The sequence below is a fragment of the Pocillopora damicornis genome, chromosome 5 (assembly GCF_964200805.1).
Source record: "Pocillopora damicornis chromosome 5, jaPocDami1.2, whole genome shotgun sequence".
NCBI lineage: Eukaryota > Metazoa > Cnidaria > Anthozoa > Scleractinia > Pocilloporidae > Pocillopora > Pocillopora damicornis.
The window spans coordinates 20,344,411-20,416,499 of record NC_142674.1 but is presented as its reverse complement, the minus strand read 5'-3'; the positions used below and the strand labels follow the sequence as shown (position 1 = coordinate 20,416,499).

At 38.3% G+C, this 72,089-nt stretch overlaps 2 protein-coding genes and 1 pseudogene across 3 annotated transcripts; 2 read left to right on the top strand and 1 right to left on the bottom strand.

Annotated features, from left to right (window-relative positions):
• Positions 1-18,740: 18,740 nt before the first annotated feature.
• LOC149045870 (uncharacterized) lies at positions 18,741-19,362 on the top strand (annotated as a pseudogene).
• Positions 19,363-34,561: 15,199 nt separating this feature from the next.
• On the bottom strand, positions 34,562-46,033 carry LOC149045868 (uncharacterized). Of its 2 annotated transcripts, XM_089206061.1 has the most exons (5): positions 45,883-46,033; positions 37,307-37,467; positions 36,582-36,762; positions 35,964-36,202; positions 34,562-35,466 (listed from the first exon to the last, which is right to left on the bottom strand). In XM_089206061.1, the coding sequence occupies exons 3-5, from the start codon at positions 36,759-36,761 to the stop codon at positions 35,289-35,291; spliced, it is 597 nt and encodes a 198-aa protein (XP_089062187.1). In that variant the 5' UTR covers position 36,762; positions 37,307-37,467; positions 45,883-46,033; the 3' UTR covers positions 34,562-35,288. The 2 variants fall into 2 exon arrangements, with proteins under 2 accessions (XP_089062187.1, XP_089062188.1); XM_089206062.1 differs by lacking the exon at positions 37,307-37,467 and having other exon boundaries at positions 45,883-45,996.
• On the top strand, positions 38,294-44,965 carry LOC149045869 (uncharacterized). The gene is made up of 5 exons (XM_089205967.1): positions 38,294-38,304; positions 39,334-39,511; positions 40,953-40,997; positions 43,654-43,720; positions 44,196-44,965. The coding sequence occupies exons 1-5, from the start codon at positions 38,294-38,296 to the stop codon at positions 44,465-44,467; spliced, it is 573 nt and encodes a 190-aa protein (XP_089062093.1). The 3' UTR covers positions 44,468-44,965.
• Positions 46,034-72,089: the final 26,056 nt, after the last annotated feature.

The following is a 72,089-nucleotide window of genomic DNA, read 5'->3' as shown; positions in this document are numbered from 1 at the left end:
CACATTTGACAATGAGGTTTTAAGAGAAAAAATGCTACACTGTAAAGTGGAAATATGAACAATTTAGCGAAATAACAATTTTGGTGGCATTTGAGTTTGCTTCTCGGGCTTGGAACTTTAGCAATCAGACCTCAAGGTTGCAAGGAAATTCTGCACAATTATGAAAATGCCTCCACCTCCAACTGAGAAAGCTTTCCTCAGCAACTCGCGCGTAATGGATGGACTGGTTTCCTCTTTATCCTCTTTATTATTTTAACCGCCGTCAATTCCTTTCATCCGGCTCTTAAATATACCTGGGAAATTTCCGACACTTCTTTGGCTTTTCTAGACATCAAAATTTCAATTGAAGGCAACGGCTTATGTACTAGTGTTTACTACAAACCTACAGATTCACATAGTTACTTGTTGTATTCATCCTCACATCCATCACACGTCAAGAACTCCATACCTTTTTCACAGTTTCTCAGACTTCGTCGTTTATGTAGTGACGACTCTGATTTTTCCGAAAAATCAGAGGCAATGTGCCAGTTTTTCGATAAACGCGGCTATCCTGTTTCTGTCGTTCAAGCGGGCTACCACCGTGCCCAACAAATCGATCGACAGGCAGCACTACAAACGGCCGAGAAGGAGAACACTGACCGCATTCCATTTACTCTAACATTTCACCCTCACAACCACGCAGTTAAATCTATCATTCTTAAAAATTTTAAATTACTCCAAAACGATTCAGAGACTGGCACTATCTTTTCGCAACCCCCACTTATTTCATTCAAACGGGACAAAAACATAGGCAACTTTTTAGTCAGGAGTTTATTTCAAACCAGTGACCAATCTGGAACTTTTAAATGCGCTCGCTCACGATGCAAAACTTGTCCTTTCATTCATAACGTAGAGAAAATATCGGGACCCAAAAGATCCATTAAGATCATTGATTACTTTACGTGTACCTCCGCCAATGTTATTTACTGCATAACTTGCACTTATTGCAATAAGTTATACATCGGCGAGACAGGAAGACGACTGGGTGACCGATTCCGAGAACACCTTCGCGATGTGGAAAGAAATGACAAGGATGCATCCAAGCCAGTAGCTAGACACTTTAATCTTCCTCATCATTCTAAACAGCATATGGCAGTTTGCGGCCTTTCCTTACATCTAGGCAGTTCGGAAAGCCGTAAAACACTAGAACAAAAATTTATATTCCAAATCGGCACCCTTAATCCCCACGGAATCAACGAGTGCTTTTCATTCAACTAATTTATTCCTGTTTTCTCGTCACCATATTCCCATCAATGGCGTAGCTCCACTTTCTACATATAAATCCACACACAACCCACAATTCCTCTAATCGCTCTGACGAAGGGCTAACGCTCGAAACGTCAGCTTTTTTACCCTTTACGGTGGCTAATTTACGTTTTCAACCCAGTTGTTAACACTAAATTACCTGATATACTCTCCCACCGACGCAGCACCACAGTTTCTTTAGAAACTTACCCCTTCATTCAGACCTCAAGGTTGTTGTTGAAATTATCTAAAAACGTTCAAATTTAGAAAACCTCTATTAGCGGATTTTATTTCTGAAGATCTTTGTTAAATAAATAAAGATCTTTATTAAAAAGAAACACGTCCAGAAACAAAACGTCTCAGTGGACTTACAATTTCCTACATATATCTATCTATTATGTATATACAAGGCTAAGTAACTACAAAAATTCGAAAAGACATCTATTGAAAAAGCAACGTTTAAAGCGTTCGGTTCTGACTGGAGGCAGGATGTAATAATGTCCTCTTTTTCTGAGGCTCCTAGCTCTCTGAGCTGGTAAAAGTTCATGTAATGGACTTGCGCTGTCAGAGGTTATCTCGTCCCAAAGAAGCCTGTCTTTCATTCTAATTACATCCATTATGGGAGTGTATTTGCTAGTGTAGCCATAACGTAAAGCTTACAAAACTTGTCAATATGAGAGAGATATTTACTGTAGTGGGCAGAAGCCCACACCTCAATTGCCTAAGTGAAAAGTGACATAATTAGACTGTCAAAGAGCAGTGTAAGTTCTTGTAGTGAAAAGCCGTAGTATTTGCAGACTCTGAGGATGTACAGTCTAGAACTTGCTTTGCTAAGCATGTTTTCAAATTGAACGTCCCAGTTACATGGATCTTCGTTTACAGTAACTCCTAGCAGCTTTAGTTCGCTCTTTCTAGTTATTCCGTCCACGGGCTCTGGAAGGGGCATTGTGGTTATACCTTTAACAACCATCTCAAAGGTCTTCTTCATGTTTAGTGTCATCAGGTTTTTATCCGCCCAACGTTTGATATTTTCTACTTCATAATATGATGAATCTGTAAGATTAGAGTCAGTTGTGACAGGCACACTTGCTGTGATATCATCAGCATATTTGATCAGTAGGGTTTGGGGGCTGACCGGTTTAATATCATTCACCATGATAGAGAACAATAAGGGTCCAAGCACAGTTTTCTGGGGAACCCCTCTGTTGACGTTGAGAAAACTGGTAACCACTCCATCAACCACTACTCTCTGTCGGCGATCACACAGGAAGCTTATTATCCAGTTCTTAATGTATGGATTGATGTCATACGACGCCAACTTGCTGAATAGAATGCGATGGGAGACTGAATCAAAAGCCTTACTGAAGTCGAATGAGAAGGCTCTTACAAAAGCCGCATCTCGGTCCAGTCGCTCAAGCCAAAAATGTTGGCACTTAATAAGGGCCATAGTTGTGTTGTGTCCCTTCTTATATGCGAATTGGTCAGGTCCAATCGCTGACTTGAGGATGGGAGATACTTCTTGTTCGCAAACGAGACGCTCAAAATTCTCATTATGATGTTGGTTAATGAGATCGGTCTAAGCTGATTGCATTCAGTCAGAGGAGATTCCTTGGGGATGGGCGAGACGTTTGCTAGTTTCCACAGAGATGGAACGGTTTGATGCCTAAGTGAGCAGTTAAAAATTTTGGTGATCACAGGTGCAAGATGGTGAGAATAATCGCGCCAAAGCCAATAGGGAAACTCATCAGGCCCCGAGGCGGTTCGTTTCTGATGCGACAGTAAGTTTCGTACATCACATTCGTTCACAGTCGGCAGACGGGTTCCTGCTGGTATTTGCAGACGTGTTGGAGCCTCATATTCGTCGTCAGTGTTGATGGTCTGGAAATATGTGTTGATGACGTCAGGTGAAATCACCGAGCTGACAAGGGTGCCTTCTGTTGGCTGTGTCCCACCATCCTTTAGAGCCTCGATTATGTTTTTATCGCTCGTTGTTCAAAGCGTTTACTTGGTTCGTGCGAATGAGTGTGTTGATTTTCTCTTGACGCATAATGTTCTCTGCTTGGTTACCCTGATGCGCTGTTTTGTTTCTGACTTTGCAGAGATGCTTTACCAGGGGGGACATGTAAGGCGGGTCCCTGGACGATACTCTAACCCGGACGAGTGGAAAACTCTCATTGAACATCGACCATAGGCTTGTATTTAGTAATTTCACGCTTTCTTCAGGATTATCTAGGTTGTTGATAGAATTCCAATCGAAAGCACTAAGCTTAGTCTCCATAGCAATTTTGCGGTGGTCTCTAGTATCGCGGAAACTGACATATTTCCGTTGAGGTTAAGCTGGGATAGAGGGTAGTACGGTGACAGCCAAATGATCAGATCTCACCAGACCCTTGTGCACCTTACCGGGTTTCCAAAGCAGTGGACAGTTAGTCAGAAAAACATCAAGTATTTTGTCCCGCCTAGTAGGTACTTTAACCATCTGATGCAGACCATGTTGTTGCATAGGATCTTTTATTTGCAGCTGATTTATGTCACCTGCAATTACGATCTTGGCGTTCGGATCATCGTGCAGAATTCGATCACAGGTTTCAGATAGGAAATTCAGTAGATCAGCTGGTTCGGGGGTCAGGCGGATGGTAAACGCTGGCAGCGAAAAACTCGGAATTTGGAGTTGTTATTTTGCACCAAAGAGTCTCAAACTCAAACTGTCCATTGGCGTTGATTGCTTTTATTTTCCAGTCCTTCCTACAGATGACAGCAACCCCTCCACCGGCACGTATTCCATTCCGGTCTTTTCTAACCATCACATAGCCGTCAGGGCAGATCAAGTGGGACAGGATTTTCTTGTTTAGCCAAGATTCCGAGACAAAACAAAGATCAATATTATTACTGCTCAGTTCAGCATACAAGGCTGGGGCAGCATCAGCTTTCACTAGAGAGCGAGCATTTATAACCATGCATTTCGGAACAACTTTAGGAGTAGTAGGAGTCTTTTCAATTTTCACTGAAATGAGCGATCGGGATCGATTTGTCGATTTGTTTCGCATTGTCGTGTAACGCTTGTTGACGTTGCGTAACGGTTCCAGAAAGCTGTGGAACTGTTGCTTGATTTTGACTGTCGAGGCCCTGACATTGTAAAGTAGCGGTATTGGGGCCAGGATTGATTTCGACATCCATTGCCACGGTTAGATCCACTGCAAAGGGACGAAAAAGGCTGACATATCCGTGCTTAGTCCAAACGCTAACTGGGCGAGATGAGAATCTTGAGTTTCGTAGCTTGTGCGATTGAACATGGCTAACTTTAACCCTACTATGCGCTGAATAGCCTCTTAAATTGTAGAAGAACGGGGTATTTCGAGTTAGTTCGAAAGCCCCAGCGAGAAAAGCAATAAAAAGTGCCGCCTTTCGTAACGTGGCCGCCATATTGGGCGCTAATTACTCAACTCGAAAATTACTCAACTCGATTTAACAAATAGAGAAGCCTTGACTGTGCTCTGTTCTGTTATAAAGCATGCAGGAAGCGGCTAGAGCACGAAAGAAGTGTAGTGAGAAACACGAGACGTAGTCGAGTGTTTCTTCCCACTTCTTGAAATTTCGGAGCAAGCGAACCGGCAGGTAGTAACAGAAGAACCAAAGAAAGGTTTGTTAACATACCAGGAGCCGTTATTTACGTTATCAAAACGTGGGCAGATGCGAAAATCCTCAAAGGAAAAACAAAATAGACATTCCGAGTTTTAAAGATTTTCACGCTCAGTTAGATTGCAAGCTTACGTACGGTAATGAAAATCAAACACAGCCAACACTCGTATAGTATATAAAGTTCAGAGTTCAAAAACAAAACAGAACAAAACAGAAATGATGAAAAATATAACCAAACTGGCATAATTGTTAAAATTCATACTAATCATGACGCTGTCTGAGCAAATATGATCATGCTGAAGTCCATCGCAGCTCACTTATCATACCGATCTCCGATCATCACAGTAAAGCAAGCCTCAGAAACTACATCGGCCACCCTTCGAGTGAAAAAATAAGAGCTCGCTCTGATATCCTTTTCAATGTGTTGAGTGGAAAGTCACTTCAGTCACTGCAGCCGAGTTTTGCGGCGCTGTCATCCCGAGCGACCTTCATGTTTAAACACTCGCCTTGAACAGTTTGTTTTCTACCTTGTCATGTGAAAAAATCCGCGTGCTTTTATGAGCCATAATTCGGCTGAAGTTCACTGAACATTTACCATCAAGATTCTGAATTAAAAACGTCAGGCAAAAGCGTTAAATTCGACCTACCGAATTATTTTAATTTGTAAACTATCGCAAAGTGTGAACTTTGATGGTTTTTGAACTTTGATGGTTTGACACTTTTGACAGCTTTTGTCTTGTACAGCCAATCAGATTATTTGAACCATTCTAACCGGGATTCTGATTGGCTTATTGTAGCGTGCTCTATGAGAGTATAGAGCATGCTGACGACACTGATCTTCGCTTTGGAAATAAAGTTTGTTTTGAAAATTGAAAGTAATACATGGGGAATTTAACAGATTCGTTATTATAAAACAAATAGAGAAGCCTTGACTGTGCTCTGTTCTGTTATAAAGCACTTAGGAAGCGGCTAGAGCACTCAAGAAGTGGGGGAGAAACATTCGGCTACGTCTCGTGTTTCTCCCTACACTTCTTTCGTGCTCTAGCCGCTTCCTGCGTGCTTTACAACAGAACAGAGCACAGGCAAGGCTTCTCTATTTGTTAAATAAGACTTATAATGGATGTAGAAACGAGTTTTGACCTAGAGAGAGACAAATGTTTAAAAATACTTTTAATGTTTTTTTCAGCCTCAAGAGCTAAGGGGAAAAAAAATAAATAAAAGAGTGAGAAATTAAACAGACTACCCGACCTTTACACGTATGAACATGAAAAAAAAAATTAACTCTAGAGAAAATTTCAAAAGCACCAACTCTGGGACCATTCTATTTTAATTTGGTTTCTCCTCAAAAGCTAAGATATTTATCAATTTGCTTCCCAGTTTTTCCTTCTTTACTTATTTGTGTACAAAAATTTTAGAATTCCAGCTATTGTTGAAAATTTTTTTGAGAATTTTCAAGCATCTAGTCCTTGAAGTTAATCTTAGAATCAATTAATTAACAGAAACCGTGTTTTAAACTTCTAGTGAAATCCATCTCAATTGGATAGCCTCACAGAAGATTGTAAATAATCTCTTGATAGGTATCCAAAACATTAACAATTCTAAGAAATCAAACTAGTTTTCTTGTTTGTGATTTTCTTTCGTTTCCGACTGTGGTTAGTTTTAAATTGCACACATCCACTTAATCAAGGTTCGAGCGTTCGATGACGACCAAACTTAAAAGCGCAGTTAACCAATAGGTAAAAAGGTAATAGGTAAGTAACCTGGTAAGAAAGAATCTTGCTTTTCTTCTCTTTCCTTTTCTTTCTTTACTTCCAGATTTTTTCGTGTATGCTTGACGCCCTCAGGGTTCTAAAGGAAAATAAATTGTGGATATGCGCATGCCTATTGTTCGGTGACTACTCTTAATTTGTGAATGCAAATCATTATTATCCTGATCAAAAGCTCAAATATAGTCGGCACATTTTCTATAGACATAAATACAGATACTTCTCAACACTTATTCTTTGTCGGATCTTAGCTCTGCACTGCATGTACCCGTATTTCCTCGAATAACCCCTCTCACTCTGATAAGCACCCTCACCCCCCCCCTCGAATAAGCGCCCTCCTCCTTAGACGGTAGGGATGCAAGGAAAACCTGTTGCTATTGACACTTAATTTGTAACGTTTTAAACTTCAACTACAGCTCAATCAGAACAGGTTGATAGTTTGTTAAGAAGTTATGGGCTCCTGGAGGAACACCCTCGATTAAGCGCTTTCCTTCCGATGATAAAAGCGCCCAGAACGATGAATCGTAGCACGCTTATTGCAATTTTAGATATATATAAAATTGGGGTTTACCGAGCAAATAAAGGCAAAAGTGAGGCCGTAGTGTTACTATGGTAACCATTTATGTCATGAAAATTACCTTAAAATGTTAAGAATAATTTATAATATTTTGACACCATTTTCAAAGGAACGTGATAAAAATGTGTTTATATTAATATATCACAGTTTTTAAAGATTATCAAAACTATATCCTCAGCTACCTTAATACTAAAACACTAAGCATGATGGACTGTGTATATTGTTGAAATAAGTTTTAAAATGAAAATCGGAGCTGAATTAGTAAATTAAGCGATCACTACAACAACAATGAACGAAAAAAATTCTCGCTGCTGCCTCAGGAGTCACTTGGTTCAATAAAAACTGTCATGGCGGTTACGAATAGGAAGGAGTTTTTCTTACAGTATACGCACTGTACTGTCTAATAAGTGCCCCCTTCGACTTGTCACTCTGTAATTGGTAAAATTTCTGCACAGACCCATACTACATTATGCATTTAGTCCTTGGATAGAGAAAACAACGACAAAAACAATACATTGCCATTGAGAAAACAGATTTTTTTTTACAATAGTATGGGGCTGTGTGGAAATTTTAACCTGTAATTTAATGTTCAACGATGACAACAACAAGAACACTGTATTTTAATCCAATATGTATTAATACACAAGTTATTTACCTTGGGAAAAGTCGGGACAGAATGTCATCCATCATTTTACGCCGTCGAAATTTTCAACACTCTTATCTACAGAATTAAAGAAACAGTCTCCGCTCTCGGCGGAACTGACGATATCCAAGTTAATAAGGTCGAAATGACCTCTTTCTTGGCTGCAAACTGGCTGGAAAAGACGCTGAATTTCTTTTTTTAGTTCGTAAGCTCTTTCTACGTGCAAGACTGATAGCTAATTCATGAATTTTAATTTTTTTAAAATGATTTGTAATTCAAATGAGTTTTCCGACTTTGAACTATGGGCTGAATACTAACGTTGAGCTTTTCCATTAGTTTTGTTTGATCGTAAGCAATAATTGGCTATTTTAAAAACTTAGTAGACTCTAATAAAGAGGTAATAATATCTTTGCAGCCGTAGCAATACCACAACTATTGCTTATAGATAACTCTCCAATTATTGAAGTCGTTGTCCAGACTCAAATTAGACTCGGAAACAGCGCACTAACATTAGCCTTGCGAAGAGCCACTGCTAAATTCCAAGTTATCTCATTTATTTCTATTTCATTTCATTAACTATCAGCTCGCTCGATCTTCTTGGAATCGCGATCATTTTTTTTTTCGATTCCCTTGCAATTTCGCGATAGAGGTCTCTCCTTTATTTCAAACTACACTTGTCTCGACGAAGAAAATTACGGTCGAAGGAATGGGTGTATTTTTCCAATTTCCGATAAAGGGTGAAAGGGAAAGAGAAAAGAAAGGGAAAGGAGAAAGGAACGTGCAGTTGAGCATTAACTAACGACCTCGCACTCATCCTCACGAGGGTCATTTCTTTTGGGGTACCAGCGGACGACCTGTACGCATTTCAACTTCTCAAGAGAATATCCACTGTTGACTTACTCTCTTGACCTCTCTAGAACAAAAATTGGCTCCAAGAGACTAATCGCTATTTATCTCCTGTGGGGGAAGGGAGAGGAGGTTGAACGATACAGATGGCTACAATGGTCATAAGAAATGCTGCAATCATGAAGATTGCCGCGCAAAAGGCTGCAAAACCTTCGTTCATAGATCAAGCTTTCAAAGGGATTGTTGAGGGTCAAAAGTCCTCAATGCACGACCTATATTTAGGAACTAACGGATACTATGTCAACCAAAATATTGCGCACAGCCCTCTGCCAACGTTAAGATTCTATAGAACCATATTTTGTATAGTATCGTCAGGTTGAACTACACATGGATCAAGCGATCTGTTACAGAACCGGACACATCAATTGACAAGGAATATAATATGTTTTTACTCTTTTCATTTTATTATGCAAGGCATCAAATTACATCAATACGAAATTCAGGGAATCCAGCTCTTGTTTTCCAGCATTTATCGTTTCAAAGTAATCATGTAATTCATCAACAAGAGCATAATACAGTGGACTGGCGGACTGTTGAAAAAACGCAACAAAATTGAGGAGGAAAATGATATTTTTTACTATTTATCGTTAAAATATACAACGCAAGCTCATAGTTATAAGAACCAGATGTTTCTAAGACTAAAATACAAGCCAACTTAAATGATTAATTTAAGAAAAACATTTTCTTCAGTAAAGTATGACCTTAAAATAATCAACATGTGGTCTTAAATATTGGAGACAAATGTAATATAAACATTACTTCTCTTAAACAGGTGACTTAACTATGAAAAAATTAGCCACCGCTTAAGAACGACAAATGTGTTGGTTTTGGTGCGAAGCTGACGTTGACTGCAGACGAGGAAGATGACAAATCCATTTACAATCATCGTGATGATGCAGAAGAACCAGCCGAGAACCCAAAACACGGTTTCCATTGAATCTCTTTTTAATGGCTGTCCTTAACTACTCTGTTGTTCTTGCGTCGGAACTATTCTGTTGTTAATTAACGACGCCTTTTGAAGAGAAGCTTTTTGCATTCATATTGTATATCTCTTTTGAAGAAAGCATAAGCTATAGGGTTTATTCCAGAGTTAATAACTTCTAGAGGTATTTTGTAATGAAAATCGTTACACTTTTGATTAGTTAACATTAATAAACTACAACGCATCATTATTCCGTAACATGATAGAAACACACACGTTACCGATGCCACCCATTTTACCGCTGACGCCTTGTTTTGAGTTTTAGCTCTAGCGACCGGTTGATTAAACCGCAATTGCTTAGCTAAAGTGCGATCTCTAGAGTATACAGCAAAAAACATGGATGCAAGAAAAAAGATTAGAATTACGCACAAGATTATCTCGAAAAGCAAACACAAGTAGCTGCTCATAGTCCGGGCACGATCGATTCCACTAAGTGTAATCGACACTAAAGTAACAGCAAAAAGAAAAGGAATTCCCCAAGATGTTAGAACCATTTGAATGACTCGGCGATGCTTCATAAAAGTCAAGTATTTCAAAGGTTTCACAACAGCAACATAACGTTCTAGTACTAAACTAACCAAGTTTGTTGCAGAGGTGTAAACAATGAACACCCTTACAAACAGCACAATTAATCCCTCTTTTGAGCGTGGAGTGCATTCGGTTGCAAGGCTGCAGAAAAAAAGTGAAGGAACAACAATCATCCCAACACCGAAATCAGCCACTGCTAAAGACACGACAAATGCGTTGGTTTTGGTGCGAAGCTGACGTTTACCACAGACGAGGAAGATGACAAATCCATTTACAACCATCGTGAGAATGCTGAGGAACCAGCCGAGAACCAAAAACCACGTTTCCATTGAATTTCTTTTAAATGGCTGTCTAGAACTTTTCAATTGCTTTCTTAAATGGTTTTAAGGATGAAAAATTTAATTGTGTTTATATAGAGTTCTTATTCAACCATCTGGCCCTATCCAACCCAGGTACAAGTTAATTAGGGCAATATATATGCTGTTTAATTAAGTCATATTCAGGGCTGCAAACATCCATGACTTAATAACGTTCTTGTCAGACGCTTCGTGCACGAAGTTTTCCGTCTGCTTATTGGTTTTCAAGAAGAATAAACCAATTGCATTCAGAAATTGATAACAAACGCGGAAACTGTTTCAATTAAAAGAAAATTACGGCAGTCCTTTTTTGAGACTATCAGTACAGCATGACAGTGCAAATAAGATGCGAATTAACGAAACTTATCCAACAACAAATATTTCAAATGACAATAATTATCAATCGGTCGGTGTTACACGTAAGTCGCCCCCTTTTATTATCAAGATAAATACGTTTTTAACAAATAAAGAAGCCTCGAAGCACTGTTCTGTTTTAAAGCATTTCTGAAGCGGCGTTGTTTGTATTTTTACTCGCCATACGGGCTCGTCAAAATACGGCACAACTCGCAAAAACGCTCAGCGATACTACACACCAAAAAGTCTAATGAGATGTATTCATTCACCGCTTGTTCTGCGTCCGTTGCAACCAAATAACTCGTTTTCACGCTCGTTTTAAAGGTCATCATGTGCAAGACTTGTTGGTCAAGTGCGTCACTTTTCTTTAAAAATTTTTTGCTAACCCTAAGCAGAAATTAAAAGCATTTCACGAAGACTTATCAAGAAAACGCAACGTTGTAAAATTTTATGAAAGCGTTGGCCTTTGACAATCTCTCTTGACATACGACCGATGGATTACATGACTTGAATATTTGTCAAGTAGATCATTTTTAGTCGAACGAAGGTCTTCCTCAACGAGCATCTCCAAGAAAAGTTTTCATGGAATAAGAAAATGTTGGAATTGTTATATCATTGTGACCTACGCTACCAAATGTGAAAAATTTCCAAATGAAAACGGGGAAATTAAAAGTATATATATCAATGAATCTTATGTCGGCTTTGACTAACAAAGGTGATGATCAATTCCCCGCTAAATTAAACCGTGACAGCTGATGGGGAAGTTGCACATATGCAAATCAACTGTCGTTGACGAAAAGTCAGGCAATTCAGCAGTTGTTTTCCAGCATTTATCGTTTCAAAGTTATCATGTAATTCATCAACAAGAGCTTAATACTCTAAAACATTGAAGAGAACATACAGTAAAAAACACAGCAAAATTGAGGAGGAAAATGATATATTTTTTTTTTATTCTATATCATTAAAATATACAACGCAAGCTCATAGTTATAAGAACCAGATATTTCCAAGACTGATATACATGTCAGCCTTAATGATTAATTTGAGAAAAACATTTTCTCCAGTAAAGTACGGCCTCAAAATAATCAATATGTGGTCTTAAATATTCGAGACATATGTAATATCTACAGTACTTCTCTTAAACAGGTGACTTATCTTTGTTTCATCAGAAGCTTTTTAACTGAACAGCAATAAAGGTAAGAATTAATATGTCACGGATAGATTCTGAACCAGAAGTTCTCGGAACATAGGAGAGTTTTAAGTATATGCATCAGCTAATGTTTTTCTTGCGTTGGAACTACTCTGTTGTTAAATGACAACGCCTTTTGAAGAGGAACCTTTTGCATTATTGTTGTATATCTCTTTTGAAGAAAGCGTAAACTATAGGGTTTATTCCAGAATTAATAACTTCTAGAGGTATTTTGTAACGAAAATCGTTCCACTTTTGATCGGTTAACATTAATAAACTACAATGCATCATTATTCCATAACACGCTAGAAACACACACGTTATCAAAGCCACCCATTTTACTGCTGACGTGTTTTGAGTTTTAGCTCTAGTGACCACATGACTACAACGTAATTGCTTAGCTAAAGTGCGATCTCTAGAGTTCAGATTGTAAACAACAAGAAACATGGATGCAAGAAAAAAGATTAGAATTACGCACAAGATTACCTCAAAAAGCAAATACAAGTAGCCGCCTATAGTCCAGGCAAGATCGATTGCACTAAGTGTAATCGACACTAAAGTAAGAATGAAAAGAAGAGGAATTCCCCAAGATGTTACAACCATTTGAATGACTCGACGGCGCTTCATAAAAGTCAAGTATTTCAAAGGTTTCACAACGGCAACATAACGTTCCAGTACTAATCCAACCAAGTTTGTTCCAGAGGTGGAAACAATGAAAACCCTTACAAATATCACAATTAATTTCTCTTTTGAGCTTAGAGGGCATTCGGTTGCAAGGCTGCAGAAAAAGTGTGAAGGAACAGCAATCATTCCAACACCAAAATCAGCCACTGCTAAAGACACGACAAATGCATTGGTTTTGGTGCGAAGCTGACGTTTACTGCAGACGAGGAAGATGATTAATCCATTTACGACCATCGTGAGAATGCTGAGGAATCAGCCGAGAACCCTAAACCACGTTTCCATCGAATTTCTTCTAAATGGCTGTCTGGGACTTTTCAATTTCTTTCTTCGGTCAAGCCAAGAGAGTTTTTTTAAAGGTTCTAAGAATGAAAAACGTAATTGTGTTTATGTAGAGTTTTTAATCAACCATATGGCCCCGTCGAACCTACGTAAATTAATTTTTAATTAAGTAATCATGTTTAATTAAGTCCTATTCAGCGCTGCAAACATCCAAGACTTAACAATGTTCTTGTCAGACGCTTTGTGTGCGGAGTTTGACGTCTCTTTATTGGTTTCCAAGAAGAATAAACCAATTGCAATCAGAAATTGATAACAAACGCGGAACATTCATTGACTTCATCTTCTAATGTGTTTTAATTCAAAGAAAATTACGGCAGTCCTTTTTTGAGACATGATAGTTTCAATAAGACGCGAATTAACGGGACTTAGCTAACAACAAATATTTCAAATAGCAATTATTTCAAAGTTATCAATCGGTCGGTGTTAAGCGTAAATCGCCCCTTTTATTATCAAGTGAAATACGTTTTAACAAATCAAGAAGCCTCGAAGTTTATGCATAAGCTGATGTTTTTCTTACGTCGATTTCTTACTCGATTTTTAACACCAAATTTCAATCGAAATCATGTCAGAACTAATTTGTTGTGTTACCTACAAGTTGTTCCGTGTCATTTGAGGCTAAGAGCTCGTTTCCATATTCGTTTTAAACGTCATGCAAGAGGTGTGGGTCAAGTACGCCACTTTTCAATAAAAAGTTGTGTGTTAAAAACACGAGCAAAACCTGTCACGAAGACTTTCCACTAAAACTTTATTGTGAACTTTCCTGAAAGCGCTCGCCTTTCTCCGTAAGAGCGGTCCAGCCGATTTCGCTCGAGAAACAGATTTCGTTCATTTCTTGTGTGTTGCAAGACAGCTATGTACTTATATTATTTTCCCCGAATTTTATTGGAAGTCAAAGTTTACTCGAGCGAACGACCGTCAAGACTATTTTTAAGGTCTTAGTTTGACGTAACTTTTAAGGACAAAAAAGAAAAAAAACTAAGCTCAAAAGAGATACCACTTCCGTGTAGATCATGGCTATCTAATCCATCGAGACGACTTTTAGGAACACCTAAATTAAAAAAGGTGGGAAGACTGAAATAAACCCCTATCGGTTCGCTTCGGTGAGTAGAGAGGTTGGGGGGAGGGGGTGAGGCAAAAAACGCGTTAGATGACAAAACGACAAAAATGTCACGTACCCTGGGCCAGGGTGTTGTTGCCATGGGGACGCCAACAGCTGCGTGCGTCATTTGAGTATAAGCGTGCCCAGGTCACTAACGATGGTCATCACAGGCGCTGCATTTCGACTGAGAAGGGAACGGAAAATGGCTTTTCGGAGGTAGTCCGTGTGTTGGTTGTGCAAGTCGTCCAAGTTTCTTACTTGGATAAAGAAAATCAAGAATTGCTGTGAACAGCGGTGAACGTTCTAAACTAAGCAATCTCTATCCTAAAAAAAAAAAAATGAATCGCCGTGAAAAGGCGAACGCTTTACCAATCACAATGCTTAATAATTAAGCTTATTTTGTATAGTGTAATGCAGCTAATTCCTTCCCAAGTCACGTACACTCAAAAGTCCTTCTTGAAACTCTGACTATGTAACGTTTAGAACTTGATATGACAGGTATCCTTCAAGATTATGCACAAAGTGTTGCATTTCGTGCTTGAAAAAAGCAACAACAAAGACGTGATCACAGCATCATAAAAAACTACGAGACACCTCAATCTACCAAATCAGCCGACAACTGGGTACCTAGAACTAACATCATGAAAAAGTCTTACGGCAGGCTGAGAAACGCGCGTCCTGTAACGCTTCCATCCTCTCGCTACGGGAAACGGGGTTCAAGGCCTGGTCGGGCCATTGTGTTGAGTTCTTGAGGAAAACACTTAATTATTACAGGGCGTCCCTTCGCCCAAAAGTATAAATAGATACTGTCCCTCTCCACCTAGGAGTATAAATGGATACTTTCCCTCTCCACCCAAGAGTATGAATGGATACTGTCCCTCTCTTTTCAGGAGTATAAATAGATACTGTCCCTCTCCACCTAGGAATTTAAATAGATACTTTCCCTCCCGATCCAGGAGTATAAATGGATGCTGTCCCTCTCCACCTAAGAACCGGTTGTTCAAAGATTGGATAACGCTATTCACTGGATACAAGAAGACGAGATGACGTAATCAACGATAGACTAATCCGGTCTAAGAGAAACATCAGTACTTCCTGTCGCTTCATGCTCTTAAAACCAAGTTCAGGGTAGGATCGGGAACTTGACTCATGAACAGACCTCACCTTATTACCCTTTCAGTAGATTCATTGACAGTCCTGTTATAGCGTACAAAATGGTCACATTAATTAGGTTCCTGAAAATCAAACTCATGCCTCTTGTCATTCCTTTTACTAAATCTATGGTAACCTTTAAAGCGACAACATACTCTGCTTTTATTCAAAGTTTTGACGGGAATTCCAAATAAGTAATGAACCAAAACATTTTTGCAAGTTTCTTTTCGCATCGAACTAAATAAAAAAAAGTTTATGAGTCCGGGCTCCTGAAAATTCGTGAAAGCTGGTAAATAGATAGAGTCCCTGAAGATGTTTTTTAAAGAAAAAAGCCGTTTTCGTCACAAAATTCATTATTCAAATTATTTGCTAGTAAATAGCTTTGAAAAACTGACCTGACAAAGTAGGCTGATAATTTGCTTCATCTGAGACAATCTGGCAAAAGAATTGAAACCTTTTACACAGTAAGTATGAAATTAATAAAAAAGCATTAAATAGATGTAAAATAAATTTATCTTAGCCTTGGATGAATGTGTTTCCTATGGTCATTACAGTGTGTAATGGGTAAATAATTTATTGATTGGTCTTTGTGATAAGTTTGGTTTCGGTTTTTCGACACCCAATTGAAAGCTGCTCTAACAGGCAATAGTTTTACTTTGCCAACTAGCCTCCAGGCTCCTAACTTCATATCAAAAATATATTCAAGGTTTCTTTTGAATTAAGTAAAATAGGTCTATTTTAGAAAAGTTGTTATCTGAGAAAAAACAAAAGAAACTTGACTCTAGGAAAATATTGGGGAAAGTTCAATTCGTTGGCGCGCGTTGAATTCGGTTGGTGAGAGATACATATATTAAGTGTGAAATAATTTGAGGAATACCAACGTTTGGAGCACACTCCTAGGGTTTGGTTTTAGTCTCAATAGTTTTCTATTGAATTAAAAATATGTAAATGAATTATGGAAAAGAAAAAACTTCTTGAAAATCAATTTTTGAACCAAACTCTTCCAGTTTGGTTGCAGTGCCAAAAGCTGATACATTTGACAATGAGGCTCTGAGAGCAATAAAGCTCTTTTTTTTTTTTTTTTTTTTAAAAACATTATAATAAGATAAAAAGTAAATTAGGAAACCTAAAATATAAATCTGAACAATGTGGCGAAATACCAATTTTGGTGGCATTTTGAGTCTATTCCTCGGGCTTGGAACTTTAGCAATCAGACCTCAAGAGTGCTGTTGAAATTATCCAAAAACTTTCGAATTTAGCAAACGTATATCATCAGAGTATAAGACTAATAATGGATATAGAAATGAGTTTCGAAAAGACCTAGAGAAAGACCAATGTTCGAAAATTTCTTCTTGCCTTTTTAGCCTCAAGAGCTAAGGCAGTTGATAATCAGGCTGCACGGCAAAAAAGTCTTATTTTAACCAGAAAAATTATAAGAGAAAGAAAATAAATACACTACCCGACCTATGCACGTATGTACATTTTTGAAGAAATGACCTCCAAGGAAAACTTGAAAAACATCAAATTGGGACTGGTCTATTTCAATTTGGTTTTCTCCTCAAAAGCAAAGATATTTATCAATTCGGCTCCGAGTTCTTTATTCTTCTCTACCTATTTCTGCTCAAAAATTTTACAATTCAAGCTTTTAATGAAAATTTGCTTTCCATTAAATTTTGGAGGATTTTTCCAGCATCCAGTCCTTGAAGTTAATCTTAGAATCAATTAATTAACAGAAACCGTGTTTAAACTTCCAGTTAAATCCATCTCAGTTAGATAGCCTTTCAGGAGATTGTAATAATAATCTTTTGATAGGTATCCAAAATATTAACAATTCTAGAAATCGAAGTTGTTTTCTTGTTTGTGATTTTCTTTTCTTTGTTTTCGACTGTGGTTAGTTTTGAATTGCACACATTCACTTAATTAAGGTTCAGGCGTTGAATGTAGACCAAACATAAATGCGCGGATAGCTAATTCGTTATCACAAAGGTAATAAGTAACTGACCTGGTGAGAAAGAATCTTGCTTTTCTTCTCTTTCCTTTCATTTCTTTACTTCAATTTTTTTTGTGTGTGCTTGACGCCCTTCTAAAAAAAAATAACCTGTTAATATGCGCATGCCTATTGTTTGATGATTACTCTTTATTTGTGAATGCAAATCATTATTATCCTGATCAAAAGCTCAGACATGGTGAGCAGATTTTCTATTGACGTACAAATATAGATACTTTTAATCACTTATTCTTTTGGTCGAATCTTAACTCCCCACACTTTTCAGTTGTTTCTTGAAAACAGAGCCACCTCAAATCATCTGGAAAATAATATGTCTCTGAACTGCATCTATCGTATTTCCTCGAATAAGAGCCCACATTCTAATAAGCATCCTCCCTCGGATAAGCACCCACTCCCTTGGCCAACATATCAAAAAACCACCCCCCTTCCCACCTCGAATAAGCGCCTTCCTCTTGCCTCACTTCCTTCCTTAGATAATAGGAATAGAAAGAAAACCTGTTGTTACTGACACTTAATTTGTAACTTTATAAACTTCAACTACAGCTAAATCGTAACAGGTTAATAGTTTGTCACTAATCCCCCCTCGATTAAGCCCCTTCCTTCCGATGAAAAAGCGCCCAGAAAGATGAATGGTAGCATGCTTATGCAATTTTATATACATTAGATAGGGGATCACCGAGCAAATAAAGGGAAAAGCGAGGCTGTAGTTTTACTATGGTAACCATCTATGTCATAAAAAATAACCTTTAAATGTTAAAAATAAATCGATAATATTTTGATACCATTTTTAAGGGAACATGATAAAAGTATGTTTCTGTCAATACATTATATAATTGGTTTAAAGTTATCAAAACCATCTTCAGCTACCTTAATACTAAAACTCTGAGCACGATGTACTGTGTATATTATTGAAATACGTTTAGAAATGAAAATAGGAACCGAATAAGTAAATTAAGCGATCAATACAACAACAATGAACGAACAATTTTCTCGCTGCTGCCTCAGGAGTTACTTGGTTCAATGAAAACTTCCATGGCGGTTACGAATGGGAATGAGGTCTTCTTACAGTGTACGTGCTGTACTGTCTAATATATAAGTTCTCCCTTCCACATGTTACTCTGTAATTGAATGTTCAACCACGCTAGGGATTTTTCGGCTCTAATTTGGCCAAATCGACGGGCTCAAGTAATGCGTCAGCGGCTAACTTCAAACAGGCTTTTTTTTCTAACAAAACATGGCGGACGCTAGTGGAGTGTTTTTGAACACTGTTCGTGGTGCACTTGTAGTCGCAGAAGCTGAAATTTCGGGCAAAGATGGTCAAATTAATAATATAAGCGAAGCCCTGGATGATTTAAGAGGGTTGCTGGCACCAGTTTCGGTTCGACACTTCAAAAACCGAACCGGATTTAAACACATCTTGGGAGATTATTTTCCAATGTTTCAAAGACAAGCCATAGATGGCCTAAGACATTTCAGCGACGAATGTCTTCACGATGTTCCGTCAGACACGCCTGGAAGGTGGTCGTGGAGGAAAAGCTGCACAGAGAGCTTTTTTAAATTTCGGAAGCTATTGTTTCGCGGACAAATTTCGGAGTTATAGCTGACCGAACGCGAAAGAACTGTGTGTTTGCTTTCTCCTCTCATGACAGAGTGAGAAAGGTATTTTCTGATTGTACTAATCAAAATCTGAGTAAAAATACCTTTTTGAAAAGAAAAACCAAAGGTAACAAGCGTGTAGAGGCAATCATAAGTTCTGAAAAACAGTTTGGAATAAAATATTCCTACAGAAAGAATTAATCACCATTGATTTTCATTATAGCTTCTGGAATGAGCATGACTGGCCGCGGCATGTGTGAAATGAACAGTAACTACGATCACTCCTTTTAGTCTAATACTTTTAATATAATTTTAATATCAACGATTGTAATGGTAACATTCAAGACAATAATAATTTCTGATGGCAATGCATTCAGCATGCAACGTTTTGTATATTAATGTAAATTGAGATTAGAGCAAATCATTTCTTGTAATCTCTGTATATATCAATAAGATACATATCTATATATTACTGTAAACTCTTCATAATGATATTCAATGCACTGGTGAATATTAATGAAAAAGTGAAATAGTAAATTATCTTTTGTAATCTCTGAATATATCTATAACATATATATATATATATATATATATATATATAAATGTGGGGGTAGAGTCTGCCTTGGCATAAAGTGCTCAATGCTGTGGTAGCAGAGCTGAGTATATATAAGTGAAAGAATCAAAGAGGACGCATCGATTCTCTGTTACTCTGAGTTTCGCACCTAAGCGCTCGTCGGACAGAACTTTTTTCTGTCTGACGAGCGCTTAGGCGCGAAACTCAGAGTAACAGAGAATCGATGCGTCCTCTTTGATTCTTTCACATATATAACATATATATATATAAATATTATGAGGGGAAAAAAGGACGTAACTACGTTTCCCGACAAGCCTGTTTCGTGAATCGCTTCACTCTTCAGGGGTTTAATGAAAGAATATTCATGTGACTATCGTTTATATACTAGGGAAATTTGCATAATACGCGGTAAACTTAAAAACTTTAGAGTTCAGCTGTTGCGTAGCAACGCTTTGTTTCTGTGCCGGCATGAAGATACGAGTTCGTTACGCTTATTTAGTGATGAGAGGTCGGGTCGGTAAATTATAAGGAATTTTTCTTTTAGGCAGAGGTTGCATCTTTTACTGGAGCTGTTGTAGGGAGAGTTAGATGATAAGACGCGCCATGAGATAGAATAGTCAATGTTGTCGTTCTTGAGTGTCCAGATGTGTTTGCTAAGTTCGGCAGAGTTTTTGTGCTTGGCGTGGCGGAATGATGCGGTGTGATTTCTGTGTCTTGTTTTGAAGTTGGTTTCTGTGAGTCCGATGTATGTTTCAGAGGTGTTGTTGTCTTATATATATATATATATATATATATATATATATATATATATATATATATATATATAACTAACTGCAGACAGTACTGTTTCGGCCTTCTGGGCCTCATCAGTGCAGTGCTGATGCTAGGATGGGGGTAAGACCATATAGCCACCCCAAGTGATCTCACATATGTGGGATCATCTAAGCCATGCCAGAGTGCTCAAACTAGAAAAACTAGTGAGCATGCATAATGCTAGCAGCAATGACTCATCCTAGTAGAGTGCTCAATTTGGACATGAAAGCAAAGCTTTGTATGCCAAAGAGCTATATCTAACTGCAGACAGTACTTTTTTTTAATTTTTTATAAAAGCCTGGAGACCAGGCAGTTTTATTTCGTCAATGATATCTATTTACAATTCTAATTGATTAAAGTATTCGAATTCAATTATGAGTTATTTAGGTAATTACAGGTCTCAATTAACTAATGATATTTTCTCTTACAGGCGGCACGAACAGCGCACGGGCTATAACAGCCCGGAGTAAGCGCCCACCTGTAAGAGGTAACAAAGTTCTATTTAAAAGTTTTCTATTTACTATTTACAAAGAGATATTTCAGACCATGTGGGGCGCAAACAGCGCGCGGGCCTGTAGCCCGGAGTAAGCACCCCTCATGGGCGAGATTTAACAAGTTTTATTATATACAAAGGTTCAGGGGGGAGCAAGAGAGGGGAAGAAGGTGGGCTTACCAGCGTCGACCGAACAAAGTACGTTTTTAAAAGACCAAAAATTCCTTAAGGTATCAGTGTCGTTACTAAGAATTCTGAGTTGGACATCTTTCTTAATTAAGTCTATAATCGCGTTGGAGCTCAAAAGAGAACCTTCGAAGGTAGCTTTATTTCTGGCAAGCCAACACCAATATATGATGGTTGCCTTGAGAAAGTTAGATAAGGATATAGCGGTGGTAGATTTGTCTAGGGAAAAAGGGTAGTAGATAGATGTAGGGGAGATAGAGAAGGGGGAGTCGAGTAGAGCACGGAAAAGGGGGGAGAAGTGGTCCCAGACTTTCACAACTCTGGGACATCCCAAGAAGCAGTGTTCAATAGTTTCCGTTTTTCCGCAGATCGCGCATTTGTCATTATTGATGTATCCCCAAGACTTAAGGAGATATCTTACGCGGATCATTCTATGGATCAATAGCCAAATTAGATCGTTCTTCTTGTTTTCAATTAGCTTTAGGCGAGACTTGCGCCACACCCAGGCCCAACGATTGATGGGGCGGTCCATAGCAGACGCCCAAAAACCGGAGCACCGGGGTGCAACGCAGACGGGGTCAAGCAACAAAAGATATAAATTCTTACCGGTGAGTAAATCAGGTAAGGCACCAGTTTTCTGATGCAAGGTACGGAAATTATCTAGACAAAGGCGGTAGTAATTGGAAGGAAGGAAGGAAGAGGGAGCAGAATTGGTGGGAAAAGAAAAACGGGGATCTAGAATAGTTAGCTTATGTCCTAAAAAATATCGAGCTAGGTAATGCCATTTGGATGTGCCAAAGTCATCTCTTAAACTGGAAAAAACAGAAAGGCGCAGGCTAGCGCACTTAGCTTTAAAATTAACGACGTTGAGGCCCCCGGATGATGGGGGCGCACAACAGCGATCGCGACTAACATTTTCCATTTTTCCTCTCCAGATAAAAGGCCAAATGATCGACTTAAAGCTATCGTGCACCCAACGGGGTGGGGGGATGACTTTAGCAACGTGCCATAAACGGCTTGCGCCTAAAGTATTTACAATTAAGGTCCTACCGATAAAAGACAGGTCTCTTTGTTTCCAAAGATTTAGAACCGAACTTAGTTTGTCTAATTTGGCCCGCCAATTGTCGTCGTCAACATTGACGAGGCCGTTTGAGAAGTAAACACCAAGCACTCTCATTTTAGTGACCCATTTGAGGCCATAGGGAGATTCAATTCTAGTTCGCCATTTTCCTAACCACATTGCTTCAGATTTGGACGTGTTCAGTTTAGCGCCAGATCCTTGTTCAAATTTTGATACGACTCGGAGAAGTGAAGAAAGAGATCCTTCGGATTTTAAGATGCAAGTAGCATCGTCAGCGTACTGGGATATTTTATATTGAAGGCCCCCTGCTCCGGGGAGCAGGAAACCTTCAATATCTTTACAATTACGGATTTGCGTTGATAATACTTCTGAAACTAGCACATAAAGGAGAGGAGATAATGGGCATCCTTGTCTCACCCCTCTTCTTAAGTGGACAGGGGGGGACAGGGAGCCATTAACAATGATTCTAGAGAAGGCTTTAGAATAAAATAGTTCGACCCACCTACAAAAGGAGGGGCCGAAACCAAATTTACGCAATACTCTCATCATGAATTCGTGGTCAACTCGGTCAAAAGCTTTTTCTTGATCTAAGGAAATGAGAATACCCGGTTCATTAGTTTTGTCAATCATGTCGAGGGCATCACGAAGTAAGGCCAAATTTGAGAAGATAGTGCGGCCGACCACGCCGCACGTTTGGTCTGAATGCACGATGGAGTTCATGACTTTTTTCAATCGTTCAGTGATGATTTTAGATGCTAACTTGTAGTCAGTGTTTAACAAGGAAATTGGGCGCCAATTTTTTGCGAGGCGTCGATCATCTTTTTTGTGGATGAGTCGTAGGAGGCCCTCGTACTGGCTATCCGCGAGGGAGCCAGCAAGAAAGGCCTCGTTCAAAACAGAAAGGAGAGATTCGCTCAAATCGTTCCAAAAACACGAGTAAAATTCTGTTGGGAGACCATCAGAACCGGGTGACTTGCCGGTCTGAAGGCCTTCCAATGCAGTAAGTAATTCTTTATTAGAAAAAGGGCCTTCACATAGATTGCGCTCATAATCAGTCAGTGAAAATTCGAGGCCGTCAATTATTTCAGTTTGAATTCGCATATCAAGAGGATCTTGGGTGAATAAATTCTTGTAGAAATTGGTTAAAATTCTTTCAAGATCATTTTGAGAATTTCTGAGAACACCGTTCTCGTCAAAAAAAGATTCAAAACTATTCATGTCAGCTCGTTTTTTCTCCAGACGGAAGAAATAGCGTGTTGGTTTCTCACCTTCTTCGAACCATTGTGCTCGGGAGCGGACTTTAGCTCCTTCGGCTTCTTTCGAGATCAGAGAGGACAATTGGCTTTCCAAATCGCTAATTACACCTGGGTTATTTAAGCGATTAGAATGTAAAGCGTTTTTAGCATGGGTTAATTGCTTAGTAATTAGGATTCTTTTGGCATTTGCTGTTCTCTGTTTACGGATACAGTATGAAATACTTGTTTTGCGGATTTCAATTTTTAGAGCATCCCACCATTCGCGAAGGGAGGCGAATTCGGGGATTTTAAGCTTGAAGTTGTTAATCGATTTTGACATAATGTTTTTAAATTCTACATCTGAGAGTAAAGAGCTGTTAAACTTCCAAATTCCAGGACCGTGATTAGAAGGGTTAGTCGTTAGTTCAATTTTTACAAAGTCATGATCGGATAGGTCGTATACGCATGGAAGAATATTACATTTCGTTACTAGGGTTAAGCCTTTAGCGACGAGAAAGCGGTCAATTCTAGATGCCTGGGTATGGTCTTTATTAGACCAGGTGAAAGTTACTTTGCGCGGGTTGTTTTTGCGCCAAATGTCTGTAAGTGAGAAGTCAGCACAAAGGGATCGGAGAAGTTTTTGATCAGACAATAGGATGGCGGAACAATTTAATTTATCTAGGACATTGTCCACACAATTAAAGTCTCCCCCGATCACTAGGTCCCCTTGGGGGAGAAAGTGATTGTGCAGACAAGAGAAAAAACTTTTACGATCCGAAATAGTATTGGGAGAGTAAATGTTTACTAAATTTAGTTTAGAATTATAGTAGTCAATGAGTAAGCTCAATATTCTTCCTTCGGAATCGGTCAAAAAACGGATAATTTTGCCTGGAAAGTTTAGAGAAAAGAGGATGGCAACACCGGCAGACCTGCCAGTCCCGAAGGACCACAGACATTTGCCGCGCCAGAGTATTTCGAATTCCTCCGCTTGTTTTTTGCATGAGACATGTGTTTCTTGTAAAAGGATTATGTCACAGTTTGAATAATTTAATTCTTGAATAATTTTTCGACTTTTACTGGAGGACCCGAGTCCTCGCACATTTAGAGAAATTATTTTAAGCTTACTCATTGAATATAAATAAAAAATTAATATCTGTACCGCCTTCTCCTAGGTTTAGCTTTCTCCCATCCATCATCATCAGTTTCGGAGCCAGAGTGGTCACGGCGGGAAGATCTATCGCGGTCATCGCGGCCGCGTTAATAATCTCGATCGCTTCTATCTCTCTCTCTTCTGTCGTCTCTCCGGTCATCTCTTCGTTCTCGCTCGTCTCTTCGTTCTCTTGGTCGTTCTCTTCTACCTTCGTCGCGTTGTTGTTCTCGTTGTTTCTCTTGATCTTGTTGTTTCTGTTGTTCTTGCTGTTCCTGCTTTTCTAGTAATTTCTGTTGTTCTTCTTGTTGTCGCTGTTGTTCTCTCTGTTGTTGTAGTTTTTTCTGCCTTTCTTCTCTTTCCTTGGCGCGCTGGGCTCGCTCTTGTTTCTTTTCCTTTTCAGTTTTAGGTGGCGTTGGCTCACTATCGACGTTCGCGCTGAAGAGCAGGAAGGGGCATTGAGGCATGGAATGGTTGTCCGCTAAACAAACGGAACATCTTGGCGAGTCTTTACATTCTTGAGCTCGATGCCCAGGGCATTCACAATTAAAACAACGGACTGCGGAGCAGTCTTTGGCCATGTGGTCAGTAGCTCCACAATTCCGGCAAGCTTTTGGCTGATTTGGGTACCATATTTTGATAGGTTCACCAGCTATGTTGATGTTGGCAGGGATAGTTCGATGTAGCGCCATTCGAGCCGTTCTTACTCCATTCTCGATATGTTGTGCAATTTTGTCGCGCCGAAATGAAAGGACACGACCGTAGTGGCTGAGTCGGCCAATCACGGCAGTGTCGGGTAGTTCAGCGGGGGCTTCATGGATCTTGACGAGGACCAAACGATTTTCGCAGTCGCCCAGGAACACTTTGAGACCGGCAATCACGACAAAAGGTGTTTCAAGAGCGGCTTCTTTAGCTGCACGGCTCTTAAAAGTCACGATCCAAGATCTATTGGACGCCTTTCTCTGGATTCCGGTGATAGCGTCAATATCGATTTCTGCCGCGTCAAAAGCTTCGAGAATTATTTGCGATGTGACGGTTGTATCAACGCTAAAATAAATAGAGCGATCCTTCGTGATTCTACTTTGACTAGGAGCATTCAAAAAAGGCACGGCCTGAAATTTCACACCCTTATATTCCAGATTTTTTAGTACCTCAGGGATTTCGATTTCCACGTCTGCGCCCCAGGACTGTGAACCTTCTACCACGCTTGCGTCTACGACGTCTCCTGGATTCGCTGTCGAGTTATCTGTAGTAAACTGGCTGATATTTTCACTTTCCTGGCTGTCCATGTTGACCAATTGCTGCAAAAGCAAGGAAAATAAACTTTTCATAAGCCTTTTAACCTTACCCAAGAGGCCGAGAAGCTTTCAGTACTGTTTCGGCCTTCTGGGCCTCATCAGTGCAGTGCTGATGCTAGGATGGGGGTAAGACCATATAGCCACCCCAAGTGATCTCACATATGTGGGATCATCTTATTATATATTATATATATTATATATATATATAAATATTATGAGAGGAAAAAAGGACGTAACTACATTTCCCGACAAGCCTGTTTCGTGAATCGCTTCACTCTTCAGGGGTTTAATATATATATAGTTCATGTCATTTGGTAGCAGTTCAAATTGAAAGGACGCAAACTTCTTCTTACCATTAGTTTCTACTGAAATCATTTTCCCCTCAATTTCAGTCATTTGCCTTTCAAGCCGAACTACATATCTGCGAACAGGCTCACAGTCTTCAGAGCAACTGGCCCCAATTAAGAGAAAGTTCTCTGCAGAGCTATACACACGCTGGCCACAGTTTAGGAAACTAACTAACCAAGCCAATGCTGGGTCATCCTTTCCAAAGGGTGTACCATCCCCCGCTATGGCAACTTTTAAAGTTCCCTCTTGCGTCCCAAACCAGTTAAGCTTATCCTTCCTGTAATTGTTGGCACTGAGATAAAACTGTGCCATTTCCAACAATAGAGAATATCAACTGTTGACTTACTCTCTTGACTTCTCTGTAACCAAAATTGGCTCCAAGAGACTGGTCGTCATTTATCCCCTGTGGGCGGAGGGAAAGGAGGCTGAACGATACGGGTTTGTTAAGGGTCGAAAGTCCCCGAAGCACGACCTCTATCAAGGAACTGACGAATACTATGCCAACGAAATGTTGTGCACAGCTCTTTGTCAACGTTAAGATTCTAACCATATTTTGTACGGTATCGTCGGATTGAACTACTCGTGGATCAAGCGATCTGTTACAGAACCGAACATATCAATTGACAAGGAATATGATGAATATGATATGTTTTTACTCTTTTTATTTTATTATTCAAGGCAAGCTCATAATTTTAAGAAGCAGATGTTTCTTACATCAAAATATAAGTCAGCTTCTTTCGTTTACTCCAACGTAAAGTTTCTTGCAAATTAAAGTTGAGAATTTCAAAGGTTTCAATGCGTGGAGTGCATTCGGTTGTAAGGTTACAGAAAAAGCGCGGAGGAACAGCGATCATCCCAACACCAAAATCAGCCTTCGGTTAAGAAACGACAAATGTGTTGGTTTTGGTGCGAAGCTGACGTTGACTGCAGACGAGGAAGATGACAAATCAATCTACAACCATAATGAGAATGCTGAGGAACCAGCCGAGGACTCAAAATCACGTTTCTATTGAATTTCATTTTAATGGCTGTCCTCAACTACTCTGTTGTTCTTGCGTCGGGACTACTCTGTTGTTTGTTAACGACGCCTTTCGAAGAGAAGCCTTTTATCGTTTCAAAGTTATCATGCGATTCATCAACAAGAGCTTAATACTCTTAAACATTAAAGAGAACATACAGTAAAAAACACAGCAAAATTGAGGAGGAAAATGATATTTTTTATTCTATATCATTAAATTATGCAACGTAAGCTCATTGTTATAAAAACCAGATGTTTCTAGGACTAAGATACATGCCAGCTTAAATAATTAATTTAAGAAAAACATTTTCTCCGGCAAAGTATGGCCTCAAAATAATCAATATTTGGTCTTAAATATTAGAGACAGATGTAATATCAGCACTACTTTTTTTTTTTGGAAGCTTTTTAACTGAACAGCGATAAAGACAAAAATTAATATGTCACGGATAGATTGTGAACCAGAAGTCTTCGGTATCTAGGAAAGTTTTAAGCATATGCTTCAGCTCAGTAATGTTTTACTTGCGTCGGAACTATTCTGTTGTTTATTAACGACGCCTTTTGAAGAGAAGCCTTTTGCATTCTTGTTGTATATCTCTTTTGAAGAAAGCATAAGCTATAGGGTTTATTCCAGAGTTAATAACTTGTAGAGATATTTTGTAATGATAATCGTTACATGATTGATTATCAGTTAAAAATAAACTACAACGCATCAATATTCCGTAACACCATGGATAGAAACACACACGTTACCAATGCCACCCATTTTACCGCTGACGCCTTGTTTTGAGTTTGAGCTCTAGCGACCGGTTGACTAAGCCGCAATTTCTTAGCTAAAGTGCGATCTCTAGAGTATACAGCAAAAAACATGGATGCAAGAAAAAAGATTAGAATTACGCACAAGATTACCTCGAAAAGCAAATACAAATAGCCGCGGATAGTCCTGGCATGATCGATTCCACTAAGTGTAATCGACACCATAGTAAGAGTGAAAAGAAAAGGAATTCCCCAAGATGTTACAACCATTTGAATGACTCGATGGCGCGTCATAAAAGTCATGTATTTCAAAGGTTTCACAACAGCAATATAACGTTCAAGTACTAAACTAACCAAGTTTGTTCCAGAGGCGTAAAAGGTGAAAATCCTTACAAATGCCACAATTAATCCCTCTTTTGAGCGTGGAGTGCATTCGGTCACAAGGCTGCAGAAAAAAAGTGAAGGAACAGCGATCATCCCAAAACCAAAATCAGCCACTGCTAAAGACACGACAAATGCGTTGGTTTTGGTGCGAAGCTGACGTTTATTGCAGACGAGGAAGATGACAAATCCATTTACAACCATCGTGAGAATGCTGAGGAACCAGCCGAGAACCCAAAACCACGTTTCCATTGAATTTCCTCTAAAAGGCTGTCTAGGACTTTTCAATTGCTTTCTTCGGTCAAGCCAAGAGTGTTTTGAAAGGTTTAAGGATGAAAAATTTGATTGTGTTTATATAGAGTTTTTAATCAACCATCTGGCCCCATCCAACCTACGTACAAGTTAATATGACAATATGTATGCTGTTTAATTACGTCATATTCGAGGCTGCAAACATCGATCACTTAACAACGTTCTTATCAGACGCTACGTGCTCGGAGTTCGACGTCTGTTTATTGGTTTTCAAGAAGAATAAACCAATTGCAATCAGAAATTAAAAACAAACGCGGAACTTCTTTTGACTTCGTCTTCTAATGTGTTTTAATTCAAAGAAAATTACGGCAGTCCTTTTTTAGACTATCAGCACAGCACGATCGTGCAAATGAGATGCGAATTAACGAAACTTAGCCAACAACAAATATTTTGAATAACAATAATTTCAAAATTATTAATCGGTCAGTGTTAAGCGTAAATCGCCCCCTTTTATTATCAAGTTAAAGACGTTTTTAACAAATTGAGAAGCCTTAACTCACCATACGGGCTCGTCAAAATACGGCACAACTCGCAAAAATACTCAGCGATACTACACACCAAAACGTCTAATAAAATATATTTATCCACAGCTTGTTTTGTATCAGTTGAAACCAAATCACTCGTTTTTATGCTCGTTTTAAAGGTCATCATGTGCAAGACTTGTGGGTCAAGTGCGTCACTTGTTCGCTAAACACACAAGCAGAAATTAAAAGCATTTCACAAAGACTTATCAAGAAAACGTAATATTATAAAATTTCCTGAAGGCGTTTGCCTTTGACAATCTCCTCTGACATACGACCGATGGATTACATGACTTGAATACTTGTCAAGTATTTCATTTTTAGTCGAACGAAGATCTTCCTTAACGAGCGTCTCCAAGATAAGTTTTCATGGAATAAAAAAGTGTTGGAAATGTTATACCATTGTTACCTACGCTACCGAATGTGAAAAAATTTCCAATGAAAACGGGGAAATTAAAAGTATTTATATCGATGAATCCTATATCGGTATTGACTATTTAAGGTGATGATCAATTCCCGCTAAATTAAACAAAGCTCATGGGAAAGTTGCGCATATGCAAATCGACCGTCGTTAACGAAAAGTCAGACAATTCAGCACTTTTTTCCAGCATTTATCGTTTTAAAGTGATCATGTAATTCATCAACAAGAGCTTAATATTCTAAAACACTGAAGAGAACATAGAGTAAAAAACACAGCAAAATTAAGAAAAAAAGTGAGTTTTTTTTACTCTATGTCATTAAAATATACAACGCAAGCTCATAATAATAAGAACCAGATGTTTCTAAGACTAAAATACATGCCACCTTAAATGAGTAATTTAAGAAAAAAAATCTTCTCCAGTAAAGTAAGGCCTAAAAATAATCAATATGTGGTCTTAAATAATAGAGACGTATGTACTATCAACACTTCCTCTCTTAAACAGGTGACTTAGCTTTATTTCATCAGAAGCTTTTTAACTGAACAGCAGTTTAGATAAGAATCAATATGTCACGGATAGATTCTGAACCGGAAGTCCTCGGGATCTAGGAAAGTTTTAAGTATATGCATCAGCTAATGTTTTTCTTGCGTCGGAATCACTCTGCTGTTAAATAGCGACGCTTTTTGAAGAGAAGCCTTCCGCATTCTTGCTTTATATCTCTTTTGAAGAAAGCATAAACTTTACGGTTTAGGCCGGAGTTAATAACTTGTTGAGCTATTTTGCAATAAAAATCGTTACTACATTTATGACCAGCTAAAAATAATAAACCACAACGCAAGAATATTCCCGAACTCAACAGAAACACACACGTTACCAAAACCACCCATTTTACAGCTGATTCGTTCTGAGTTTGTACTTTAACAACCCGATGATAAAAATTAAATTGCTTGGCTACAGAGCACTCCCTAGAGTTCAGATTGAACAAGAAATATGGATGTAAGAAAAAAGATTAGCATTAGGCACAAGATCGTTATCTCGAAGAGCAAACACAAATAGCCGACGATGGTAATCGTATGCTCGAATGCACTGAGTCTAATTGACAATAAAGAAAAAGTAAGAGTGAAAAGAAAAGGAATCCCCTAAGATGTAAAAACCATTTGAATGACTGGGCGGCGCTTCATAAAAGTCAAGTATTTCAAAGGTTTCACCATGGCAATGCGTTTATTTACAACTATCGTGAGGATGGAGAGGAACCAGCCGAAGATCCAAAATCACAATTTCATTTAATTTCTTGTTTAAGAAAATTTTAAGCAAACACGTTTTAGGCAAAAAGAATTGTTTATATAAGGGTTTTATAAAACCTTCTCCCTCCCATCAGCTCTTAAAATTTACTTAGGACAATGGATAATGTTTATTTAAGTCGCATTCAAGGCTGCAAACATTTATCATCTTAGAATGTTCTGTCAGACGCCTTCTGCACAGAATTTGACGCCAGTCATTGGTTTCAAAAAAGAATGGACCAATCAGAAATTGAGAACTGAAGCGAAATATTTTTTTACTTCATCATCTGATGTGTTTCATTTCTCAAAACTACAGCAGAGTGTAGACAAGATGCGAAGTAGTGAAAATTAGCCTCTATTTGGCTGAGAACAACAAATATTTCAAATGGCAATAATTTCAAGCGTGAGTCGCCCCCTTTTAACATCAAAGGCGCGGGAAAACGTGAACGGACTGAGCGCAAAAAAAAAAAAAACAACAACAGCAACAACAAAACCAGTTCTTAGCTCCGCAACTGACGATATTCAACAGACCCCTGTTACACCTAACACATTCTCCTGTCCCAAGTGCTGTGAACGAAGAATTCCTTGCGAAAAATGTCATTTCCCGAAACATCTCACCTGTGAAGTGAAAGGTAGAGTTTCTTTGAACACGTTATGAGTATTAGGCATGATGTCATGTGCGAGATGAGTCACGTTCCCTGCACTGGGGTTATGTTGCCATGGGGACGCCGAAAGCTGCGCACGCAGTTTGAGTATAAGCGTGCCAAGGTCTCTTATGATGGTCATTACGGGCGCTGCCTTTCGACTAAGCAGGGAACGGAAAATGGCTTTTCGGAGGTACTCCGTGTGTTGGTTGTGTAACTCGTCCAGGCTTTTTTCCTGGATAAGTAAAATCAAGAATTGCTGTGAACAGCGGTGAACGTTCTAAACTATGCAATCTCCTTCCTAAAAAAAAAAAAAAAAAAAAAAAAAAGAAAAAAGAAAGGCGATCAACCTCTGGATACTTAACACTAAAATGGAGAAGTTATGCGAGCACACTATCATTGTTATCGCTTCAGCGCGGGCTTTTCTTTGTCCGCCGGGAAGTAAAAGGCCTTATGCAACGCGAGCCAGCCAGAGGTCAGGAAGGAGTCTGGCACTGGTAACCTCATTATTAGTACCAGGCCCAAGGCAAACTTCTCCCCAACTCTTCTCAAATCTTACGGCGGCAAGGGGGTTACCGAGCAAATAAAGGCAATATCGGGGCTTTAGGGTTAATACGGTAACCATTTATGTCATGGAGAAAAAATAACCTCATAATGTTAGAAATTATTTGATAATATTTTGACACCATTTTCAAAGCAACACGACAAACGTGTGTTTGTGTCGATACATTATAGAATATTTGTTTAAAGTTATGAAAACCATCTTCAACTACCCTAATTCTAAAACTCTGAGCACGATGGACTGTGTATATTGTTGAAATAAGTTTAAAAATAAAAATAGGATCTGAATTAGTAAATAAGCGATCAAAACAATAATAATGAAAAAACAAATTTCTCGCTGCCGCATCAGGAGTTACTTGGTTACATGAAAACTGTCATGGCGGCTACGAATGGGATGGAGTTTGCCTTACAGTGTACATGCTGTACTGTCTAATTACTGCCCCCTTCGACTTGTCACTCTGTAATTTAATTGTATTTCAATCCAATATGTATTAATACATGAGTTATTTACCTTGGGAAAAGTCGGGACAGAGTGTCGTTCATCAATTGGCCGCAAACTGGCTGAAAAAGACGCTGAATTTCTTTTTTTAGTTCGGAAGCACTTTCTATGTGCAAGACTAATAGCTAATTCATAAATTTTAATTTTTAAATGATTTGTAATTCAAATGAGGTTTCCGACTTTGAACGACGGTCTGAATACCAACGACGAGCTTTTCGATTAGTTTTGTGCAATCGTAAGCAATAATTGGCTATTTTTAAGGCTTAGTAGACTCTAATGAAGAGGTAAAATACCGCTGCAACCGTAGCAATACCACAACTATTACTTGTAGATAACTCTTCAGTTATTAAAATCGTTGTCCAGATTCAAATTAGACTCGGAAACAGCGCACGAACAGTAGCCTTGCGAAGAGCCACTGCTAAATTCCAAATTAGCTCACTTACTTCTGTTTTATTTTATTACCTATCAGCTCGCTCGAACTCCCTGGAATCGCGATGATTTTTTCGATTCCCTTGCAATTTCGCGATAGCAGTTTCTCCTTTATTTCAAACTACACCTGTCCCGACGAAGAAAATTACGGTCGAAGGAATGGGTGTTTTTTTTTTCAATTTTCGATAAAGAATGAAAGGGAAAAAGAGAAGGAAGGGAAATTAAAGGAGAAAGGAACGTGCAGTCGAGTCTAACCTCGCGCTCATCCTCATGAGGGTCATTTCTTTCGGGGGTACCAGCGGACGACCTGTACGTATTTCAACCTCTAAAGAGAATATCAATTGTTGACTTACTCTCTTGACTTCACTATAACAAAACTTGGCTCCATGAGACTGGTCTCATTTATCTGATTTATCCTGTGGGGGGAGGAAGAGGAGGTTGGACGATACAGATGCTACAGTGGTCATAAGCGATGCAACAAACATGAAGATTGCCGCGCGAAAGGATGCCTTGCAAAATCTTCGTTCATAGATCAATAATAAAAACGAGGCAAGAAAATGCTTTAGGTCAAGTTTTCAAAGGGATTGTTGAGGATCGAAAGTATGGCGTAACATACCGTTCAAAATTCAGTCAGGGTATTTTCCCTATCGAAAAATTAATTTTCGTGTCGGAAATCAATTAACAGGGTCCGTTATTGTTGGACACTTTCAGACCTCCTCATTGTCTGCTATTTCCCGTGTCTGATATTATTTCCCGTGTCTGATATTATTTCCCATGTCTGATATTATTTCCCATGTCTGTATTTACTATTAATGCTCGAGTCCTTAAATTATTCGTTACAATCGTCGAGTCCGAAATTTGTCTCATTGCCGGAGCCTGATAATTTTCTCAATCGCCGACTCTGATAACCGCAGAGTACTCTCCTACCCAGACTTCTTACGGTACAAGGTTAGGATAGTTTTAGAAAGGTAATAAAAACTGTATATCAATAAAAAAGACTGCAGTTAGTCTTCTCCTTTAACTTCGTGTATATTGTACAATTAAAAAATGTACCATTAGCATAAGGGTATTGATTAAGACCAAATTAAGGAAGCATTTCTCTACTTCCTCGCAATAAATGAACAAAGCCCTGTTTTGGTATTCATGGCGATTTTGGCAAAATTTTGACACTATCATCACAGTTTGTTAAGTTATCGTACAATATCTGACGGATTCTCCAAATGAAAGTATCTCTGGAAAAGTTATAACAAACTTTTCATGAATGTTTTAACGCTAGAACATACGACAATAATCAGCTCGTGCTTTAATAACATGCTAGTAGAACCGGAAAGCCACCTTATAGAGAAATCAGCAACATTTGAGGGAAAAAGAAAGTTTACAGTGGTAGATATTTTTTCGTAAAGGGAAGTTTAAGAGCAAGGAAACTTGTAAAGTAAGATGAAACCAAACCAAAAGATTCCACAGCCATTCTGCCGCAACAATTTATTATTCACTAAATGTTGTGCACATGACTAATCACATCCGATTAAAAACAAAAAACTTGATCTTCTTGCATTAAATGTATGAGAAAAAGGTAAATAAAAGCTTTTTAAAACGATGCTAATATAAAATCGAAAGGAACTAAATTGAAAAATGCGAACGGATCGGGGAAACGCCCAAAAAAGAATGAAATTATCTGTTACGCCACAGCTATGGTCTTGTCTATCTTATTTATAAGTTTAACACAACGTCAAAAGTCGTCAGCCTATGATTCAAATTTGGCTCAAGCAATTTTAAAAAGGCAATGGAACTCTTTTAGCCTAACGTATAGTTTGACCATCTCAACGAAACTGTCTCTTTATTTATTACAAAAAGAAGAATAACTAAACCATGTTTATGGTTATGATGCAGTGTTTTCACGTGCGCTGTATTTTTTTTCTTTTCTCGCTAACGTCATACTCGCTTAGCTATAGCTACGTGGAAATATTAAACGTTATCTGAGGATTCTTTGTCGGTCACACAAAAAAGGTTATTCCTAGCTAATTTGAAAATTCACAATATACTATTTCGCTGGTTCAGAAATATTCACTCTAACGATGCGGACAGTCATAGAAAAAGCTTTCATTTTGATGTACATCAGTCTGAGAGAACACTGCATCGCAGTCACTCAACTTAAGGTAACAGTGTGTCATATCTTCACTTCACAACTAAACATTTACAAGGAAAAAGAAAACCTTTCAATAAATATTTCCATAAAAAGCCAGCCGGAGTTCTTTTCTGCCTCTCGTTCCAGTTTTGCCAGGGCAACCTCAGTCCCGAAGGTCTCCCCTTCCCGCAGGCGAAGATCTGGCTCCAGCTCAATGACTACTGGGTTTGCCAGCCCGATGACAATTCTAAAACAAATTTTTAAGAGGTTAATTTTTTTTCTTATCTCAACACACGCACAGACAGTGAAAATGAAAGCGAACATCGCAGTAATGAGCACTATTTAGGTCTTTTTTTCACTGCTGCTTGAGAAGTATTTATTACTGCGATGTTCTCTTTCATTTTCATTTCTTTAACCGTAGTTCACATATATGATTTTCATATATTTACAGTCACACACAAACACACACACCCAAAAAAAACATAAAAAAAAACCAAAAACACCAACAACACAACAGAAAAGAGGAAAAACAAAGAGAAAGAAGTTTTAGTTATTTCCCTTTACAGATTCTTAGGTTTTTGGAGCTATCTACTCAGATATGACCGATTAGAGTTACTAAGCATGCGTTATTTTAATTCAGCCGATTCATTTTGTAGAAGGTTGATAGCTTGTACAGGTTAACCTTATAGGTATAGGGTTTAGCAAGAGTAACCAATCCGTAAACAAGGGGGTGATATGATTTACCTGAATGAAGCTCGTACAGGATGAACGGCTCGGTGCAACTGCAAGAATAACTTGCACTTTGTGCGACGTACGTACAGCAGCATCCTCCAACTACACTCTTCAAATTCGTAAACTCCGCTGGCCATCGGTTCTGCAGTGTTTCCGGCTTGTAGCATATCTGCTGCCATTTGTTTGAAGTTAAAGATGGACCAACAGAAACCTCCGAGTGCCATTTTTGTCTTGGTCAAGTCATTCGTGTCCTGTTGTGTTGGAAATCAAATCAGCGTCATAATGAGTAAAGTGCAAGGAAAATTCACTGGGCGATTATTGTAAGCTGAACAGCGTTAAAAAAATGTTCGACCACTCCCCCTCCCCCGCACCTCATCCCCAAATCTGCCTCAAATAGTATATTTTTATATCATCCTTGTGAGATCGTATTCTAAAGGAAACAAGAGGACCATCTACTCAGTCAACTTTTTCAGTCTCGACTGATGATTTTTAAAGCAGAAATCTGTTCAAAGTTTTGTAGAACTGTTAAAAAATCTGTGGACACGCAGCGACGTGCACACTAGCTATTAAGTAACAATTAAAGATCGAAAGGGGAAAACATTAAGGAGCATTGGCCTCGGTCAGCCTTACCTTTTTAAGTAATACGTCTAAGAGCTTTTCACCCATCTCTGTCAGCAGTGACACGTGCTTTTCTGCTTGGTCCTTGTTATGTTGCTCCATCTCCTTAAAATTGCCAGCAAATTGGCATCCATTGACTCTACATTGTCGCTGCCTCTCCTCGCAGACAAGCAGATGGGTTTGCAACTCCATCCTAAGAGTAAACAAAAGGTTAACGCTACATGAATGTATCTACTAACGAGGAAAAGAACTCGCATCTGTTCAGCTCAACTCATATTTTGTATTTGTTTATTTCATTATTTGCTGTTGATTCTTGAAAGTGACAAGGATTATAATAAGACAAGCCAAGTCATGGATATTTTCCCAATAACACTGCGTTTGAGTCGCAAAGTAAACTTTTGGGGCTAATTTTGGATCAATTTTAATCTTGGACGAAGGAGCAAATTGAAGGGAAGCTTTCCAAAGTTCACGAGATTTATATATTTAAAGATGATATTTCTATAAAAATTATATACAGTAAGCTTTGAGTACACTTGGGAAAGATAAAGAAAACCTTGAACTCAGTGACAATTTTCAAAGTCGTACATGCTAGTATGGTCTACATGGGCTTAAAAAATCAAATATAAAAGACCTAATATAAGAAACCGCATACCCACACCAGATGCTTTCTTTTACGCACGTAAAGAGAATTTCATTTTAAGTTTGAAATGATAATGTACAACGCTTTGTGACCACACCTTCTCGGACGCTTCCTGCATTTTAGAGTCCAACTTAGTCCAAAGGCCGGTTAGTCTTTCTGGAGTTGAAGTACTGTCCTCAATGGCAGATCGGGCTGTAAAATAAAGCGCTTGAACGTCCAGCACAAAGTGTTCTATCGCGTCCGGATTGAGACTAACAACTGTAGAAGAAGTATGTCATTAAATAAGACAACATTGACCGAGGGTCTCAATGGGGTAACCGTTAGCCGTAAAACGGCCACAAAATTTTGCCTTTAGGCGTAAAAATTGACGAATTTTAACCGTTAATCGTATAAAAAAAAAAGTTGACCGTGCACAAAAAAAAAATCCTGGGACAGCAATGGAGAGAGATTAACCATTAGCCGTATATGGGAAAAAATTTTAACCGTTAGCCAAAAAATCCAACACCCTTTTGAGATCTTCTTGACCGTTTTGGTAGTCCGGGACCTAGAAGGGGGAACGAGATATATTCTTATTCTAAAACACGAAATTTGCGCAGCAAACGATCATTGACATAGCTGAAAGAGCAGTACTTAATAAGGAACACTGCTTTATCAGTTTAAATCGCATCTACAGTCCAGTGATAGCCTTTTTTGGAAAAACTGACACGTAATTTCATTTTGAAAGGACTTGCGAATAAGAAAGCACTGGCGAATAAGAAAGCACTGATAAATCATCAGCGATAACGAAGAACCTGATTTTCCGGCTTAAGGTTAACACTAGCATCTTCATTCGCCCGAAGCTAACAACTGCGGCTAATTCATAAGCAGCCAACCCGGTTTTAAGCTTGTGCGCATCTGCTCGTCTACGATTAATGAAGATGACCTTGCGCCTCTTTTTCTCCCTTCAAAAAGAAGCTTGGGTTGCATGAAGTTGGCGGGCCGCTCAATACATTTTGTCCTTTGTTTTCTCGATCAAAATAATTTGCGCCCCTGTAGATCGCAGAAGAAGCAGTGGAATACGAATACTTTTCACATAATGACCACAATGGCGTTTGAGTAAGTGTTCTTGGAAAGAAGCCTGATACCTACCTGATGCGGGTTGAAGGATGCAAATTACAAGACACCAGGAAAGAAATCTATACCAGGAAAATGAATAAAGGGGTAAGTTTCTAAAGAAACTGTGGTGCTGCGTCGGTGGGAGAGTAAAGCAGGTAATTTAGTGTTAACAACTGGGTTGAAAACGTAAATTAGCCACCGTAAAGAGTAAAAAAGCTGACGTTTCGAGCGTTAGCCCTTAGCTCTGACGAAGGGCTAACGCTCGAAACGTCAGCTTTTTTACTCTTTACGGTGGCTAATTTACGTTTTCAACCCAGTTTTTAACACTAAATAACCTGCTATACCAGGAAAACTTGTTTACATGCATCGTAGCGTTGAAAGAGAGGTTTTCCTTCCACGAGACTGGCAGTTATAGTTCCCTTGAATTTTTCGACAATTTATCGCCAATTGTACTTCGAGCTTTCTATAATTTTAACAGCAAACAGGAACCTTGTGAAAGATTCATAGCACACGTCCCGCAGTGAAATTAAATTAAAACAAAAGGTCTTTCTCTGTTGTGCCTCACCTCTTTGTTAGAAATTAACCGCGAGTGAAAACGATTTCCTAGAGTTACAAACTCGTAACTCTGACTTGGCGTACGGAAGCAAATTATATTCATAAAATCCATTCATCGAATAGGAAATGACTGACGTGTAATTTTAAAAAATCTCAAGAATGTTAACCAGCTCGTGCAAAGCCTTGGATCCTAAATTTATTTAATTATGAAAAAAGAAAAATTAGAAATGTGACACCTCCAGTAATCATCATTTCGGATATGACGTTGACGTTACATTTGATACCAGCATAGGAGTGTTTCTCTAAGTGGCACTACTTTTCAGATGAACGAGGGAAGTTCTTTCCGCTCCCTACAACAGCTTGTTTCATCTGTACAAACAAATCTTGAAATGTCTGGTGATCACAGCGTAGGAGCCATCGGGCCTATTTTTGACCCCAATGCACAAGTTGGTTCACAGGACTCACAAATTGCAGGCGGGCTACCGGGCGCGAAGCCCTACCGAACATTCGTTTGGGTGGACGACATTGCGCAAGTAACTCAAAACCCAACTCTTGCCCCAGATGGCAAAAAGGTCAAGTTCGACCAGAGGCTTTGCGGAGACGCTATGGTGGCGCACCTAAAACGGGAAATTCCCGAAATCACGGCGACCAGGTGAGTAAGACAGTTTTCCACAAATATGGTCTACATTCTTTCAGCACCGCACCAGCGTGAAAATGGTGACTGAATTCTAGTTTCAGCCACTTTTCTACGCAAAATATTTTTTATTCACTGAATCAGCTGGTTGTTCTGGACTAATGTTCCTGGAGCAGCGCTAATCGCGCGTTTTTATGTTGTGAATTCCACAGGGATTCCACCGCAAATCGATGAGAGGGTTGCGCTAGTAAGATAAAGTCTATTTTAAACTCATTTATTTCATTTGACAAAAGTTAAAACCCTTATTCTACGATAACTTCATTTGACAAGACTTAAAACCCCTATTTTAAGATAACCTGATGGCTAACTTAAAACACTACGAACAAAACAGTCACTAATCAAACACGCCGGCAAAAAATTCAACAATTTCCGGACAATCATCCTAACATAACCACACAAAATTGTAATTCAGTATTATCAACTGAGTTGCATCTCAGTTGATGATACTAAATTACCCTTTTATACTCTCCTAGCGACGCAGCACCAAAATTTCTTTAGAATCCTATCCCTTTTATTCACAACCGCACAAACATTACAGAATCGCGCCCATTGAAAAACGTCGCACGGGAAAATGCAAATAAGCTAGAAAAGAGAAAGAGAGCATGCGTAACTTCACGCAGGCCTGTCAATCCGACTGTCAATCATGTAATCCCCCGTGTACGCAATGTTCGAAAGTATTGTTTCTTGTGCAGACAACCGAAACGTAGCGCTTTTCATCGGAGAAGAATAGACGTAATTAGTGGCGTTATCTTGATTAGGTTATATTGTTTAAAAATCGGTCAGATGTAAAATTAAATTACCTTTCAAATGCCGGGTTTTCAATTTGTGTTAAGACTCAAATGCGGCAGATTTGCGAGGTTCGACCATCAACTTCGCCAAGAAAGCAAAACATTACAGAAATATTCCTTTTAGTAAAATTTCCGTACTGCCCCATACTATCGTAAAACAAATCTGTTTTCCCAATGGTAAAGTATTGTTTTTGTCACTCTATCCAAGAACTGAACGTATAATGTAGTGTGGGGCTGTGCGGAATTTTACCTTCCTTTTTGGCCCGTTATTGCCGTCAGTTTCCGTCGGTAGTCTAATTACTTTTCGAAAAGCTTAAGTATACGTTGTAGATTCCCGCTCCACGTAGGTATTGAATCAATTAACCAATTCAAGTATTGGTGTGTGGTATTTTTAACCCTTGAATTAGGTTCAAACCCCATGTTTCTTTTTTTGCAATCAAAAACTGCAGATTATTTGATAATGCCATTCGGAGAACTTTGTTATCTTGTGAGCAATATTCAGTTTTCATCAATCACTGTATGTTGGGCAACACTCTAAAATGAACTACATGTTTGAAGATTCTTTGCCAGTCAGACTAGAACTGAGTTGAAGTTTTTTTCTTTACTTCCAGTCTGAACAGGAAATGGAAAAACTCATGTCAGAGTCCCCAGAAAAAGTAAGTACACATGTTGTACTTACAAGTTGAGGCTTTTTAACACTCTGTTTCATCTCTCCTGACTTTTCATACTGCTTCATCCACATGGCCACATTTATCATAACATGTACCAGAACACCGCTATATGTGTGTATCATCTGTTGCCTGCAGATTGCAATTCTTTCTGTCTGTGTAATTTTAGCCAGACTTATTCCAGTTCTTTTTTTTTGTCTGGTTAAATGTTGGGATTAGGTGATATAGGAAACCTTAGCTAGGGTTAGATTTGCCAGCAGCTGCTTGGCTACAGATGCTTACACACACAAGCCTGATTAATTTGATGACCATTATCTTGGTTATATTGTTAGTCACTACTTCCATATGTTCTCATCAAGATAATATAATTGAACATCATTATTATAAAATACTATAATAGATTACTTTTACTTTATAAGATCCTTTTAATGCCTATAATGTACATCCCTTGATATTTTGAAAGGTTATAGTGAACATTCATGTTATTAAAGCATCTACAGTTAGTAATGAATTTTCTGAACACCTGTGCTTAAATGATAGAAAACACAAGGGATGTTTTCAGAAAGTGTATAAAAATGTTTAAGTATGAGATTGAACGTAAAGATTTTGCATTTAAGATTAAGTGGATTGGAGAAATTTAGCACGTTTAGTTATTTTAAATGCCCCAGTTTTCTATGTTTTTAACTTTTTTAAGTGCATCTTTTTTTTTCGTCTGGTCATTTTTTCCCCCTTCACACAGTTTTCAAAGTTTACCTGGTTAGTCTTTTCATGCATTTGGTGATTAAAATTTAATTTACTGTTGAGAACATCTACAGTGTTTTCTGTCAATGCCAAATCCAAGAGCAATTTTGCGAGCATTGCTTTAATTATAGGTTCACATGCACACATTTATAGATAACTGAAAAGGAAATAGGGAGGGCATTGACATCTGTCCCTTTACGTACTTTTGCAACTAGAGAAAAACACACCTGAAATTCCTCAACTCAATGTATTTGAGAAAATCTTACAGCTAGATTTAGTGTTGGAAGGTGCTTTTGCACCTGGAACTTGCAACCTGTACTATAGAGGTGGATGGTGTGTTCCTTTGCAAGGTCTCACCTAGAGCTCTATTGCTAGATTTGACAGCGGAAGGTGCTTTTGTACTCTGGAGCTTGCAACTTCTACTATAGAGGCCGAAGGTGTATTTGTCTGTAACGGCACAACTAGGGCAGGGGTTCACCTGGTGTTCTATTACTAGATTTAGCAGTGGAAGGTGCTCAAGTACTCTGGAGCTTGCTATTTCTACTATAGAGGCAGAAAGCGTGTTCCTCTGCGAGGTTTCACCTGGAGTTCTATGACTGGATTTAGCAACGGAAGGTGCTTTTGTACTCTGGAGCTTGCAACTTCTACTATAGAGGCAAAGGTGTGTTCCTCTGCAGCCCTGGGCGAGGACTCACCTGAAGTTCTATAGATAGATTTTGTGGCAGAAGGTGCATAAGTACTCTGGAGCTTGCAACTTCGACTATAGAGACGGAAGGTGTATTCCTCTGTGGTGCTACAACTAGGGCGAGGTTTTACCTAAAGTTGAATAACTAGATTTGGTGGCGAAAGGTGCTTTTGTACTCTGGAGCTTGCAACTTCTACTATAGAGGCAATAGGTGTGTTCCTCTACAAGGTCTCACCTGGAGTTCTATAGCTAGATTTGGCAGCAGAAGGTGCTCAAGTACTCATTAGCTTACAAATTCTACTATAGAAGCGGAAGGTATTTCCTCTGTGGCACCGCAACTAGTGCGAGGTCTCACTTGGAGTTCTATTACTAGATTTGGCGGCAGAAGGTGCTTTTGTACTCTGGAGCTTGCAACTTCTACTATAGAGGCAAAGGGTGTGTTCCTCCGCAGCCCTGGGCGAGGACTCACCTGTAGTTCCATAGGTAGATTTTGTGGCGGAAGGTGCTCAAGTACTCTGGAGCTTGCGACTTCTACTATAGAGACGGAAGGTGTATTCCTCTGTGTCGGTACAAGTAGGGAGAGGTCTCACCTCAAGCTCTATTAGCAGATTTGGCGGTGGAAGGTGCTTAAGTACTCTGGAGCTTGCAACTTCTACTATAGAGGCAAAAGGTGTGTTCCTTTGCAAGGTCTCACCTGGAGTTCTATTGCTAGATTTGGCAGCAGAAGGTGCTTTTGTACTCTGGAACTTGCAACTTCTACTATAGAGGCTGAAGGTGTGTTCCTGTGCGGTAGTGTGACAAGAGCAAGGTCTCACCTGCAGTTCCAAGATTTGCTAGTGAAAGGTGTATTTGTACTCCGGAGCTTGCAACTTCTATTTCAGGGTTGCAAGGTGTTTTCCTTGGTAGGGGCTCTGCCATTGCCACTGTTAGTCCAGATTTACACTTGTTTCATTGAATTAGGAATAAAGAAAGGGGTGTTTTTCTCACTTAAGTATCCTTATCAGTTGTAGTATTGTATCATTTCAAAGATATTTTATTTTAATATTAAAATAGAATTAAGGAACTGAAAGAAATGCTGAGAAGTCTTAACTTCCCATTTGTTAGACAAAACTTGGACGTTAAATTCTCCTAGAGAAAGACAAATGAAGATAATCTATTTCTGTAATCAATGATTCTTTGAGCCAGGGATGCTTCCACTCTTCTCCTATTTCCTTCCAGGTGTCATTCAAAGGAACTGGCCCTTTACAAACTGACAAAGATCTTAATTCCACCATTGAGACCAGAGGTATGTTTTGATTGGTTTTTGTTCTAGCCTTGCAAGTGCTTTTCACCTCGTATCTAGCTTGAATGCTTTAGAGTAATGCAAACAACACTATTACTACTGAAAGTAAAGTAACCAGGAAAGTTTGTATACTAAATTAAATTAATAAAATTGTACACTAAAATGGTGTTAATGACCCATTTTTCATCTTGTTTAAAAAGAGTGAAAAATAGATGTGCTCCACAATTCTAATTGGATAGTTACAAGTAGATGTACACAGAAAATATTAAGATTTTTTCCCAATATTGGAATATTATTTGACTTTGGTATACATTAAAGAATGTCCTCATCATTTGGAAGTTCAGGTCATCAGTTTTTCAAACTTCTATAATCAGGGTGACCACAAGAATAGTGTGGTCAATAGCCAGGACTTGATTGAAGAAATACAAGTAAATAACATTACATATTAGTTTAACAATACTTTAAAAATTCAATTTAGCAGATGATAGTAACAAGAGCATTGGAAAGAAAGTTAAGAAGATGAAGAAGAGAATAAAAGAACTGGACAAAAAGGCAACAAAAGGGGAATCAAAAGACACAGATGACAAAAAGAGGAAAAGAAAGAGAAAACCAGAAGACAACAAAAAGTCAAACTTAAATGCAAAAAAAATGAAAGCCAAAGAAGATGACATTGAAATGAACAAAATAAGTAGACGTCAAATGAGAAGGCTAAGAGCTAAAGAAAAAAAGAAAAGTAAAACTAATAAGTAGGAAAATCTATCTTAGGTTTTATTGCAAGTGACCATCTATATATATGTATTTCCATTAAAACATTTTTTAGCTATTTTTCTCTAAAGTAAACTTGAAAAAAGGAAACTTTTTATGGACCTTAGCTAGTTATACAACACAAATGTGAGAGAACGAGTCGTACTGCGACTTGCTCCCTCACATTTTGGCTACAACATTTAATGAACTGAAATCAAGAGTCTTAACCCTTTAAATCCCAAGATCTGATAGTTAATTCTCCACTCTAGCTGCTACTCATTTCCTTGCTAATTAGTTATGAGAACTTGCTGCTAGATCAAGATAGCAGCTTCAACCTGACAAGATTGAATATTCACATTATCTGTTTGCTGAATAATGTATGGATATTGTAGGGAGAAGTTTTGTGTTAATCACTTCCAGGAGTTAAAGGGTTAATGCATTGTTTTTATATCTCACTCGTAGGGAATTAATTTATCATCACCTCTCTAAAATACTGAATTTCATTGTATAAAATACTGAATTTCATTGTATAAAATACTGAATTTCATTGTATAATTTGTTTAGTTTGATTTCAAAGCACCAGGTGTAAATTAAGATATTTTCACTGATGATGATGTTTAATGTCGTTCTTTTTATTTAAGATTTTTACCTGATGTCTGCTGAATTGTACTCTGTTTGCAAGACAACTTTTTGCTTCAAATACACAACCATTAATACAAAAGAAAGAGAGCCCATAACATGTCATTAACCTTGCTGTTTTAAAATAAAAGATGGGCTTTATACATTGAATTCCGGTTGAGTGGTTACTGATCCCTTGCTTAGTTTGAGCTGGTCAAGTGGTTAACCCTTTACACTCTTACATTGTCAGTCATATTCTGTACCCTGTCTTCTTTGCATTCCCTTGGATCCCATTTCTTACAGTACAGACAAGGAGAATTTGTTTGACAATCAGGAGCCTCTTAAATTGGTGTTAATTTCCACCATTGTCTTGACTTTTACATTTGATCCAAGGGTGATACTATAAGCAGAAAGGAGAAGCCAGTCGCAATTTGGGGGTTTTAAGGGTTCACTGATGGAAACAGTGAATGATAACCGAAATTTAGCATTTTCGTAGACCGTGTTTGAGATAGTGCTGTCAAATTACGCATTTACTGAGCAACAGCAAATGCATAATATTTAGTTTGACGTTCATTGAGCTGTAGAAGGCTAGATTTGTGAAAAATACGACAATTTTTTTGGTTTAAAACTAATGTACAAGCACACAATATTCGTACATTTTATGTGTTTCGGCTTTCAATTATCAGCTTATGTAACCGCGTGTGCCAGGTACACAAAGTTCAAGAGTTTGCTACACAAAGGTATAACATAACTAGTGGCTAGATTCTAAGTGCATACTACGAGTAGAGATTTCATAACCCTACCTCAACAGTCATAACCTCCAAATCAGTGCTTGCTTCAATACTTGCGAAGAAGTGGTGCTTATCGTTTTTGTAAACTAAGTGAACAACTACCCCTAGCCAACGGTGTACCGTGGGAGGTCTGGGACGGAGTCAACCCTGGATAATCCGACTCGTGATTGAGGAATTAATCAAACTCGATCAAACACTCGATTAGTGATGTAGGTTATTATAGGCCTCGATTTTCGATAAGTCCTGTTAGGCTCGGCGATAAGTCGAAATCCATTTAAATAGTAAATACAGACATGGGAAATAATATCAGACACGGGAAATAATATCAGACACGGGAAATAGCAGACAATGAGGAGGTCTGAAAGTGTCCAACAATAACGGACCCTGTTAATTGATTTCCGACACGAAAATTAATTTTTCGATAGGGAAAATACCCTGACTGAATTTTGAACGGTATGTTACGCCATACGAAAGTCCCCAATGCACGACCTCTATCGAGGAACTGACGGATACTATGTCAACGAAATGTTGATCACAGCTCCCTGTCAAAGTTAGGATTCTAACCATATTTTGTACGGTATCGTCGGATTGAACTACGCGTGGATTAAGCGATCTGTTACAGAACTGGACACATCAATTGACAAGGAATATGATATGTTTTGCTCTTTTTATTTTATTATGCAAGATAAGCTCATAATTTTAAGAACCAGATATTTCTTACATCAAAATACAAGTCAGCTTCAATGGCTTAAAGAAAAAAAATTACTCCAAAGTAAATTTTGCTGCAATCGAAAGTCAAGTATTTCAAAGGTTTCAAAGCGTGGAGAGCATTCTGTTGTAAGGTTGAAGAAAAAGCGTGGAGGAACAGCGATCATCCGAACACAAAAATCAGCCACCGCTTAAGAAACGACAAATGTGTTGGTTTTGGTGCGAAGCTGACGTTTACTGCAGACGAGAAAGATAACAAATCCATTTACAACCATCGTGATAATGCGGAAGAACCAGCCGAGAACCCAAAACACGGTTTCCATTGAATTTCTTTTTAATGGCTGTCCTTAACTACTCTGTTGTTCTTGCGTCGGAACTATTCTGTTGTTTATTAACAACGCCCTTTTAAGAGAAGCCTTTTGCATTCTTGCTTTATATCTCTTTTGAAGAAAGAGTAAACTATTGGGTTTATTCCAGAGTTAATAACTTGTAGAGGAATTTTGTAACGAAAATCGTCACACGATTGAACAATTAAAAATAACAAACTGCAACGCATCATTATTCCATAACACGATAGAAACACACACGTTATCAAAGCCACCCATTTTACTGCTGAAGTGTTCTGAGTTTTAGCTCTAGCGACCATTTGATTAAACCGCAATTGCTTAGCTAAATTGCGATCTCTAGAGTTCAGATTGTAAACAACAAGAAACATGTATGCAAGAAAAAAGATTAGAATAACGCACAAGATTATCTCGAAAAGCAAACACAAGTAGCCGAGCATAGCCATGATACGATCGATTGCAATGAGTCTAGTCGACACTAAAATAAAAATGAAAAGAAAAGGAATTCCCCAAGACGTTAGAACCATTTGAATGACTCGACGGCGCGTCATAAAATTTAAATATTTCAAAGGTTTCACCACAGCAACATAACGTTCCAGTACTAAACTAACCAAGTTTGTTCCAGAGGCGTAAAAAGTGAACACCCTCACAAACATCATAATTAATCCCTCTTTTGAGCTTGGAGGGCATTTGGTTGTAAGTCTGCAGAAAAAGCGTGAAGGAATAGCAGTCATCCCGACACCAAAATCAGCCACTGCTAAAGACACGATGAATGTGTTGGTTTTGGTGCGAAGCTGATGTTTCCTGCAGACGAGGAAGATGACAAATCCATTTACAACCATCGTGAGAATGCTGAGGAACCAGCCGAGAACCCAAAACCACGTTTTCATTGAATTTCTTCTAAAAGGCTGTCTAGGACTTTTCAATTGCTTTCTTCTTTGAAAGGTTTTAAGGATGAATAATGTAATTGTATTTATATAGAGTTTTTAATCAACCATCTGGCCTCATCTAGCCCAAGCAAGAGTTAATTAGAGCAATATATGCTGTTTCACTAAGTCATATTCAGGATTGCAAACAACCATCACTTTATAACGTTCTTGTCAGACGCTACATGCACGGAGTTTGACGTCTGTTTATTGGTTTTCAAGAAGAATGAACCAATCAGAAATTGATAACAAACGCGGAACATTTTTGATTAAATCTTCTAATGTGTTTTAATTCAAAGGAAATTACGGCGGTCCTTTTTTGAGACTATCAGTACAGCATGATAGTGCAAATAAAATGCGAATTAACGAAACTTAGCCAACAACAAGAATTTCAAAATTATCAATCGGTCAGTGTTGAGCGTAAATCGCCCCCTTTTGTTACCGAGTTAAAAACGTTTTTAACAAATGAAGAAGCCTCGAAGCACTGTTCTGTTGTAAAGCATTTCGGAAGCGGCGTTGTTTGTATTTTGAATCGCCATACGGACTCGTCAAAATACGGCAAAACTCGCAAAAATACTCAACGATACTACACACCAAAACGTCTAAGAAGATGTATTTGTCCACAGCTTGTTCTACATTAATCGAAACCAAATAACTCGTTTTCATACTCGTTTTAAAGTTCGTCATGTGCAAGACTTGTGAAGTGCCTCACTTTTTTTTAAATAATTGTTTGCTAAACACACCAGCAGACATTAAAAGCATTTCACAAAGACTTATCAAGAAAACGTTACATAAAATTTCCTGAAAGCGTTCGCCTTTGACAATCTCTCTTGACATACGACCGTTGGATTACATTACTTGATTACTTCTCAAGTAATTCATTTTTAGGCGAACGAAGATCTTCCTTAACGAGCATCTCCAAGAAAAGTTTTCATGGAATAAAAAAGTGTTGTTACCTACGCTACCAAAAATGTGAAAAATTTCCAAATGAAAACGGGAAATTAAAACTATTTATATCAATGAATCTTATGTCGGCTTTGACTAACAAAGATGATCGTCAATTCTCCGCTAAATTTCCCTGCTAAATTAAACAGAGCTTATGGGGAAGTTGCACGTATGCAAATCGACTGTCGTTGACGAAAAGTCAGGCAATTTAGCACTTTTTTTCCAGCATTTATCGTTTCAAAGTTATCATGTAATTCTTCAAAAAGAGCTTAATACTCTGAAACATTGAAGAAAACATACATTGAAGAGAACATACAGTAAAAAACACAGCACAATTGAGGAGGAAAATGATATATTTTTACTGTGCATCATTAAAATATACAACGCAAGCTCATAGTTATATAAGAACCAGATGTTTCTAAGACTGAAATACATGCCAGCCTAAATGATTAATTTAAGAAAACCATTTTCTCCAGTATAGTACGGCCTCAAAATAATCAATTAGTCTTATCCACAAGACTTGTCTTAAACAGGTGACTTATCTTTGTTTCATCGGAAGCTTTTAACTGAACAGCAGTTTAGATAAGAATTGATATGTCACGGATAGATTCTGAACCGGAAGTCCCCGGGATCTAAGGAAAGTTTTGAGTATATTCTTCAGTACATTAGCTAACGTTTTTCTTGCGTCGGAACTATTCTGCTGTTAAATAATGACGCCTTTTGAAGAGAAGCCTTCCGCATTCGTGTTTTATATCTCTTTTGAAGAAAGCGTAAACTTTAGGGTTTATTCCGGAGTTAATAACTTGTAGAGTTTTTTTGTAATAAAAAATCGTTACAACATTTACGACCAGTGACAAATAATGAACCTCAACACAAGAATATTCCATAACACAATAGAAGCACACACGTTACCAAAACCACCCATTATACAGCTGATTTGTTCTGAGTTTGAACTCTAACGAAACGATAATTAAAATTCAATTGCCTGGCTACAAGGCGATCCCTGGAGTTCAGATTGTAAATAACAAGAAACATTGATGTAAGAAAAAAGATTAGCATTAGGCACAAGATTATCTCGAAAACAAATACAAGGAACCGACGATGGTCATGGCATGTTTGAATGAATTGAGTCTAACTGACAATAAAGAAAAAGCAAGAGTTAAAAGAAAAGGAATTCCCCAAGATGTAAAAACTATTTGAATGACCCGGCGGCGCTTCATAAAAGTCAAATATTTCCAGGGTTTCGACATGGCATTGTAACCATTTACAACCATCGTAAGGATGCAAAGGAACCAGCCGAAGATACAAAACCACAATTTCTTTGAATTTCTTGTTAAAGAAAAATTTTATGCAAAAACGTTTTAGGCGAAAAAGAATTGTTTATATAAGGGTTTTATAAAACCATCTCGCTCCTATCAACCTTTAAAAGTTACCAAGGACAATGGATAATGTTTAATTAAGTAGCATTCAAGGCTGCAAACATTTATCATCTTAGAACGTTCAGTCAGACGCCTTCTGCAAAAAAAGTTTGACGCCTGTCATTGGTTTTCAAAAAGAATGGACCAATCTGAAATTGAAAACAAGAGCGGGATATTTTTTACTTCATCATCTGATGTATTTCATTTCTCGAAACAACAGCAGAGTGCAGATAAGATGTGAAATAGTGAAAATTAGCCTCTATCTGGCCGAGAACAAGAAATATGTCAAATGCCAATAATTTCAAGCGTGAATCGCCTCCTTTCAATATCAAATGAGTGGCGTTAACAAATATAGAAGCCGCGAAGCTTTGTTCTGTTGTAAAGCAGCGGGAAGCAGCCGTAACACAAAAGAAACGTAGAGGGAAACATGAGACGTAATCGAGAACTTTCTCTACTCTTTAGCACTTGGCATGTTTACAAACCTCTTATTTCCCTTTCCTGTTACTATTTGCCGTGTCAGTGCAGGCGGTGTGCGTACTCTGATTGCGTTGCATTACGGTCGTAAAACGAAAATTGAGTCATTTGCATCCTGTCGCGGTCGAGTAAACGTCTCTGGTAGCAGCAAGATAGCGTGAATAAACGTGGAATGTAATGAGGATTCTCTGTCTGTTGCCGTTCCTTCGAAAGTTCAGAAGTGTTTTCAGGCCTGCGCGACTCACGTTATTCCTCCGAGACAAATTCCTTGTTAGGAGGCAACTGAAGAGATTCAGAAAGAATCGAAATTGCAGCTTTGCCGAAGAATCTATTCATTTGGCAGCAGTCACGCTCACAGCCGATGGCTCTGTTAATAATATCAAATTCGCGAGTTATTTAACAGGGAATCGACCCTTGACATGCAAATGTATTACAAAGAGACAGCGACCTTCTAATACACGAACTGTTTTTTTTTATGTCATGCACTGAAAGGCCTAAATATGGGATTCGCGAAAGGAGAAACCCAAATTCGTCACGCTTAACGTTTAATAAAAAAACATACAGATTTTCAAATATGCTTAAAAGAATAGGGAATACTCAGAATAAGGTCTTGAAAACCGTATCTCTGGAGTTATCTTCCGCGGGAGAGACAGTATGTACTTGAAAACAGAGAAAATAGCGCGCACACATAAAAATATATCCTTTTGTAACACAATCGTATTCAGCTTTGCCAAACCTCAAGAACATACAGACAGGGAAATGACAGGAAACAAACCCTTATTATCACATCGCAAAGGAAAGTCATTAAGAGATATCTTAATAACAGCTAAGTTTTCAGGTCAGAGATTTAAAAGCGCAAGCGAATGGCAGGAGTGGCACAGGCCTATCAACACCTTTTAACGATCGACTGCCTTTCGTTTTCCGGTGTTCTAGCGGATTTGGACCCGTCTAGATTTGGACCCCCGGTCCGAATCCGCTAGCGCTTCCTAAGTGCTTTAAAACAGAACAGAGCACAGTCAAGGCTTTTCAATTTGTTTTATGATAAAGAATCCGTTAAATTTCCCAATAATTACTTTCAATTTTCAAAACAACAGTGTCGTCAGCATGCTCTATACTCTCATAAATCACACTACATTAAGCCAATCAGAATCCCTGTTAGAATGGTTCAAATAATCTGATGGTCTGTCAAAAATGTCAAACCATAAGAGTTCACATTCTGCAATAGTTTACAAACTAAAATAGCTCGGCATTTCGAATTTAACACCTCTGCCTGGAGTTTTTTAGTTTCAGTGAAATTCGGCCCAATGGTGGCTCACAAAAATACACAACTTATTTCGTATGAAAAGAAGAAAAAAAACTGTTCAAGGCGAGTGTTTTATGAATGAACGACAGCCGAACTCACCAGGACATGAAGATCGATCGGAATGGCAGCGCCGTAAACCTAGGCTGCAAGCTCCTATTTTTCCATCCAAAGGGTAGTCGATGTAGTTCCTGAGGCTTGCTCCACTGCGATGACCGAAGATTGCCATGATGAGTTAGCCGCGATAGACCTCAGCATGATTGCAGTCGCTCTGACACCGTCATAATTTGTAGGAATTTTAACAGTTATGCCAAGCTATATTTTTCATCATTCTTGTTTTTTTCTGTTTTGTTTCTGAACACGAAACTTTATATACTATACAAGAGTTAGCTGTGTTTGAGTTTTATTACCGTACGTAAACTTGCCATCTAACTGAGCGTGAAAACCTTTAAAACTCGGACTGTTCATTTTGTTTTATCATTGAGGATTTTTGTCTCTGCTCACGTTACAGTAACGTAAATTACTGCGCCTGGCATTTTTGCAAACCTTTGCTTGCTCGTTCCGAAATTTCACTTTCAATTAACGAGAGAAAAGCTGGAAAGAAGTCCCGGAAAAGGTCGGACATAATACAGTTTGGCAGATGGCGTGACAGCTTTAGCTCAGCTCTATGCTCTCTACTCTTAGAGAGCACGCTCTTTCAACCAATGACAGCACGCGTTATATCCAAATTTATTTTAATTCGCTTTATTTCTTTACTTCCAGATTTTTTCGTGTATGCTTGACACCCCTCTAAAGAAAAATAAACTGTTAATATGCGCATGCCTATCGTTTGATGACCACTCTTTATTTGTGAATGCAAATCATTATTTTCCTAATCAAAAGCTCAAATATGGTGATCACATTTTATATTGACATATAAATACAGATACTCTTAATCACTTATTCTTTGTCGGATCTCAGCTCCCAGACTTTTCATTTGTTTCCTTGAAAACAGAGCTACCTTAAATAATCTGAAAAATAAATTGGCTCTGATCTGCATGTACCGTATTTCTTCGAATAACCCTCCTCACTCTGATATCCGCCCTCACCCGGATAAGCGCCCTTTCCCTGGGCCAACATATTAAACGACCACCCCCTTCCCCCTCCTCGAATAAGCGCCCTCCTCTTGCCTTACTTCCTTCCTTAGACAGTAAGGATGCAAGGAAAACCTGTTGCTATTGGCACTTAATTTGTAACTTTTTAAACTTTACCTAAAGCTAAATCAGAACAGGTTGATAGTTCGTTAATAAGAACCCCTTTTATTAAGCGCCTTTCTTCCGATGAGAAAGCGCCCAGAAATCGTAGCATGCTAATTGCAATTTTATATATATGAAAAAGGGAGTCATCGAGCAAACAAAGGTAAAAGTGAGACTGTAGCGTTACTATGATAACCATCTATGTCATGACAGGAAAAAATTACCTTAAAACGTTACGAATAATTTGATAATCATATTTTGACACCATTTTCAAAGGAACGTGATAAGTGTGTTTGTACCGATTTTAGTTCGTAAGCTCTTTCCACGTGCAAGACTGATAGCAAATTCATGAATTTTATTCTTTGAAAATGATTTGTAATTCAAATGAGTTTTCCAACTTTAAACGACGGGCTGAATAATGACGACAAGCTTTTCGGTTAGTTTTGTGCGATCGTGAGCAATAGTTGGCTTTTTTTAAAGACTACGTGGACTCTAATAAAGAGGTAAAAGTATCACGGCAACCGTAGAAATACCACAACTATTGCTTGTAGATAACTCTTCAGTTATTGAAATCGTTGTCCAGATTCAAAATTAGACTTCGAAACAGCGCTCGAACAGTAACCTTGCGAAGAGCCACTGCTAAATTCCAAATTGTCTCATATTAACTATCACCTCGCTCGAACTCCCTAGAATCGGGATATTTTTTTTTTCGATTCCCTTGCAATTTCGAAAAAAATTGGCTCTAAGAGACCGGTCGTCATTTATCCCCTGCGGGGGCAGAAAGAGGATGCTGGACGATACAGATGGCTACAATGGTCAGAAGCGATGCTAAAAACATTAGGATTGCCCCGCGAAAGGCTGCGTCGCAAAATATTTATTAATAAATCAATAATAAAACTAGGCAAGACATTGCTTTAGGTCAAGTTTTCACAGGGATTGTTAAGGGTCGAAAGTCCCCGAAGCACGACCTCTCTCTAGGAACTGACTGATACTATGTCAACAAAATGTTGCGCACAGCTCCTTGTCAACGTTAAGATTCTAAACATATTTTGTATGGTATCGTCGGATATAACTACGGGTGGATCAAGCGATCTGTTACAGAACCGGACACATCAATTGCCAAGGAATATAATATGTTTTTACTCTTTTCATTTTATTATGCGAGGCAAGCTCAAAATTTTGAGAACTAGATGTTTCCTACATCAAAATAAAAGTCAGCTTCAATGGTTTAAAGAAAAAACGTCTCTCCAAAGTAAATTTTGCTGCAAATTAAAGTCAATTATTTCAAAGCAATGAGTGCATTCGGTTGTAACCAGACGAGAACCCAAAACCACATATCCATTGAATTTCTTTTTAATGGCTGTCCTTAACTACTCTGTTGTTCTTGCGTCGGAACTATTCTGTTGTTTATTAACGACGCCTTTTGAAGAGAAGCCTTTTGCATTCTCGTTGTATATCTCTTTTGAAGAAAGCATAAGCTATAGGGTTTATTCCAGAGTTGATAACTTGTAGTGGTTTTTGTAATGAAAATCATTACCACATTTATGACCGGTTAAAAGTAACAAACTACAACGCATCATTATTCCGTAACACGCTAGAAACACACACGTTATCAAAGCCACCCATTTTACTGCTGACGTGTTCTGAGTTTTAGCTCTAGTGACCAGTTTATTAAACCGCAATTGCTTAGCTAAAGTGCGATCTCTAGAGTTCAGATTGTAAACAACAAAAAACATGGATGCAAGAAAAAAGATTAGAATTACGCACAAGATTACCTCTGAAATCAAAGCCAAGTAGCCGCTGAGAGTCTCCATACGATCTATTGCAATGAGTCCAATTGACACTAAAGGAAGAGTGAAAAGAAGAGGAATTCCCCAAGATGTTAGAACCATTTGAATGACTGGACGGCGCTTCATGAAAGTCAAGTATTTCAAAGGTTTCACCACAGCAACATAACGTTCCAGAACTAAACTAACCAAGTTCGCTCCCGAGGCGTAAAGAGTGAACACCCATAAAAATATCACAATTGATCTCTCTTTTGAGCGTGGAGTGTATTCGGTTGCAAGGCTGCAGAAAAAGCGTGAAGGAACAGCAATCATCCCAAAACCAAAATCAGCCACTGCTAAAGACACGACAAATGCGTTGGTTTTGGTGCGAAGCTGACGTTTACTGCAGACGAGGGAGATAACGAATCCATTTACAACCATCGTGAGAATGCTGAGGAACCAGCCGAGAACCCAAAACCACGTTTCCATTGAATTTCTTCGAAATGGCTGTCTATGACTTTTCAGTTGCTTTCTTCCTCATCCATCACTTAATAACGTTCTTGTCAGACGCCTCATGCGCGGAGTTTGACGTCTCTTTATTGGTTTCCAAGAAGAATAAACCAATTGCAATCAGAAATTGATAACAAACGCGGAACATTTATTTAATTTATCTTTTAATGTGTTTTAATTCAAAGAAATTACGGCAGTCCTTTTTTGAGACTATCAGACAGCATGATAGTATAAATAAGATGCGAAATAACGAAACTTAGCCAACAACAAATAATTTATTTCAATAACAATAATTTCAAAATCATCAATCAGTCAGTGTTAAGCGTAAATCGCCCCCTTTTATTATCAATTAAAAGACGCTATTAACAAATAAAGAAGCCTCGAAGCACTGTTCTGTTGTCAAGCATTTCGGAAGCGGCGTTTCGCCATACGGGCTCGTTAAAATACGGCACAACTCGCAAAAATGCTCCGCGATACCACACACCAAAACGTCTAAGAAACTATATTTATTCACAACTTGTTCAACATCAACTGCAACCAAATAACTCGTTTTCATACTCGTTTAAAAGTTCATCCTATGCAACACTTGTGGGTTATGTGCGTCTCTTTTCTAAAAAAATTCTTTGCTAAACACACAAACAGAAATTAAAAGCATTTCACAAAGACTTATCAAGAAAACTTAATGTTATAAATTTCCTGAAAGCGTTCGCCTTTGACAATCTCTCTCGACATACGACAGATAACGAGCATCTCGGAAATGTTATATCATTGTTACCTACGCTACCAAATGTGAAAAATTTCCAAATGAAAACGGGGAAATTAAAAGTATTTATATCAGTGAATCTTATGTCGGCTTTGACTAACAAAGATGATAGTCAATTCCTTGCTAAATTAAACAGAGCTCATGGGGAAGTTGCACATATGCAAATCGACTGTCGTTGACGAAAAGTCAGGCAATATAGCACTTTTTTTTTCCAGCATTTATCGTTTCAAAGTAATCACGTTATTCATCAACAAGAGCTTAATACTCTTAAACATCGAAGAAAACATACAGTGAAAAACACAGTAAAATTGAGGAGGAAAATGATATATTTTTACCCTGTATTATTAAAATATACAACGCAAGCTTATAGTTATAAGAACCAGATCTTTCTAAGACAAATTATATGCCAGCCTAAATGATTAATTTAAGAAAAACATTTTCTCCAGTAAAGTACGGCCTCAAAATAATCAATATGTGGTCTTATCAACACTACTTCTCTAAAACAGGTGACTTATCTCTGTTTCATTGGAAGCTTTTTAACTGAACAGCAGTTTAGATAAGAATTCATATGCCACGAATTGATTCTGAACCGGAAGTCCTCGGGATCTAGGAAAGTTTTTAGTATATGCATCAGCTGATGTTTTTCTTGCGTCGGAACTACTCTGTTGTTAAATAAAGACGCCTTTTGAAGAGAAGCCTTCCGCATTCTTGCTTTATATCTCTCTTGAAGAAAACGTAAACTTAACGGTTTATTTCGGAGTTTATAACTTGTTGAGTTATTTTGAATAAAGATCGTTTCCACATTTATGACCAATTAAAAATAATAAATATAAAGAATATTCCGTGACACAATAGAAACATGCACGTTACCAAAACCAGCCATTATACAGCTGATTTGTTCTGTGTTTGAACTTTAACGATCCGATGATTAAAATTCAATTGCCTGGCTACAGTGCGATCTCTAGAGTTCAGATTGTAAACAACAAGAAACATGGATGTAAGAAAACATATTAGCATCAAGCACAAGATTTTTTCGAAAAGCAAATTCAAGTAGCCGACGATGGTCATCGTATGTTCGAATGAAACGAGTCTAACTGACAATAAAGAAAAAGTAAGAATAAAAAGAAAAGGAATTCACCAAGATGTAAAAACCATTTGAATGACACGGCGGTGCTTCATCAATGTCAAGTATTTCAAAGGTTTCCCACGGCAATTTATCCATTTATAACCATCGTGAGGATGCAGAGGAACCAGCCGAAGATCCAAATCCACAATTTCATTGAATTTCTAGTTTAAGAAAATTTTAAGCAAGAACGTTTTAGGCAAAAATAATTGTTTATATAAGGGTTTTATAAAACCATCTCGCTCCCATCAACTCCTAAAATTTACTTAAGACAATGGATAATGTTTAGTTAAGTCGCATTCAAGGCTGCAAACATTTCAATCGGTAACTTGATCCGAAATTTCACTCTCTATCTGCGTGTAATAATGTACATGAAAAAATTACGCGCGTCTGATTGGCTGAAACGAGTCCATTTTTCATGTAAAACGAGTGCAAAGTTGTAACACGAATGCAATGTTGTTGTCTTTGACAAATTTACTTGTGCTTACTAACACCAAATTGCACTCGAAATCATGTTGTTATTTATACTTAAAATATACCCGAAAAATTTACGCGCTTCTGATTGGCTAAAACCGAGTGCGCTTGTCATGTAACACTGGTGCAAAGCTGGAACATGAATAAAAATTACAAATAGCGGGCACGCTGTCAAAATTTCGTTTGCCTTGCTTTTGACAGATGCCTTTCTCATGTATATTATTACTAAGTAACAACATGATTTCTCGTGCAAAGGCTTACCTAATAAATTTTCAAAGACTACAAACTTCACTCACAATTTGCTACGGGCACGTGAAATATTTGGTCTTTGATAAATTTACTCGATTTTTAACACCAATTTGACTCGAAATCATGTCAGTACTACTTTGTGCTGTTACCTACAGTTTGTTCCGTGTCATTTGAGGCTAAGAGCTCGTTTCCATATTCATTATAAACGTCATGCAAGACGTTTGGGTCAAGTACGTCACTATTTAAAGAAAAGTTGTGTGTTAAGAACACGAGCAAAACCTGTCACGAAGACTTTTCACGAAAACTTTATTGTGAACTTTCCTGAGAGCACTCGCCTTTCTCCGTAAGAGTGATCCGGTCGATTTCGCTTGAGAAAGAAATTTCAAAACAGCTATGTACTTATATGAAAACCAAAGTCCGCCCGATCGGATCTCTTTATTTTCCCGACGTAACTTTGAAGGATAATTTAGGAAACAAAACAAAACAAAACAAACAAATCTGAGAAACTAAGCTCAAAAGAGATAGCACTACCCTGTAGATCATGTCTATCTGATCCCATCGAGACGACCTTCAGGAACACCTGGTTTCAAACAATTGGGAAGACTGAAATAAACCTCTATCGGTTTGGTTCGGTGAGTAGATAGGTTGAGGGGAGGGGTGAGGCGAAAATAGCGTTAGATGACAAAACTTGAGACAAAAATCGAAAGTGCGCATGATCATCTCTGACTCCATACCTTTTCCTTTCCTTTTTATGTGTTTGTTACGTGTCTCAAAGCACTACATAATAAATAACCAGGGCCGTAGCCAGAACAAGACGAGGCAAGTTTGGAGCGCCGAAGGCGCGAGCCGCTAGGGGATTCTGAGGGCATGCCCCCCCCCCCCCCCCCCGAGAAATTTTGAAATCTAGAGGCTCAGAAATGCTCTTTTAACCAATCCAATTTTTTCTAGAGATTATCTTCTCAATTAAACGTTTCTCCAAAAAAAAATTTTAAAAAGTCATAATCAAGACGAGGCAATCGCCTCATGTTAGCTACGGCCCTGATAACACAAGTCCTAAGAATATATTTGTTTGTGACGTCGAGGTCCAGTGGTGAGGAATTCATTCTGCATTGTAGAAGTTGTTAAAGTTGATTCTTAGGAGAAAGTCGGCCAAGTGCAATTAATAACGTCTGCGAACAAGTTTACCAACAACTGAAAAAAAAAATTAGAAAAACATTAGTGTTTATTTAAATCTAGCGGTTTTTTAGCATATAGCGTTCTCCTTTAGAGCGGTAACCGGCAAAATTTACCGCCTGTAGTATCTCTTATTAGTGCCTAAAATCGCTTAAAATCCGTAAAAATTGAACAGATTGCTCTACCAGTTTGAAAATTTATTTTTCCTCTTCTGCTCACATTAAGGAGAACACCTTTACTCAGAGTGCACAGCACAAAAGTGTGTTTGTGTCGATATATTATAGAATGTTTGTTTAAAGTTATCAAAACCATCTTCAGCTACCCTAATTCTAAAACTCTGAGCACGATAAACTGTGTATATTGTTAAAATAAGTTTAAAAATAAAAATAGGAACTGAATAACTAAATAAGCGATCTCTACAACAACAATGAACGAACAAATTTCTCACTGCTGCCTCAGGAGTTACTTGGTTCAATGAAAACTGTTATGGCGGCTACGAATGGGATGGAGTTTGTCTTACAGTGTACATGCCGTACTGTCTAATTAGTGTCCCCTTCGACTTGTCACTCTGTAATTTAATGTTCAACGATAACGAAAACAAGAAGAACACTGTATTTCAATCCAATATGTTTTAATACATGAGTAATTTACCTTGGGAAAAGTCGGGGCAGAGTGTCGCTCATCAATTGGCCGCAAACTGGCTGAAAAAGACGCTGAATTTCTTTCTTTAGTTCATAAGCTCTTTTCACGTGCAAGACTGATAGCTTAACTCATGAATTTTAATTTTTTAAATGATTTGTAATTCAAATGAGTTTTCCGACTTTGAACGACGGTCTGAATACCAACGACGAGCTTTTCGATTAGTTTTGTGCAATCGTAAGCAATAATTGGCTATTTTTAAGGCTTAGTAGACTCTAATAAAGGGGTAAAAATATCGCTGCAACCGTTGCAATACCACAACTATTGCTTGTAGATAACTCTTCAGTTATTAAAATCGTTGTCCAGATTCAAATTAGACTCGGAAACAGCGCACGAACAGTAGCCTTGCGAAGAGCCACTACTAAATTCCAAATCAGTTCACTTCTGTTTAATTTTATTACCTATCAGCTCACTCGAACTCCCTGGAATCGCGAAATTTTTTATTCCCTTGCAATTCGCGATAGAGGTCTCTTCTTTATTTCAAACTACACTTGTCTCGACGAAGAAAATTACGGTCGAAGAAATGGGTGTATTTTTCCAATTTCCGATAAAGGGTGAAAGGAAAAGAGAAAAGAAAGGGAAAGGAGAAAGAAACGTGCAGTCGAGCATCAACTAACAACCTCGGGCTCATCCTCACGAGGGTCGTTTCTTTTGGGGTACCAGCGGACGACCCGTACGCATTTCAACTTCTCAAGAGAATATCAACTGTTGACTTACTCGCTTGACCTCTCTAGAACAAAAATTGGCTCCAAGAGATTAATCGCTATTTATCTCCTGTGGGGGGAGGGAGAGGAGGTTGAACGATACAGATGGCTACAATGGTCATAAGCAATGCTGCAATCATGAAGACTGCCGCGCAAAAGGCTGCCTTGCAAAACCTTCGTTCATAGATCAACTTTTCAAAGGGATTGTAGAGGGTCAAAAGTCCTCGGTGCACGACCTTTACTTAGGAACTGACGGATACTATGTCAACCAAAATACTGCACACAGCCCTCTGCCAACGTTAAGATTCTATAGAACCATATTTTGTATGGTATCGTCAGGTTGAACTACACGTGGATCAAGCGATCTGTTACAGAACCGGACACATCAATTGTCAAGGAATATAATATGTTTTTACTCTTTTCATTTTATTATGCAAGGTATCAAATTACATCAATACGAAATTCAGGGAATCCAGCTCTTGTTTTCCAGCATTTATCGTTTCAAAGTTACATGTAATTCATCAAAAAGAGCATAATACAGTGGACTGGCGGACTGTTGAAAAAACGCAGCAAAATTGAGAAGGAAAATGATATTTTTTACTATTTATCGTTAAAATATACAACGCAAGCTCATAGTTGTAAGAACCAGATGTTTCTAAGACTAAAATACAAGCCAGCTTAAATGATTAATTTAAGATAACCATTTTTTCCAGTAAAGTATGGCCTCAAAATAATCAACATGTGGTCTTAAATATTAGAGACAAATGTAATATCAACATTACTTCTCTTTAATAGGTGACTTAACTATGAAAAAATTAGCCACCGCTTAAGAACGACAAATGTGTTGGTTTTGGTGCGAAGCTGACGTTGACTGCAGATGAGGAAGATGACAAATCCATTTACAATCATCGTGATGATGCAGAAGAACCAGCCGAGAACCCAAAACACGGTTTCCATTGAATCTCTTTTAAATGGCTGTCCTTAACTACTCTGTTGTTCTTGCGTCGGAACTATTCTGTTGTTAATTAACGACGCCTTTTGAAGAGAAGCTTTTTTGCATTCATATTGTATATCTCTTTTGAAGAAAGCATAAGCTATAGGGTTTATTCCAGAGTTAATAACTTCTAGAGGTATTTTGTAAAGAAAATCGTTACACTTTTGATCAGTTAACAATAAAAAACTACAACGCATCATTATTCCGCCTTGTTTTGAGTTTTAGCTCCAGCGACCGATTGATTAAACCGCAATTGCTTAGCTAAAGTGCAATCTCTAGAGTATAGAGCAAAAAAACATGGATGCAAGAAAAAAGATTAGAATTACGCATAAGATTATCTCGAAAAGCAAATACAAGTAGCTGCTACTAGTCCGGGCACGATCGATTCCATTAAGTTTAATGGACACTAAAGTAACAGCAAAAAGAAAAGGAATTCCCCAAGATGTTAGAACCATTTGAATGACTCGGCGATGCTTCATAAAAGTCAAGTATTTCAAAGGTTTCACAACAGCAACATAACGTTCTAGTACTAAACTAACCAAGTTTGTTCCTGAGAGGTGTAAACAATGAACACCCTTACAAACAGCACAATTAATCCCTCTTTTGAGCGTGGAGTGCATTCGGTTGCAAGGCTGCAGAAAAAAAGGGAAGGGACAACAATCATCCCAACACCAAAATCAGCCACTGCTAAAGAAACGGCAAATGCGTTGGTTTTGGTGCGAAGGTGACGTTTACTGCAGACGAGGAAGATGACAAATCCATTTACAATCATCGTGAGAATGCTGAGAAACCAGCCGAGAACCCAAAACCACGTTTCCATTGAATTTCTTTTTTATAAATGGCTGTCTAGAACTTTTCATTTGCTTTCTTAAATGGTTTTAAGGATGAAAAATTTAATTGTGTTTATAAAGAGTTCTTATTCAACCATCTGGCCCCATCCAACCCACGTACAAGTTAATTAGGGCAATATATATGCTGTTTAATTAAGTCATATTCAGGGCTGCAAACATCCATGACTTAACAACGTTCTTGTCAGACGCTTCGTGCACGAAGTTTTACGTCTGCTTATTGGTTTTCAAGAAGAATAAACCAATTGCATTCAGAAATTAATAACAAACGCGGAAACTGTTTCAATTAAAAGAAAATTACGGCAGTCCTTTTTTGAGACTATCAGTACAGCATGACAGTGCAAATAAGATGCGAATTAACGAAACTTATCCAACAACAAATATTTCAAACAACAATAACTATCAATCAGTCGGTGTTACGCGTAAGTCGCCCCCTTTTATTATCAAGTTAAAGACGTTTTTAACAAATAAAGAAGCCTGGAAGCCATGTTCTGTTGTAAAGCATTTCGGAAGCGGCGTTGTTTGTATTTTGACTCGCCATACGGACTCGTCAAATTACGGCACAACTCACAAAAATACTCAGCGATACTACACACCAAAACGTCTAATAAAATATATTTATCTACAGCTTGTTCTGCATCCGTTGCAACCAAATAACTGGTTTTGATACTCGTTTTAAAGGTCATCATGTGCAAGAGTTGTGGGTCGTCGCTCTTTTTTGAAAACTGTTTGCCAAACACACAAGCAGAAATTAAAAGCATTTCACTAAGACTTTCACGAAAAGGTAACATTGTAAAATTTCCTGAAAGCGTTCGTCTTTGATAATCTCTCTTGACATAGGACCGATGGATTACATGACTAGAATACTCGTCAAGTAATTCATTTTTAGTCGAGCGAAGGTCTTCCCTAACGAGCATCTCTAAGAAAAGTTTTCATAGATTTGAAAAAGTGTTGGAAATGTTACATCAATGTTACCTACGCTACCAAATGTGAAAATATTCCGAATGAAAACGGGAAAATTAAAAGTATTTATATCAATGAATCTTATGTCGGCTTTGACTATCAAAGATGATGATCAATTCCCCGCTAAATTAAACACAGCTCATAAGGAAGTTGCACGTATGCAAATCGACTGTCGTTGACGAAAAGTCAGGCAATTCAGCAGTTGTTTTCCAGCATTTATCGTTTCAAAGTTATCATGTAATTCATCAACAAGAGCTTAATACTCTAAAACATTGAAGAGAACATACAGTAAAAAACACAGCAAAATTGAGGAGGAAAATTATGTTATTATTATTTTATATCATTAAAATATACAACGCAAGCTCATAGTTATAAGAACCAGATATTTCCAAGACTGATATACATGCCAGCCTAAATGATTAATTTGAGAAAAACATTTTCTCCAGTAAAGTACGGCCTCAAAATAATCAATATCTGGTCTTAAATATTCGAGACATATGTAATATCTACAGTGCTTCTCTTAAACAGGTGACTTATCTTTGTTTCATCAGAAGCTTTTTAACTGAACTGCAATAAAGGTAAGAATTAATATGTCACGGATAGATTCTGAACCAGAAGTTCTCGGAACATAGGAGAGTTTTAAGTATATGCATTAGCTAATGTTTTTCTTGCGTTGGAACTGCTCTGTTGTTAAATGACAGCGCCTTTTGAAGAGAAACCTTATGCATTCTTGTTGTATATCTCTTTTGAAGAAAGCGTAAACTATAGGGTTTATTCCAGAGTTAATAACTTCTAGAGGTATTTTGTAACGAAAATCGTTACACTTTTGATCGGTTAAAATTAATAAACTACAACGCATCATTATTCCATAACACGCTAGAAACACACATGTTATCAAAGCCACCCATTTTACTGCTGACGTGTTTTGAGTTTTAGCTCTAGTGACCACATGATTAAACCGTAATTGCTTAGCTACAGTGCGATCTCTAGAGTTCAGATTGTAAACAACAAGAAACATAGATACAAGAAAAAAGATTAGAATTATGCACAAGATTATCTCGAAGAGCAAATACAAGTAGCCGTGTATAGTCTTGGAACGTTCGACTGCACTAAGTTTAATCGGCACTAAAGTAAGAGTGAAAAGAAAAGGAATTCCCCAAGATGTTAGAACCATTTGAATGACTCGACGGCGCTTCATAAAAGTCAAGTATTTCAAAGGTTTCACAACGGCAACATAACGTTCCAGTACTAATCCAACCAAGTTTGTTCCAGAGGTGTAAACAATGAACACCCTTACATATGTCGCAATTAATCCCTCTTTTGAGCTTAGAGGGCATTCGGTTGTAAGGCTGCAGAAAAAGTGTGAAGGAACAGCAATCATTCCGACACCAAAATCAGCCACTGCTAAAGACACGACAAATGCATTGGTTTTGGTGCGAAGCTGACGTTTACCGCAGACGAGGAAGATGATTAATCCATTTACGACCATCGTGAAAATGCTGAGGAACCAGCCGAGAACCCAAAACCACGTTTCCATCGAATCTCTTCTTAATATCTGTCTAGGACTTTTCAATTTTTTTCTTCGGTCAAGCCAAGAGTGTTTTGAAAGGTTTTAAGGATGAAAAACGTAATTGTGTTTATGTAGAGTTTTTAATCAACCATATGGCCCCATCCAACCTACGTAAAAGTTAGTATGGCAATATATGTTGTTTAATTAAGTCCTATTCAGCGCTGCAAACATCCATGACTTAATAACGTTCTTGTCAGACGCTTTGTGTGCGGAGTTTGACGTCTTTTTATTGGTTTTCAAGAAAACATAACCCAATTGCAATCATAAATTGATAACAAACGCGGAACTTTTTTGACTTTATCTTTTAGTGTGTTTTAATTAAAGTATAATTAGGGCAGTCCTTTTTTAAGACCATCGGTACAGCATGATAATGCAAATAAGATGCAAATTAACGAAACTTGGCCAACAAAAAAATATTTCAAATAGCAATAATTTCAAAATTATCGGTTAGCGTTAAGCTTAAATCGCCCCCTTTTATTATCAAGTTAAAAACGTTTTAAGCACTGTTCAGTCGTAAATCAAATAATGATCATCTCTACAAATGTCACAATTAATCTCTCTTTTGAGCGTAGAGTGCATTCGGTTGCAAGGCTGCAGAAAAAGCGTAAAGGAACAGCAAGCATCCCGACACCAAAATCAGCCACTGCTAAAGACACGATGAATGTGTTGGTTTTGGTGCGAAGGTGACGTTTCCTGCAGACGAGAAGGATGACAAATCCATTTACAACCATCGTGAGAATGCTGAGGAACCAGCCGAGAACCCAAAACCACGTTTCCATAGAATTTCTTCTGAATGGCTGTCTAGGACTTTTCAATTGTTTTCTTCGGTCAAGCCAAGAGTGTTTTGAAAAGTTTTAATGATGAAAAATTGCGTTTATATATATATTTTTTTATTCAACCATCTGGCCCCATCCAACCTACGTAAAAGCTAATTGAGCTACTATCTACTGTTTACTTCAGTCATACCTAAGTCATATCTAAGAATGTAAACATCCATCACTTTTAAGGTTTTTCGTCAGACGCTTTGTGCACGGAGTTGAACGCCCGTTAATTGGTTTTCAAGAAGGATGAACCAATCAGAAATTGATGACAAACACGGAACATTTCTGACTTCTTCTTTTGATATGTTTTAATTCAAAGGATAATTACGGCAGTCCTATTTTAAGAATATCATTACAGCATGATAGTTCAAATACGGGAATAAACGAAATTTAGCCAACACCAAATATTTTAAAATACTAATAATTTCAAAATTATCAATCGGTCAACGTTAAGCGTAAATCGCCCCCCGTTACTCTCAAGTTAAAGACGTTTTAACAAATAAACGAATCCTCTAAGCTCTGTGTTGTCGTAAAACACTTCGGAAGCGACAAGAACGCGAAAGTGATGGAGAGAAAAACACGAGACGTAGTGGAATGTTTTCCTTACTTCTTGGCGGTTACTTTCCAAAATGTCATTTTCCATCTCCATGTGATTTGTGCAGTTATCCACAGCTTGTTCCACATCAGTTGCAACCAAATAACTCGTTTTCATACTCGTTTTAAAGGTCATCATGTGCAAGACTTGTGGATCAAGTGCGTTACTTTTCTTTGGAAAAATGTTTGCTAAACATACCAGCAGAAATTTAAAGCATTTCACAAAGACTTACCGAGAAAACGTAACTTTGTAAAATTTCCTGAAAGCGTTTGCCTTTAACAGTCTCTCTTGACATACAACCGATGGATTGCATGACTTGAATACTTGTCAAGTAAGAAAAGTTTTCATGGAATAAAAAAAGTGTTGGAAATGTTATATCATTGTGACCTACGCTACCAAATGTAAAAAATTTCCAAATGAAAACGGGAAATTAAAAGTACTGATATCAATGAACTTAATATCGGCTTTGACTAACAAAGGTGCAATTCCCCGTTAAATTAATGCGTGACAGCTCATGGGGAAGTTGCACGTACACAAATCGACTGTCGTTGACGAGAAGTCAGGCAATTCAGCTCTTGTTTTTCAGGATTTATCGTTTCAAATTTATTATTGATGTACTTTTTCGACAAGAACATAATGCTCTAAAATATCGAAATGAACATACAGCGGAATCACGGGCTGTTGTAAAAACACAGCAAAATTGAGGAGGAAAATTATATTTTTTACTATGTATCATTAAACGCAAGCTCATAGTTATAAGAGTTAATAATTTGTAGAAGTATTTTGTAACGAAAATCGTTCCATAATTGATTATCAATTGAAGATAATAAACTCTTATATCGGTATTGACTATTTAAGGTGGTGGTCAATTCCCCGCTAAATTAAACACAGCTCATGGGGAAGTTGCACGTATGCAAATCGACTGTCGTTGAGGAAAAGTCAGGCAAGTCAGCTCTCGTTTTCCAGCGTTTATCGTTTCAAAGTTATCACGTAATTCATCAACAAGAGCTTAATACTCCAAAACATTGAAGGGAACATACAGTGGACGGGCGGACTGTTGTAAAAACACCGCGAAATTGAGGAGGAAAATGATATTTTTTAATCTACTTATAAGAACCAGATGTTTTTAGGACTAAAATATATGACAGCCTAAATTATTAATTTAAGAAAAATATTTTCCCCAGTAAAGTACGGCCTGTAAAATAATCAATATGTGGTCTTAAATATTAGAGACGTATGTAATATCAACACTACTTCCCTTAAACAAGTGACTTATCTTTGTTTCAGGTGTTTCAGGTCGGAAGCTTTTTAACTGAACAGCAATAAAGATAAGAATTAATATGTCACGAAAAGATTCTGAACCGGAAGTCCGCGGAATCTGGGAAAGTTTTGAGTATATGGCAGGGGTCACACTGTGGCCTTATTTTTCTAATGTCGCGTCATAAGTTGTCCCATAAATATGTCGCGACATTTACACCACGGGAGTTTTGAGTATATGGCAGGGGTCACACTGTGGCCTTATTTTTCTAATGTCGCGTCATAAGTTGTCCCATAAATATGTCGCGACATTTACACCACGGGAGTCATGGAGGTCGCACTTGCGCGACATAAATGATATTTGAAACCAGTCTGTCAACTCTTTATATTTCACGCGCGAAAAGAGCGCCAAATATAATTTTTAGACATGAGGCTGGTGCTAGTTTTATTAGCGACATTTCTTCAATCTCTGTTTAATTTGTTCAATGTACAACAACAACAACAACAACAACAACAACAACAGCATTTATTTAAACACGATAAAAAATTCAGCAAAAGCTGATGTGGTCGTGTACGGACAATAAAACTAAATTCCTAACTAAATCCAATAAAACTAAATTCCTAACTAATTATAAGAAGACTAATGTAAGATTTCTACATATTTTCAACAATAAAAATTCTACATAGTACATCATTATAACATACGTGGCTTAAAAATACACTTGAGTGACTTTTTAAAAGCGTCAACGTCTTGAATTGATCTCATTTGATTTTCCAGAGCGTTCCACCGAGTAATTGACTTGTATGAGCATGATTTCTTGACCATATCGGTCTTAGGTCTAGGTAACTTAAATGTCATTTTCCTCCTGAAGTCGTAGCTACTTACATACTTTTCAAAGTGACGGCTCATAGGACGTGGCAAAAGATTATAATAAGCCTGATGCGCTAAGATTAGTAATCGTTTCTCATACATAGTCTCTAAGGTATTCCATTTTACTGTGGCAAGAACCTCCTTGCTTGGAGTACACCAATCCAAGTTAAATATTATTTTCGCCGCTCTAACATGTATAGATTCTAAGCTTGAGAAAAATACTCGACCACAAGAGCCCCAAACTAACATACCATATGTCACAGACGGCAGAATAACCTTAAAATAGAAATCAATTCTTGCCTGTATAGGAAGGAAATACAAGGATTTAAGTAAATTCAACTTCTGCGTATATGACTTAGCTAATTCCGGTACATGATGATCCCATTTAAGAGCATTATCTATCTGAACACCTAGGCATCTTGCAGAAACAACCTCCCCGACAACATAATCACCCATCTTAATAGCTTGTTTTGGCCCAGTAAATTTTCCGCGTCCACCAAGCAATATACATTCCGTCTTGGTGGGATGTGGAGTGAGACAGTTCTCGCAACACCATGTATATAGCCTTGCTAGTACTTCATTCAACTTGGAGGCCACCAGATCATAGGTCGGAGCTGAGACATAGACGGTGGTATCGTCTGCGTACATGTGAAGCTGTGGGTCACCATCTATTCCCTCAGTAATATTGGGCAGATCATTACAGAAGATGGAAAACAGGGTAGGGCCCAGCACCGACCCTTGAGGTACACCAAAAGTAACTGGCATAGCTTGAGATTGACACCCATTAATCGTCGTTACTTCCGTTCTTCCAGAGAGGTAATCTCTTATCCAACACCACAAGTCCCCAGCTACACCAAGACTTTGAAGTTTTCGGAGCAGAATGGAGTGGGGAATTGCGTCAAACGCCTTACGAAAGTCTACAAAAACCACGCCTACAACATGTTTCTTGTCGATCGCTTGTCTCCAGTCATCCGTTATTTTCACTAACAACAGCTCGGTGGAATGACCTTTTTTATACGCCCACTGGTGAGGGTTCCCAAGTCCTTGTTCAGTGACATGCGTGGTAATAGTTGACGCCACCATAGACTCCATCAGTTTTCCTGGTACACTTAATAGCGAGATAGGCCTGTAATTTTGCTTAACGGTTTCATCGTCACTTTTGTAGAGAGCTGAGATGTTTGCAGCCTTCCAAGTAGCCGGTACTTTGTTGCAGGTGGCGCTTATTTGAAAAACAGACAATAAAGATGGAATAATTGAGTCACCGGCAAACTTTAAAAGTTTTGGAGCAACTCTGTCGTGCCCAGAGGCTTTATCGGCTCTCAACTTAGCCATCGAACTAACAATAACCTCCTGCGATAAATTTATGTTCATAACACAAGGCGCGACGGTAGATACATGAACGTTACTTTGTGTCGAGTTGGTATTCGGCAATTCGTTGGCCAGTTTTTCGCCTATAGTTGAGAAATGTTCATTAAGTATGTTCGCTTTGTCCAGATCGGAGGTGACAACTTTTGCATCCGCATTCCTGATCCCTAATATCGGGGTAATCGATTTGCCGTTTGTCGCATTTTTTACCAGTCTCCAGTAGGATTTACAATCCTTCACTTCATTGAACAGTTCCAAATAGTATCTGCTCTTAGAAAGCCTCACTTCCCGTGTCACTCTATTCCGCAACTCCGAATACTCAGCCCACAGGTCTGGATCACCCAGACGTTGTGCCATTTTAAGCATTTTGAAACGTTTATTCATCAAGTGCCGTATTTGCGGTGTTATCCAAGGTACCGAGACGCTCCTAATTTTAACCTCCCTGTAAGGCGCATGCACCTGACAGATATCTTTGAATATGCGTAACCACGCCCAATAGCAATCGTCTGGATCGTTAAACACTGAACATACTGACCACGGGGCACTCTCGATATCCTTCACAAAAGTAGCTTGATCAAATCTTTTGAAGGTGCGGGCCCTGACTATCTTTGGAGGCGGCCTTTTTATTTTGGACCATATTGTAGCAAGAACCAGCTTATGATCTGAGATTCCCAACTCAGTTGTTTTAATAGTTCCTTTGATAATCTCCGGCTTGCTGGTAATAACCAAGTCAATCAGTGTTTTTGTCTCACTTGTAACTCTTGTTGGCTGGCTCCTATCGTTCATTACGCTATAGCTGAATTGCTGGAGTATATCTTGTAATCTTCTACCGGCGTATGATGTAACACCCTTGTAGCTACGAAAATAGTCCGAGTTAAAATCACCGACAAGCACCACATTCCTGTGCCTAAGCCACATTTTCTACAGACAATCACAAAATCGTTCGTAGAACTGGAAGTCAGAAGGAGGTCGATAACAATTTCCTAATATCAACGCAGACGAATTATGCATAATTTTGATCCAGATTAATTCAACATCAGGGGGCTCTAGGGATTTGAGCCTTGAATAACAAATATGGCTCGCAATGTAAATCAAGCAGCCACCTCCATCCTGTCCCGTATTTCTGTCCCTTCTAACAATCTTATAGTTATCCACATGTAGTTGCTTGTTCGATATTCTCGCGTCTAGAAATGTTTCGGTAATTGCTAAAATGTCGAAACGACACACTTTAAGTAATAGCTTGATTTCATCCATCTTATTCCTCAAGCTTCGAACATTCAATTGTGCTATACTGAAATTATTTGAGCCACGGTTGATTTCACTCGCAAAGTTGAGTAAATAATCTTCACCTTCCGTAGATATGCCTCGCCATCCAGGATTTAGCTCTACATCACCAGAAAGTAAAAGTATCTGTGTAGTAGCCACAGAGTTTGCATAGTACAAAACTCTGCATGAACTCCAGGAACCCTTGCGTTTACAAAAACCGCCAGAAGTCGCAGTCTTGAAGTTGTTGTCGCCGGCAGGAGTCCGAAGACAAATAACGCCCTCAATTGCAGTACTTAGTGTTTCTGGTACAATCAAGGTAGTGTACTGATGAAGAGGATACTTAGCTGCATTATGGATGACATTTAGATGTGTTAAAACCAAGCCTAAAAGTCGAAAACCTCTTTGAACCTTGGAGCTACAGCAAAACGTGACCGCCATTATGCAAATTTCCTTACTTATATTATACAAAGTATATTTCCTTACTTATATTATATTATATATATACAAAACCTTATTGGTTTGTACGCATTGTACAACATTCGCCAACGGCAAATGTTGGCCCTTGCCGCTTTAAACCGACGTCGACGGATGTCAATTACTGGGTTGAAATTCGCCATGATAAAACGTTTGAAGAGAAAACCGGTGACTAAAATTTTAACCCGATAGCTGTAGCTAGCAGTGCACACGTGTTGCCTTTGCAGAATTGCAAAACTCCAATTTCTGCCCGTATTTCAGATTTGATTGACGTTGACGACAGAAGAAAAATAAAAAATTGTTATTTTAAGGCCATTAGACAAGATATGACCTGCTTTGAGGCAGGACATCGGCTTGTCTGATCTTTAGGGTCAGCATTAGATT

Bases quoted from the DNA above. Each gene is read 5' to 3' on its own strand.
- LOC149045868 (XM_089206061.1), bottom strand. From the start codon at position 36,761: ATGGAGTTGCAAACCCATCTGCTTGTCTGCGAGGAGAGGCAGCGACAA. The intron at 36,203-36,581 runs GTAAGGCTGACC...CCAACACAACAG, and splicing joins TAGACGTATTACTTAAAAAG to GACACGAATGACTTGACCAA. The intron at 35,467-35,963 runs GTAAATCATATC...AATTTGTTTTAG, and splicing joins CCTGTACGAGCTTCATTCAG to AATTGTCATCGGGCTGGCAA.
- LOC149045869 (XM_089205967.1), top strand. The intron at 40,998-43,653 runs GTAAGTACACAT...ATTTCCTTCCAG, and splicing joins TGTCAGAGTCCCCAGAAAAA to GTGTCATTCAAAGGAACTGG. The intron at 43,721-44,195 runs GTATGTTTTGAT...AATTCAATTTAG, and splicing joins TTCCACCATTGAGACCAGAG to CAGATGATAGTAACAAGAGC.